This window comes from Rhyacophila brunnea, unplaced genomic scaffold (assembly GCF_057557595.1).
Source record: "Rhyacophila brunnea isolate RB1 unplaced genomic scaffold, BYU_Rbru_1.0 scaffold_17, whole genome shotgun sequence".
Taxonomy (NCBI): Eukaryota; Metazoa; Arthropoda; class Insecta; order Trichoptera; family Rhyacophilidae; genus Rhyacophila; species Rhyacophila brunnea.
This window is the reverse complement of record NW_028232827.1, coordinates 34969909-35041997: the sequence shown is the minus strand read 5'-3', so window position 1 is coordinate 35041997 and position 72089 is coordinate 34969909. Positions and strand designations below refer to the sequence as shown.

Below are 72089 nucleotides of genomic sequence, written 5' to 3'. Positions count from 1 at the left end.
ATAGACAGCAGCTATTTTTTTATAACAATATCTTTAAAAAAACACACACCCTATCAAAATTGTTGTACGTTTAGTACGCAGTTTTGTAAAAATACAAAAACTAAATGATTTTCCAAATTTAATAATAAAATTACAGTTGTTTGACAAACACGTGAGCCTCAGTGTTGCCAACTATTTATCGTTAATAAAACAAGCCAGACGGGGTACAAAAAGAAGCTATTTGGCAGGGAAAATGCTAGGTTTTGTGAAAATAAAATTTCAATACCTTTGTTTGCCTATCGAAAAAAAGTATATGGATGGAAATCACTATATTTTCCCAGAAAATTATTTCAAAATTAACAAAAAATTATTAATTAATTAAACAACCTACGTTATATTGTAATAATCAGTAATTAATGCCAGAGAGTGGAATTCTTGATAATCGTCGATCCGATGCCACATGCCTAAGCACACATTGAATTATTATAATATCTGATACCATTATATCACTATAACGCCAAGAATGCTCATATTGTTTCAATGTGTTGTTTTATTTCTGAAGCTTCATTGAATATCTGAATAAATAAACTAAATATCTAGATTATTTTCAAAACACGTGAATAAAAATGCCATAAGCTAGATGCCTATCAAAAAATGCTAGATCTGGCAAGAAAAACGCTAAGTTGGTAACGCTGGGAGTCTATGCTATTCATTTTATGAGGATAGAGTACCAGCTGGTCTGTTCTATATACAAGCCTGCTTTCGGTCCGCTACGACAGCTAAATAGGATAGGAAAGTATCGAATAATCAACACTTATTATAACAATTATTACAATAAGTTAACCGTCTGAACTGTCAAAACTGACTATCTCGGTCTCTAAAATTTATCACAGCCAAGAGAAGTGCTGTTAAAACATACTTAGTACTTATTGTAACAACTATAACTAAACTATTGTAATTGTTACAATTAATGTTAATAATTCGATACTTTCCTACCCTATTTAGCTACCATAGCGGACTGAAAGCAGCCATGTGTATAGAATAGACCAGCTGGTCAGGATTGTATAGTTTGCGATTTAACATTTCTAATATTCTAATTAAATTGATTTATTAAATTATAACATAGTTAATTAATTATTATATACTGTAAATAAAAAAAATACAAGCATATTGACACTCCAAACACTGTAGGATTGTAAATATAATTTAAATGTTGTCTATGATATGATTTAATGGTTTATTATTTTATTATATACGATAGTATCATAATGTATAGATAGCAGTAGCGTGCGGTCCATGGATGCTGTATCACTCTAAATAATCAATAAAAAACATTTAATAATATTATGTACCCATCTATTGTTCCGTATCAAAATCGGCAGTGATTGACCACACTCTCCCATAGTCACTCTTCAACTTAAAAAAAAAACAATTATATATGGACGAGCCAATAGTAAAAATAATAACAAATGATAGCAACTTCTACAAAACATAAATAAGTTCGTTATATCTTCTTATAACATTCTTCTTCTTCTTCCACCCTGTCACGTCCCGGCCACGGCGACAGAACCCTTGAGGCTGTGCCACAAGGGTACGAAGTGCCGCACTCTTTGGCGGCATCCGGAATACTTCTTTAATTCTTACAACTAGTAAATTGTAATGGTTTTAAGTATAAACTATTCCATTTGAGTCGTTTTTGACATTCTGAAATAATTGTATTAAAAAATATTACACAAACGCATACTTGTATAACTTATTCATAAAATCCATACGAAGATTTACAAAATTATTGACATTTTCGTTACACAGAGATCCCCGTCTAACTATTATCGTATTGCGCAAAGAACCTGTTGCGCGACTGTAAGAGGAAATTACGCCTCAGTTTAAAGCGCGGGGATTCAGATCTTCACTTTTGCGTATTCCTATGGCAGACAGTGTCAGATGCAATACGAGTCAAGTGACACGACGAGGATATGCGGACCTCATCATCGTTCATTTATAAACGACTTTCACGTAAACTAGTTAACGAAATAAAAATAAATAATTAAAAGATAAAAAGAACTTTTTATATACCACGTTTTTAAATTTTCTGTTGAATCATATAAACTTGACAATTCTATGTATTAATAAAAACTTTTTATTATACTTGATATTTTTGATTGATTTTGATGTTGATTTTTATTATACTGAATAAATATAGAATATTGAAATGTTATTTTGACATTTCATATTGATTTCCATAGTAACGCACGTATATATTAATAATTTAGTTGCTAGGACTGGACACACAGGAAAAAATGTGTACTGGACAAACAAGAATACGAGCTAATAAAAACGTGGTAAAATTGTTAATGCTTTCACTTAGGTACTAATCTCAATGAAATCATTTTATATTTTTACGAATGAATGTACATACCTACACGTTTTCTACATCATTTCACGAATCAATTTATGCCAACAGCCTTACGTGTGATGCAATCGACGGAATCGGAAGTTCATCCCGCGATCAACGCGTTGGAAATGTCCGATATATTGGGTTACATGTAAATTGTACGTAAAACATTTCACCGTAGCACAGTTCGCCGTGAGCTTTCTTATCGGAAAGAGATGACCGTATACCATACGGTTTCCAAATTTGTTAGATTCAATATGAACATTAATTCAATTTTCATAGCTGATTTTGGCAAAATTCATGAATTCAAGAATGAAATCTAACCTAACCCAACAGATAATCCAGTATATCAGCTATTTTCAAAATTTGTTTACTGCTGGCTTCCTGTCAAGTGTAAACCGACAAGAACCGTGTTTTATTTAGACATGAATTTTATGTCAGTACTATACGACCCAAAGAGGTTGGGCGGTCTTTAATATATGGCCATATATTTCCGATACAACATTTCACGGTTAAGTGTGATACGGCAAACTGCATACGTACAACTTTCAGGGCACGGATGTGTTGTATCAATAATAGTAGTGATAGTGCTCGTACAAATAGTCCTGGAATATCAGCAGAGTCATTGTCGGTCTTTATCAATATTCGCCATTTACAGACAAGCGTGATGGTACCTACAGTTTTCATGAAAGTTTCTGATATGTGTATACAGTGATAACATTATACCCAGTTTACACGTCCGTAGATTTACTGCTGACAGTGCGTATTATCGCGGTCATAACAAGAAAATGCACGTGTAAACAGGTAATGTCGTGCAAGTTACAAGATTGCATGCATGTATCAAAAAAGTTCAGAAGCTTCTGAATTTCCACACAATAATTGGTACTTCCACGGTGGTGCGCATGCGCAGTAGAATGATGATGGCGGACCTGCCGGAAGAAATACGAACTAAACCGCATAGAATATTTTGACGTCTACCGATTATCTACGTCCGAACCTATCAATTAATACTTTGGACGCTGAAGACGCACATGCGCGTAATGACCAGGCGGCCGATCCATGTAATTAACGTGCATTTTAAAGGTGCTAATTAAAAAATCATTATCTACTCAGCAGCGAATGCGTTAATAGCACCAATACGATGACAACATCGCGTCTCGCTTACGATTGAAGAATGAGATTGGAGAGACAGTCAGCACTTTTACGTGTAAACAGTTATTATCGCGATAGTTTATAATACACACTATTGGTGCAATCAAATCCATGTAGGTACATATTATGTGTACAGGCGCTATAAATATAATCACTTTTCATTTATTGCTATGAATAAAAAACAACGAGGAATGTTTCGGCTCTATCTATTAACTACGAGTATTTAATTTATTTTCAACAACATCTACACCATCGAAAGTCACCGCACGCTACTGATAGATATGTATGTTATTATATTATGATACGAGTGTAGTTTTATTAAAATATAATGCTATTATTATCAGGTAGGCATCTATGTTACTATTGTGATATCTAACCCAAAATATAATATGTTTTATTATCAATATAATCCATCAGATAATTTTCATAATGATGCCTATAACAACAATACAGGTAAGTATTGTAATTACTAATGTGGCTACAAGCCAGAAATAATTTAATTTTAAGCACTAAGAGAAAAATGATGTAAAATTTATCAAATAATTTTAAGGACAAAAATACGTTTACGTGAAATACTTTTCCTACTGAAGCACCAAAATACAACATTTGCAGATGAATACAATAATTCATTGATAACTAACATTTTTCTAAAAAATATATATCAAATAGGTCTTTAATTTCGTGAAAATGTCGTCTTTTGTATTTTCATCGCAAGCTTCGTATTCTTCGTAGAGCATTCACATTAACTAGAGCAGGGTTGGCGAACCTTTTTACGTACACGTGCCAAAATTTCGCTGTATGATTTCCAGGTTGTTCTATGTCACTTTCAGTAAAATGTTCAGGAGAGCAATTTGAAAGTTCACATTGAAATAATAAATTGTACCATCAATATATATTTATCGCTGTCTGATTCCCAGGTTGTTCTATGTCATTTTCTGTAAAATTCTAAGGAGAGCAATTTGATAGTTCACATTGAAATATATGCACAACCTACGTGGGTATTCTGCGAAAAAGCACTAAGTCAAAATTTTGCTGTTTTGACTTAATGATGAGGTAATCTTATTAAGAGTACGCTCTATAGTCTACAAAAACACACACAGTCATATCTATAAAACTGGCGAGGATAATTTATGTTATAAGTCAAAAAGACATACATCAATTCAGAGAAAAGGCACTAAAAGGACTTAGTGCATTTGCTTCTCTCATTCTCAGGATATATTCACAAAATTCTGCGTGCGAAACTGCACTAAGTCATACTCAAAGCAATATCGCAGAAAGGAATTTGCCTTTTATATGTATAAAACAAGTTAAGACCGTCCAAACTTTCAAACTCGATTATCTCAAAACTAGTATTTTTGACTTAATGCTTATTCGCAGAATACCCACGCTATATATATTAAAAACTGTGTTCTGCCTATAAAAGAATAACTTATTTTCGATAGTATCGACAAATGCGTTCATAATTTTTATATTCTGACTAATGGGTTAAACAGAGTTACGGATATAGAACAAAATGGCATTAAAAAGCCATTTTTCTTAAAAATGTGAAATAGAACAACCTGGAAATCAGGCAGCGATTTCCCAAATATTATTATATGACTGTCTGACGTGCCGAGCAGTTTTTTCGAGTAGTTCGAGCAGGACAGAAATTAAAAAATAGTTATTCTATTATAAATTCTATTAAAAACAGTTCAAAAATTATAAGTAAATTCCGCGGTGGGCCACAAACAGCTTGTTTTTCACAGACAGCTCATTTGTTTTAGAGAAGAATTCCGCGGTGAGCCACTCACAGTCGGCTCGTTTTTTTTTAGACGAATTGTCAAAGTTCAAAAATAATCATCATTGTAAATCGATCAAAAACAGAGTATCTGCCTGTTATTTTTTTGACCATGCGATCTGTCATTTATCCACGAATTTCGTCGTTTCATTTTGCGCGTCGATTGATAAATATTATGAAAAACTGAAGATAATACGCATTTTTAATATCATACAATATACCTATATTTAGGTACCTAGGTAGATATTTGTCTTCTTTTTTTATCTTTTTCTCTTCAACATAAAACATTCGCGTGCCATGCAAAATCATCTCTAGTGGCACGCGTGCCATAGCTTCGCCATCCCTAAACTAGAAGCATCTACACGTAGTACCTACTCAATTGTATTAAATTAATAGTTATTCACATATTTGAATGCATGATACACTACTTGCTAATCACATAATCGCCCCCCCCCCCCCCCCACCCACGAGTCTTCCTAAATAGATTGCCAAAATCGTTTTCGAAGATGTTTCGATCATTCACGTAACATAAATGATAAGACAACCCAAATATGTATAGGAAATCAAACCATAACTATTTTTGTTATAATACAAACAGAAAACCAAATAATATTTTTATCAAAAAATATCTATACGGAGCGCAATATTCTAAAATATAATCAATAAGTTTGCAGTTATCTACGTACCAATAAAATTATTAAATTACATTATAATTTTGTATAACAAAATTTACCATAGACGAATAATAAAGTTGCAATCTAGACTCCGACTTTTATATGAAGACGTACATGTCACCCCGGCCGTTTCTGGAACTAAAACCGTTGATATAGCAAAGCATGCAAAAAGCGCGTGACGTATATGTCAATGTATAGAAGCCGAATAGTACTGTAATTTTATGACTTACCTCTCTGGTGATACTTGCACTTCAGGAATGGATAAAAAGAAAAATCCTGTAACTTATTTAATTGACTAGAAACTCAAATAATTATCAATTTAAATTACAAAAGGACTACTTCAAGTTTTATTACTAAACGTTATTTTGAGGTGTTAATACACAATAATCAATTTTGTTTACTTCGTCACTGTTCTGGCAGAAGACACTAATTCGAAAAAATTACATATTGAGTTAGTTATACCAAAATGTTCATTATTTCAAACTTTACCGTCTGGAAACCTTCTTAATAAATGAACAGTCTTTAAAGTCATCCTTTTTACGATTACTTGATAAACTCACATGATAGACCATTTCAAACATTTTAACAACTTCACAGTCAAATTACTCAAAACTAGTATTCTCCAGTTAGTGTGTTCTGCCAGAACAGAGACGATTTAATGTTCTGGTGCAGTGGTGACGAACATATGGCACACGCAGTAATTTTGCTGACACGCGAAAGAATCCTAAATGAAATCCATTAAAAAAAACTTTTTTTACAAGAGAATATTGGCAATTCTTCATCACACATTACAAATAATATTTTTGGGTGGTCATAGGTTCTAATAATTGTAAATTCATGACAGTCGTATTTATATAGATTTTCATTGGAGCGTTTTTAAGTTGTTTAATTTCTAATAACACTATTAGTATCTGATGTAAATCGTTTGTCATCAGTTTTCTCACCGGCATGGTATGTTTGTGTACTTACTTCTACTAATTGTAAATTCAGAAATATCGTATCTGTTGCGGTTTTTCTAATGAATATGTATGTTTAAATAGACAAATATTAAGCTTGTGTAAGAACAAACATCGCATTTAATTGAAGTTTCACCAATATATATCATATTATTGTATAATAACAAATATCACAATTTAAAATGTTTTTATCACTTTATGGAGACGGCAGGGTGGAAATAAAAAACATATATATCCGTAAATTTATAGTAATCAATTTATACTACTAATGGACACATAATGCGGTTCCTAATGTATAATTAACCCCCAATATTAGATTGTCACGCCACTCATTATTATGAATATTTTGCCACATAAGGATAAAAAGGTTCGTTATCTCTGTTCTATTGTCCGAGTACAATTTTATGAATATTTTGTTGTTTTTTTTAATATTATCACAAAATATGTAGGTATGCCTAGTAATTCTTTTTACAATTTATATTAGTTATGTTTTATCTTAAACAACCGTTTCCTATTTAGAAATAGGTAACATCTTTTGTACAGCTATACTCTACCTATTGTAATAGTAATTTAATAATATAGGTATCGTTTCATTCAATGTCTTAGAAGTAGTATATTATAATATAATATTATTAAGATTTATCAAAGCGGTTGAGTATCTTGTAATAATCAGCGTTCGAAATGGGCAATTTTACGAACCGGAGCGCTCGATAATTTTCCGAAAATATTAAAATATTTATGTAAGATTATATAAAAAGAGTGTATGTACTTAGTAGATTTTTGTTATATACCTGCCAAGATTAGACGGTTTGCTGGGACAATTTTGTGGCATGCAAGATTTGGGCATAATGTTGTCGGCAAGGTATATGAAAATTGAGTTAAGTTTTTAGTTTCGTATAAACTTTAAAAATTATATTTAAATATGTAAATGATTAATTCACGAATACTAATGCATTTTTTCATTTTTCTACGAGACGGAGCGATAATTTCGAGAAATTCACGAACAGGAGCTGCGCTCCGGTGCGTTCCGGTCCATTTCGAGCGCTGGTAATAATATAATATTCCTAATATTATTTATGTATCTCAGAGCCAGCGTATCTTAAGTCCAATTTCGTTGAGAAGTACAGATTTTGTAGCCAGTGTTTCATAATAACAATATATTATTTCCGAGTAAATTCCATTCACCGACAATCTCTCGAAGAAAGGTCGTGTGCAAGTGCGGCTCGGGGGTGGCTTTTCCGTAACAGTCTATTCATAACGGAACCCTAAAATTCATTAATAATAAAGTCAAAAGACCGTTAACATTATGCAGCTGTAAATAATAAATTGCGGTTTGGACTTGAGATACAATTTTAGGTACAGATTTTAATTATACTATGTAATATAAAAAAAATCGATTGTATGCAACGTTAAATGTGATTACAGACGTAGTATAATAGCCTGATCAGGTTTTGGAAGGCTTTATTAAGTTTTCTTTGTATGTAAGTATCATTCGTAAAATTTGTTTGATAGTCCCAATTTGTTATTGACATAATAATAAGTACTTATATGCCGTTCACAGGAATGATGTGTATTAATTTTAAAACAAACTACGTGTTAAGCTATGTATATATAATATATCGTAGTATAAAATAAGTTTGAAAATATTAATTTTATACCTCAGAGCCAGTGTGTCTCGAATCCGTTTTTGTCGAAATAAACAGATTTTGTACCAAGCAGGTATCTTCTCCTCCAGGACAGATTCACTTTTTGATTATATTCATAACAATAATCAGAGTTTTAAAACAATAAAGAGGTAAATACATTTACACTTCACTTAAGATACACTGACTCTCAGGTACATAATTGATTAGTATAATTATTGTAGAATAGTATAGGTATTGTGAAAAAGTATATTTTTTGGGGATGAAAATGTACTAATTAAAGGGGAAAAGTCGATAATTACAATGACAAAAGATAAGGAAAATTTATATTATACTCAACCATATTGTATGTACATAAGTGGACTAAGATGGACAAAAATATATTATTTTCCATTAGCAAGTAAGGGATGTATTAAAATGATGATTTTAAAGATGGATTAGCACATAATTAATATGTAAATCTTTATTACAATGAAAATTCCAACTAAGATTCTAAAATAGTTAAGAAGATACTTGGTTTTATTGTACATAGACCGACAAAACCAAAAAAAATGGTCATAATGCATGCTATATAGTAGACGTAGATGTATATATTATATAAATAACTTCGTTCTATGGGGCTCACATAAAGTAGAATTAATTAATTAAAAAAATTAAAGCCTAATAAATATGTATTGTAAAGTTTCCCTTCAAACAAATTCTATACAGTGCTGCCAACTGTTATTGAACATGCCAGACGGGTACGAAAACAAGCTATTTGGCAGGAAAAAACGCTAGATTTTGTGAAAATCAAATTACAATACCCTTTTTTTGCCTATCGGAAAAAAAGTCCAAAAATAAAAAAAAACAATAGGTAGATATCGCACCCCCAGAAGTACACTGTAGTATAGTGGTCGGCAACCTACTACCCGTGGGTAATTGAATTACCCACTACAACATTTTGAGTTACCCGCCAAGAAAATATGATACCTACTTATATTTTCTCTATTATCAGCATTTGGTTCAACATTATTCTTGTGAGCAAACATTTTCTCAACTGAAAGGTCTCCAGAATACTTTGCGAAACCGATTAACACCAGAGAATCTTGATTCATGTGCTCGACTTAAGACAACTACGTATTTGCCAAATGTTGAAAACTCAAAACCAAGGAAACCACTAACAAAAATATTATATGTATGTTATTATAAAATAAATTTGTATTAACACATACATATGCAAATATACGTATTATATTATATAATATATTATAATATGTATATATTTTTTATTTTATAAAAATAAAATTGTTTTATTAAATATTGTTTATTTGTAAAAATGATACTCAACTAATATTTATTATTATGTATAGGTACTTAATATGGATTTATTATAATGTGTAATTAAAACATTCTTATTATAATATAAATACATAAACTTACATAGTCAACCATACATAAATGTGGTGTTAATTATAATTCTTATTTAAAATCATAAAACACAGAGTGCAAAAGATAATAAATAGTTGATAGTGCATTCAAAATTCTAATATAAAGAATGACACTTCGAATATGCTTGAATTGATTTATTATTATTGTAATCAAATTTAAAATATTATATATTATATTATATTAAAATGTGTCATAAACTTGTTCTTCAATCTTATTATAATTATAGTGTACATATATTTTGATATGGTATGGAAAACATGCAGTCATATGTAGTTCGGAGAAAAAACTGTCATTGGCGATGATGAATGGAAGTCTTGTGCTTTCGTTCAATTATTACCAAGATTTATTAGAATAAGTATAAATTGAGTAACTAATGCAACAATTCATTATTACTTGTAAAATGAAAAGTTGTAGGCATATTGAGTTTTAAAATTATACCCCGTTTACATATGCATGATTTACTGTTAGAAAGTAAAGTTTAGTGAACTTACCGGTAGAAAAAAGAACTACACTGCGCAGAAACTCATTTTGAGGTTAACCGATTTTTACGACTGTCAAATAGTACCATAAAATGAAAACATTGCGTTTCGTTTATTCTTGAAGAATGAGATTGGCGAGACAGTCAGCACTTTTACTTGTAAACAGTTATTATCGCAATGGTTTAAAATACACACTATTGGTGCAAGTAAATTCATACATGTGTACAGGCGTTATTTATTATAGCGACTAATATCTTCTGAAATAAAAATTACTATATGTGGTTAAATGTTGTTCTCAGTGGTGTATCAATGTAAAACATAGTAATAAAATATGGTATTTAGTGTCAAGAGCTTGATTATTAATTCTATTTACAAATAAAATATCAGATTCTTATGTTCTGTTTTAAACAAAATCATTAAACGTGTTAATTAATTTATTATGGCTTCATTTTGAGACTGTGATTTCGAAGACAGAAACGATGGAATTGATAGGTAAAATTAGATCAGCTATTAACGGCTTCTGGGTCCAACCCATAATGTACTGACTATAATGTGATTGTTAAATTAAATGTAAGGATTCGGGTTTGAAATAATTTATTTTATTTTAATAAAGTTTGCTATATACAAACAGATTAAATCATATGCTTTAATAAAATTATTGTAAATTTTACACAAGCAATGCCATCTATTGTCACACAATAAAGTAAAGATTAAAATATGGCAGAAGCTTTTAGCTGTGGCCGCACTAGGAACATCAGTACCTACGCAGAAGTATTAATTATATTATATTGATCTCTCACTGCTTCAGGTCATCAAAAAATACAATCCTGATTGATTAACTATGATCATAAAACTGCAAAAATATAATTATTGATTAAATTCTTGTGTGGCCATAGATAACGTTGCTTGTGTGACATTTTAAATTAAAACAAGATGATATTAATATAATTCATCCATCTCAATTGTATGTATCAGAATAATAAAGATTTTTTTCAAATTATTTAAATGATATTAAGTATTGTCACCCAAAGATCATTTAAAGATTTCTATTTATAGCCATTTAGTTAATTATATTTTATTATTGCAGATTCGTTGTAGTTTAATAATATATTAAATGTATCAGTGTATGTTTTCTTTTTATTGCATATTAACTAACATTTTTAACGGTTGCATGAGATGAGGACGTGTTGCTAGCTTGTGCGTTTGCTAATATTATTATTGTATATGTATAAAGGAAGTTTGATATTTTATTTTAGAGTCGGTAACTATTAATATTGTATTATACCAATATTATATAAAAAAAGAAGTTATTTCTTCAATTATATTACGCAATTAATTAGGTTGTGCACATTTTGCCTATAAAACATTTTTTGCACTGCAAGCTTTTATTGTATTTAAATATAAGTAATTAAAAAAGAAAATATCATGACCTAATACAGGCAGCTAATTAAATATTATATTATTAATCGATATAAATTACAAATAATATTAATGATTATACTATTTTCATCGAAGATTGTATTAACTACTGTAACTGATGATCTTAGTTTAAAACTGATGAACAATCAATTGCGGTACCTCTTTGAGAACAGAATCTGATATTCAATTAATTAAAGAAATTTATATGCGTAAAAAAATGATACGTCATCGAAATTTTTAAACTATTATAGCGCGAGCACTAAAATGAAATAATGGGTACAAAATAATCTAAAAAAAACATAGTTTTATTGAAAATAAATATTTTGTCTTATCAGAAACAAGTCAGTCATAAAATGATTCAATGTAGGTACAGAAAACCATAACTCATAATATTGTGTCAAATATCAAAGAAATTTTACTGTATGTGGTGTAAAATTGTATTCAATTAGGTATTACATTTCATTAATCAATTTAAAAAATTGTCTTTGATGTTGTATTGGTGTATTGTTTGTATTATTGAGGCTTATGGTAACAGAAAATTAATGTTCAATTATTACAGGTAAATTTCAATTATAATATACTTACTGATGAATTTCTGATTAAAAAATAAATTCTTACCTATAATAGATGATTTATTTGATTAATTCACTTTAATCCAAGGAAGAAATTACTATGTATACAGATTGTAAAATCATAAAATCAACAGCATGTTATATGGTATTTAGCAAATACACGACAATTTTTTATTGTAAAATTGTATTTATAACGTTTTAATTTTTCTTATGAAATATTTCAACTGTAAGCCTCAATTTGATGTTTTATGTGCCATATAAAATGGATTAACAACTTATTATTATATAAATACAATTAAAACAACATTATTGGTGTAATCAATCAATTATATCGGTGTGGTAAAAAAATAATACTAGAGTTTTATTACCTTTCATCTATTTCATTCTCATACACTTGGGACACTTCAAACTAAACCCAATTTTAGGGGTAAGCGAATGGCTAATTCATGGCCCCCACATCCTGAAGCGGGCCCCCAGGCCAGGATTTTTAGCCCCCCCTACCTATCGCTAGAATTAAAGTTTTTTTTTATTTTGTTAACTGTCAATTCATAGTGGAACTGCATTGTATTGTTGTTTTAATTTAATAAAATGCAATTTTATTGTAGTACTTATTCCACTTTTAATCAATAGATTAGGACCGGTTTCGTCGGCCTCAGAGGGATGTTGAAAATGTCCGAGGCGGACGAAACCGGTCCTAATCTATTGATTAAAAGTGGAATAAGTACTACAATAAAATTGCGTTTTATTCATTTAAAACAATAGAATTAAAGGTAGTGGGACGCTCTACAGAAACATTTTCCAATTGGTTTTTCAAGTAAAATTATGTGTATTCGGTGTATTTTTAGCGTTTGAATAATTCCACTTGTATTGTGGAGTTGTCGAATATTGACACACAATAATCAAAAATTACATCACACAATTAGATATTTTAAATGTTAACACTCTTTAAATAAAACAGCACCACAGGTGAATTTTTTCCCAATTAGAGCAAATTTGTAATGTGTGTTTATCTCACTTATCAGGTCGACCCGCCACGCCGGGCTCCCCCAGAGCCCTATCAGCCCCCCTCCCTTGTGGGGGCCATGGGCTAGTTATCAACCCTTATCAGTTTGTTCCAGAACTTCAAGATTTAAAATAAAAATGAGTGGTTACCTCTCATTCTGGCACTCCTGAGGTGGTACCTTATTGCCAAGACGGAAAACACAATATTTGAGTGTCATCTTGGTTTATTCAATCACTTCACGTAATAGATCTAAAAATAATTGAGCTAAATAAATTAATATGACAAATTATTTTTCTCCATTGATAGACCTGTCAGTCCAAACCGACCCGCTGAGGAAGGGATGCCTGAATGTCTTTAAAAGAAAATTAGACTCTTCTACATTTAATACACAAAGGCTGCAGGCTAAAGGGACAAAAATAGAGCATTATGATGAAGAGAGAAAATCAGTCGCCGGGTACTTACACACTTTTTTGTAAACTACAAGTTACCGCCACCACATTGAAACACATGACAATAATTCACTATTTAAACTGGCTAAAACTAAAATTATATTGTCGCGGTACCCTGTTGGATTCATTTGATACTACTATTTTTTCTGTAAATTTGATAATCGGAAGTTGAATTTTGTTTTGATGTGGTTTTGTGATATATTTACTTACTTATCTGGCACTAAAGACTATCCAGATCCATGGCCGTCTGCATAACTATTCTTCAGACATCCTGAGTATTTTCTCTCCAGCACTCTCATGAAGAAATTGAACTGGAACTGAATCCCAGAACCCATAATTATCTTGGAAGTGAACTATGGAACCACTCCTTTATTCAGCCGTTGAGTGATCTTCTCTAGCTGTCGGTCAAATCCTTATAGTTATGGTCGATAAGACTGACCATAACAACCTTTGATGCAATATATTGAAAACCTTGAACTGGAGCTCCTTAAAAATGTTGCCTAATTCAGGTATATCTAACTATTAATAATATTTTATTTGTATATGTTAATTGTTTTTTAATAGTCATCTTTTTGTTCAAATTAACATCATAAATCAGAAAATTTTATAAGTTGTCTGCTGAGTGAGGGCGCCACATGTTAACATTTGACATAATCATTTAATATTTGTCATACTGTGATAAGTTTAGTTCTAAATTCGAACACCTGACTATTTATGATATAGGATTTTTTTAATATCTAAGTTTCTGAGGTTTTTCAAAATTATGAGTTTTCTCCAGTAGACGTTGAAAAGTTGTAGGTACTAAAATATTAAAATAATCAGCACTTTATCATGTAGTGCTACACCACAATAATAACCCGTTTACACATGCATGGATTTACAGCTGACAGGACATATTATCGCAGTCAGTAGCGAACCTGCCGGTAAAAAAACAAACTACACCGCGCAGACCCATTTTGAGGTTAATCGATTTTCACAACCTGTCAAATGGTACAATAATAACATCGCGTCTCACTTACTCTTGAAGATTGAGATTGGCGAGATAGTCAGTACTTTTAAGTGTAAACAGTTATTATCGCGATAGTTTAAAATACACACTATTGGTACAAGTAAATCCATGCATGTGTACAGGTGCGAAAAGATGGGAGATGGAAGACAAACAACAAAACCATTTGAATCAATATGTTTTTAATTGTTTTATTGGAAAAATAGTTTGACATCAAATGGTCCATTGTGTAAAAAATATATATATGTTCACAAATATATTATACAAAGATCAATAAATATAAACTGAAATATGTTCATAAAAAAATACTGATTGAAATCATTATTGATAAAATCATTCTTAAGTATCTCTTTTCACAATAAAACCTATTTCGATTAACATGATAATAATATTTATAATGATTCTTCAGTTTCGCCAGCTTTTTTCCATATTTTGTTTTATTATTTATTTCAAAATAGAATATTACAATATTAATCTCATTTTGTGGGGAAAACGCAACACCACAACGGTAAACAAGGGCAAGATGGTTTATTATCATTTACACTTATGTCATTGACTGTTTCTTTACTCATTGACTGTCTCTACAATCATTAGCTGTTGATTTAGTCATCGACTGTCACTTCAGTCATTGATTCACACGACTGTAAAGCTTCTGGGAACGCAATCGAGTAGCACTGAATGAACTTCAAATTAGAGTCAGTTTTGAACTAAATTGAGCGATCCATACCATAATAAAGGGCAGGCCAACTGTCTAAATTTTTACCAGACTCTTGAATCCGCAAGCTTAGAGAGTAAAGTATGCAGTTTTATAACACTATTACTAATTTATGTCATTAGTACAAAAACCTTTTAGAAAATAAATGGTATTTAGCTGACGTCAGCTTGATCTAATAGAATATCCTACTACTTTTTTAGCTGATAAATTATAAGAAAACCAATCACGTACTCCATATGTTGAAAGGGAAGAGCTTTACAAGTCTGTCCAACTCGTCAGCTGAATGCAGAACTACTAACTCGCATTTGATATATTTTGCAGAAAAGTTTTTTGAAACAGCCTACTTCATTATTAATTATTTGTATAGACAAGTGTGTGCACCATTTTTTTCATCAATAATCCTACTAAAATATGATGCATACATGCATCCATAAAAATAATAGTTATTTTAAATTCTCTCATAAAAAATTCATAGTTGACTTAATAGGTAGGTGATAAAGTTTTTATCTACTTTATCGCATTGCATTGTTATATAAGGTAGAGTTAATATTATTCGTTGTCAGTGTGTATTTGCCTTTTGGTGAGTGTACACAATGCCTGAAGATTCCGAAAAGCGGAACCCGGGTCACAAAAAACGACTCAAATGGAATAGTACAAAACTTAAATCCATTAGTTCTGCATTCGGCTGACGAACTGTCAATTAAACCGGTCGGTAATTGCAACTTGGTTTTAAAAATTCGTGGCATCTTAATGGTGAACAAGAATGTCTCTTTTCATCAAGACTTTACCGTAAATCACAATAGAAATCATCCACACTCTGGTGTACAACAACCGATGCCTTGGAAAATTGCTCCTGTGATACTACTTTCAGTACAATTTTGAAGTGTGCATAACATTGTAATTGCAAATATTTTGCTAAATCAACCATCCGCCATTAAAATTAAATTTACTACCATTCCAAGCATCCTCAAATGTTTCTCGATAGCGTTCCCCAATTTTTTTTTTAATTTACATATTATTTTTAAAAATTAAGAGATCGATACTGTTGTCTTTTTCTCACTAAACAATAATAATAAACATTATATTCTTTACATAGCTGCCTTGAATGAAAATGAATGATATAATTTTAACACAGCGTGGTGACCACATGCTCCACTTAGAGGTACCTGGCGAACATGACAGACAAGAAATAACAATTATTAACAAAGCATCTACATGAAAACACTTTTATCATATTCAATTTAAACTTTCAACATTAGAAGATTTTACCAAAATTTCTAACTGAATTTTTGTTGAATAAGTATACTAAAAATACACATGTTTATAATTACTATTTGTTGATAAAATAGTAAATGAGAGAAAAATATAATTAAAATGTACCTCATATTTCTATTTCTGATTGATTGTACTTTAGAGCTAGTATTTCAAGTGTTTCGTTGTATTATAAAATGCTGACATTTAAATGTGTTATATTATTATAATCATTACTCAGAATCAAAAACGATTGGGGAGCTGAATGGAAGAGGAAAGTAAGTGCTAAAATACAATTTATAAACATTTATATGCTCTTTACAGTGGCGGTTATCCTTCAAATGTAGGAAGTACTCATTTCGTCAGAATTCCAAAATCTTAAACAAACATGTAGTTTTCACAGTCTGACATGTAAAAATAAAAAGAGGACCTTCAAACCGGTCATAAATTTCAAACAAATGATAACCATATTATGAAATGAGGTCTCGAATTAAATCAGTGATTGTAGCCACCACTAGCAACACTTGTAGTCGTTGGATCTAAATGATTTTTGGCGGCATGGTAAACACTGCCACAGCAGAATGCCCCAATTTTACTTAGAGCCCTCATCCATCCAGTTCCTAAATTAATGAGAGCAATTATTGTTTACATAAAAAATAAATTACAAGTCATTCAAGAATTTGTGATGGTTTTGTTAAAACTGCAATCATTCATCAAAACAAGGCAACCGACAAAAATCACCAAGGCGGTTGAAAAATGGTAAATATATCATGATATATTTATTGCTGGGGTGAAAGATATTTTTCATAATAAATTGAGGTAGATGCTAAATCACTATCATTAACAAATAAATTAAATTTTAAATAAAAAAATCAATTGTGCGTTTTGTCAATACATTGGTTAAGTTTTTTAACAATAATTTATGGAAAACTTTACCAATGGCAAATTTCGACAATGATAACTTCATGACTTTCAGAAAGACTCCAGTTCAAGTCCCAGCTGGTTGACAATACAATTTTATATAATATATTTGGATCAGAATAATAGTTACGCCACTTTCAGTAAGGACATTTCAATTATTAATTGTTGCTGCAATTATTACCTATATTATTTTGAGTTCTGCAATAACATTTTATAATAATTTTCTGAAAGGATATAACCGCTAGAAAAAGTAGAATCGACAATTAAACGTCAAGCAAATTCACGAATTCAGAAAGTTTGGCAAATTTATGTAACGGCAAAAATGGAAAGATTATAATTTGCAATGTTCCGTCTCATGCTTTTAATGGAGTATAAATGAGAAATTAATTCTTGTACATAGATAGTTTAACTGAGTTAAAAACTTGTAAATTGTAATATATATATTGGAACTTTTTACAGTAAAAATGTAAAACAAAATTACAGGAAACATTTATGGGTCTTGATCTAGCGGTGTCTCTCAATATTGTTTGATAATTTGCATTGTTAAGTTCATTCTCACCAATCAAAATATCTAAATTGTTGTAATGCACGTAACAAAAGTGTATAGAAATAAATGGAACATTTTTATGACAGGAAGAGAGGATGACCATATTAGATTAGTTATATCGCCTTAATCTATTACACATTTGATGCTTTTAAAAATATTTAAACAATAAAAATCGTTTCAGACATATTAAATCCAAATCGTTCTCACAACGCATCGGTATCCACTAGTCTCTCGTTTTTCGTTCAAAGAGAGAAAGAAGAACATTTTATGTCGGTAAGTACATTTTCATAATATAATCAAGTGAAAAATATATAATAATTACATTTTTTGTACTATAACCTCGAAATATCAAATGACGTTCGAGGTATATAACATACAAACAAAAAATTTAAAAAAATCATAACTATAAAAATATTCATCGTTATTCTTCAATCAATAGAGGATAATATACATATTATTATATTCATTTTGCCCGTCGAATGTATAAACTATTTATTTAACTTTGTATATTGATTTTAAAAATTTGCTTAAAATGTACAATTTATTTTTTTACATTCAGAACTAATTTGCACTAATTTATACAATGCAAATGATATTTTGTTTTATTCTAAAAGGCGTGAGATTCAAGTCATGACAATAATGTTCTATAAAAAGGTTTGTAGAACAACTCATCCTAGTACAAAACAATATTGATTTAAATCTACCACCAGATCTATTCTAACTATGTAACACCATAACACCATGTTGCTATTTTTTCTGGATTTGAGATAACAACATTGTGTTACGGATGTATTCTGCGAGCAAGACTGAAATCTATCTATCTGAAATAACTGCGAGCACGGTGATACTCGTGTTTCTGCTTTATGCAAATTTGTTGAAAATATTTTGTGAAAAATGCAACCGGAAGAGTTAACAAACGATATTTTTGACGTTTCATAACCCCAAGATAATTAACGCTTAGAATACAACACTATAACATAATTATCACAATTTATCATGATTTCGGAGTTAAAATTAGAATAGATCTGCAGTATAACTTGTCTGCTGAGTTGCAGCATAGTATTATCATTCAGTATTTTTTATACTGTGATAACCTTAATTCCAAATTCGAACATTGGATGATTTTTGTGTTTTAAAATCATAATTAATAATTTGATGCATGCAAAAAATACTGTAGAATTGGCACTATGTTTTATGATCTTGTATTCCTTGTTTTAGACGGTCTATTGCTTAATTATTGTACAATTGGCAACTATGATTTTTTTTTTACATGCATTATAATAAAATATAATGTCAAGAAAACTCGCAGAAACATTATTATAATCCAACGACATAATAAATAGTATTTTTATTTAAAATTGTAAATATTTTTTTATAGGTGTGTAAATACTATAGACATCTAATGGTGGAATTATGAAACATGCAATTAAATATCATTTACGGAAATTAATCTAACATTAAAAAGAAAAATAAATATTCACATGTTTCGTAATTCCGCTATTAGGTCACTAATAGCACAACACTCCGTCTTAATAGAGACATACAAAAATTTAAATCACACGTAATTTAAAAGATTGGGTTGTAATGATATATTTTTGAAATTCCAGTAAAATCTATTAAACTGCATATTTTATAATTCCACCACTGGATCTCTTCCAGGGGTCATCCATAAACGATCTCACACGATTTCCTTTTCCCCCTATCACAAAAAATTAACCACCTCTCTAAATGACATGACATGAATCCTCCTCCGTATGTTAAAAAATAAATTCGTTGACAATGATCGATTTCAGAACTTATGGAATATTTTTATTTCCAGAAAAAATCATTTATTGATTTTGTGATGTCATATTTCCTACAACCCTCCCTAAATTCCTGTATTATTATATATAAGATGCCCTACCTATAGCATGATGTCATATATGGACGACCCCTAAATGGATGTGGATATCATTTGAATTTTTATTTAGGTCACACACATTTTTTATGAACAATATTTGCCAAACAAAAGAATTTATAAAATTATCTAGCATGAGTCGTCTGGTATCAAAGATGGAATTATCCCATATATTATGGGATCGAAAGTAGAACTATCCAATATATATATATATATATATATTTGGGATAATTCCGCCTTTGATACCAAATGACTAATGTCATTTTGAACTAGACGGTCATTCTACAAATGATTTTATTTACATACACAGATATATTTATTACTCAGAAAAATATCACTATCCTCTTATTGCACTACTTAATAATATTATGAAAGGATTTCTTTTTATTGCTAAGACTTCCTCGTTCAGATATACATCTATTTAAAATTGAACTATCCAATTGAACAAGAAATATACATACTAACCAATGTAAATAATTTCTTTTAGACACTGCATTTTCATTGCATTGAAAATTATTAACAATAATTATAAGAACACATACAAATTCGACGCAACCGTAACCTTATGTAATTGAGTTGACATTCACATAGCGGTGACATTGTTCCTCATGAAACTAAATGAACAGCGACAATATGCTTGTAGCTGTCAGCTGAAGTTACAGCTATCGCCAGCTGTCAAACGTATGATAATGACAAACGATCACAATAATGTCTCTAATCTCTGCATCAGTATTACTACCAATTTAGCCCTTTTCCGGAAAATAAGCATTATCCTAAAATCTTTGTTTCAAGATAATAGTGATTAAGAAGGACGTGTTAGTTCAAAAACTATATGATACATGCTGCGTATCACCAATCTAAGACTCGGCCATCATTGGTGTAATCAATACACTGTATTGAATATATTTTTTTATTTTTTTTTGACCATGTCTGATCTAATAAGATTATATGGGCCTCCACAGAGTGGAGGTTTGTATTAACAGATTTTTGTTTTTACGAGAAATGGATGTTAGCCACTTGCTCAACCTATTGGTCCATACTCTGATTCATACACAAATTGAAAAACAACATGTGTACTTGCCAGACCCAGAATTCGAATCTGGGACCCATGACGTAATAGGCCAACACTTAAGCCGCGCGGCCATCGTGTAACTCATATACAATGCATTTTATAGAAAATGTTCAATCATCATCGTCAGCATTATTTGTATAATGTAATGGATACTGTCTGCGATAGAAGATCACGTGGTATATGAAAATGCAAACTGCGCTAGATCGGCCATATGCATTGAATCCCATAGGAGTAACTAGCAAGGTGGGCTATGTATGCAACCGCTGAGACCAAGAAAAGACCTGGACGGCCAAAACTGAGAAGGCTCGACTGCGCCATAAGAGATTTAAGAATGCTCAGCCAAAGCAACTGAAGAGTATTGATGCTGGATTATCCAGGATGAAGGAAAGTTTGAAAAAGGCCAAGAGCTGCCTAGGGTTGTAGTGCCACGAATAATAATATGTGGCGTGTTAATTGAACTGATTTAACGAAAATAAACATTATCGCAAAAAAAAAATCCGTGGAGAAGGGCTAAATTGATAAATGCAACCAATATTTCTTTTTACTTCTTATTTAGGAGTTTCACTGCTTTTTTGTCTGATTGCATTTCGATCAATGACGTTTTGCCACACATGAAACACATTGTTATATGTTTTGACTCGACGAAATAAATCGTGTATGTGTGCAAAATCTGGAAATCAATTGTTTACAGTCAAGGTCACGTCGATTCTCTATGTACAGGTTGGCTAATTGAACCAAAATTAGTAGTAACGATATTGACAAGTGACAACTATTACTGCAACAGCAGTTTGACACTTCACAGCTGTTAACCAGTGGCCATATTTGATTTCACTTTTCAATACCTAGTGTTTACCAAATAAATTAATTTCAGATTTAGTTGAAATAGAAACACTGTATTGTTAGCATAGAGAAGATTCTTAAATTAACTTCTCTATGATTATTAGACTCATAAATTATTTAATAAATTACTGTTATAAATAATTCCCTATTAGTATGTAGTCATTTTTTGAATTAAATGTTATACCAAAAATAAACAAGGTCTTCAATAAATTAAGAGAATAACTATTTCATAGATAAAATACAAATAAAAAACAAATTATGGATCGAATATAACAATATGACAAAGCAGGCCACAAAAATATAATGTATGTTAGCCCAACCGTCTTTGTCAAAATTTGCTATTTTTTTTTATGAAAATTGGAATGATTCTCTTAAAAATCTTAAGTATATTTTAAAAGATATATTTTCAAATGTTGGAAAATAATCAATCTCGGACGACAAGTAGAGAGAGAGGATAATTTTATATCAAAGGACAGATTTTCACTCGGTATCACAAAATATAGGTAAACCCTGAGAATAATTTGATTTTCATACAGCATGTGAAATTTATAATAATATAATTCATAATAAAAATTGCAGGAGAACTTGAAAACTCGCCATTACAGTACCTATATAATGAATTGTTGGCTGTTTTCCGATGTTTTATGAAACCATAATCTCACTTTATGAATTACAGTACACTCTCAGTAATCCGCCGCTCGATTATCCGACAACTACTATAATCCGCCGTTATTTTTACTAGTTTAAAGCACAAAATCAAGCTGTATAATTCGCCGGTTTTCAATTGTCAAATTCAGTAGTTCGCCACGTACAAGTATACAACGCAGATGAGACGGGTTAATTTTGGACACTTCTCCTTCGTAAAACGTAGGTACGTTCATTGCGAAGAAAGTAATGTACCGGGGAGGAAAGTGCCCAAGGACCGTATAAGAATTATTATACCGTGCTCCAATGCAACCGGGACACACTAAATGAAGCTTTTGGTCATCAGGAAAGCCAGGAATCCTAAGCCATTCAAGAATATCTGCCTCACTGAACACTTGATTGTGTCTTACTGTTTAATATTTAGTTAACAAACTTGGTTTATAAATATGTATAGTAAATACTTGATTTTGATTATAAATAAAACCGTAATTTCCTAGTACAAATTTCTCAAAAAAATATTTTTACGAAATACCTGTTTTAATTTTTACATGCACTATAACCCGCCGCTTTCACTAATTGGACACTTGTCCACTTTTTGGGATGGCGGATTACTGAGAGTGTACTGTACTTACTTAAAATGAGGTTATCACTTGATATTCACTACATTAAAAATTGTTTTATAACACGTGTTTCGCTCACATTATGAGCTTTATCAAGTGTGAGCACCAAAATTTACGCTAGAGGGTAAGAAGTGGAAAAAAGATAGTTTTAATTGAGGCGAGGGGTGGGTAAGCGAAAAACATCTTTTAAAACAACTTTTATATATGGTGAAGGTAGAAATGCTCATCCTAAGTAATTAACATTGCAGAGAGAGCATAATGAATTTTTAGTTTCACACACAACCGTTAACGCCAGGATGAACACCGATTACGTAACTAGTATTCTTCGCACGATTCTCCAAAAAGAATACATTTTATAGTAAAGTAGCTATCTATCAAAGGCTGCTAGAAAGTTTTATAATTCTCCTGCAACACAGTATAGTTGGGACTGGTCAACATATGTGATCCCTTGCCATATGAAAAAACTGAACTTTTTAGGCGATTGTAGAGAGTGCGTAAAAAGTAAAACATTTCAAAGAATCAACAGTGTTATGTGTTTGACGATTTCAGATATTTTTCTATGCACAATGAAATTCCAATAGAAACGTGCGTCCTTTCTATAGAAATTCAGTGTAAATAGTAAAAATATATGAAATTATATATCGTCACCTCAATACTACAACTAAATAACTCTGATTTGGTCATTGTTCGGAAAATAAAATTTAAACTTTACTCGATTAACATAAATCTAGGCTATAATTATTATTTAAAATAAAAATGGAAAACTGTGTTTGTCTGATTGGGAACAATTAAATAATGTTCAATTGTATGAAAAAATTTTGTATGTGATATATTATTTTATTTATTTAATGCATTTATGAATTTAAAGTTATTTAATATATTCAAACACAAAATTAATACAGTTACCCATTAACTTCTGATTTTCCTAGTTTTATCATTTTGTAGAGAAGGAAATGTAGAATCATATTCAATAGCTATCTCAAAAACAGTGAAAATCAAGTTATCTAGTTGTAGTATTGAGGTGACGATATTATTAAACACATTCTTCTTAATTTGATTGGTTCCGAGATCGAATACGTTGATCAGTCCTCACATTTTTTTTATTTAAATTATATGGAGCAAAATCAGTTGGTTTGTTTATGAATAGTTATTATGTTATGCATAAACAAAATGTAGATAACGTTATATTATCACAGTCCTATCTCTGTGTAAATATTCAATTAACATTTCTCTTCAATTAGAATGTTAAGCTTACATCTCAAACGTTAAAGAAAATCACTTATTTGGAATGTGCACTGAGGAAAGAAAAATTCAATTCCGTAACCTCAAAACCTACTCGCAATACATTCAGGTAATTTTATAATGAGCCGAAAATTCATTACTGAGAAATACGTATTATATTATTTATAATCAAAAATTGTTCTTATTTGAAGAGTTTAAAAATAATATCGTTTTGTTTTTTTTATAATTAAAATATATTATTCAATCTAAAAAAACCGGTTTATTTGACTAAAAAAAATCGTTGACAGTATGAAAATATTTTTATCCATGCGTATAAATACTGCAGTAAAAAAATGGTACTTGCATGTTATTCGCCGCAAGCAGATACGGTAAAACCTCGTTAATACGAACACGGATTATTCTAAATTCGCAGTAAATCGAAATTTTCTTTTTCATGATCAAAAAACCATATCTTTAATTTGAATTTCGTAATACAAAATGATTTCAGAGTCCTGGCATATAAAAAATATTCAATAAATCGTAATAAAGTACACTATTTCATTAGCCAGTCATTGAAATTGTGACATGACTTTTTTTAAAACATCAAAAATTATTTATTTTATGAAGGTAATAAAAATAATCCTGATATTTCATGCCCCATTAACACATCAGTGGTACAATTGCACTCCACTCAAATGAAAAACAATAACTCACATGTTTCAGGGCTGTAGGTATTTAATTGTTGATTGTTTATTGGATTTTCACATAGTTTTACTAGAGAACCAATGCCAAACAATTGTGTTGACAAATTGGAAAAATAAAAAAATATTTCGTATTTTTTTATAATTATAGCTTAACACATGGGTGTAAATACCTACCTACATTATTTTAATTTGATAAAATTGTATCAGAAAATTGGTAGGCACATCTATAATCGTAAATGAAATTAATGAAAATCAAATATTTTTTTTTTCAAATATGTACATTTCATATTATTCGTATTAATGAGGTTTTACTGTATTATCTGACGTTACATACGGCCGTTGTCGGTATAATAGACAAGTAACAAAGTTTTTAATGAAAACCTAACAATATTTTTATCATCATAACAAATTACGGATACGTCACAATGTTGCACCGATTTCACATACGGAATAATAATTATAATTTAAATGTGCCGCCAATAAGTTACATTTTTGTTTCCACGGGAAAATATTTGAAATATATATATATATGTATAATATTATTTATTACTTAATACATATTGTTTTGATCAACAAAACAATAGATTCTATCGAGTCCACCAGTTAAGCCGTACTTATTATAAACTCTTCAAAAATAGATTTTTTGGGCTTTAGGCAGTCCTGAAACAAAAAATTATTCAATTTAATTAATGTATTATTGAACATACATAATTTTGAAAATACTTCTAAGAAAATATAATATTATAACCAATAGAAAAAATCTTTTTGAAAAAAGTAAGACACCCCACCCCGCAGCAATCGAACCTGCATCTCTCGGGTATCACGCCCATGCACATAGAACCACTATGCTAAAGGAGTCATACAAAATTGTGACAAATTTTAACTAATGGCTTTTAATACTCACTGAAGCGCTTTCCAAATTGAGCTACTATTTGCGATCGGCTTTTGTATTTTAAAACAAGTAGGTATTACTTTAATTACTAACCGACGTCACGGATAACTCCAAGATTTTTTGTTGTAACTTACTTGAACTTGCTAATAATTTTTAATAACCTATTTATTTTATTCAACGAATATTTCACAAGATTTAAGAATGTAACATTTCAATTATTGAACATACATAATTTTGAAAACACTTCTGAGAAAATATATCATAACTAATAGAAAACACCCTGCCATTAACCTTTTTATCGCGACATAATTTCGCTCATGTACTTGTTCGGGCGCGCTGCGATTTTTACGATTCATAAATCATACCGAAACGTCATTAAAAATGTACCTAAAAATCCACTGAGTGGCTGTAGCTATAATAAAACATTCCTTTTAATTTTACAGCATGTGAAAATAAACAAAAAGATCGTAAATTAAGCAACAGAGCTTTAAGAAATTCTGTCATACATAATAAAGCACGCTTGGAGTACATACCGCAGAGTGAAGTGGCCTCTATGATACCGGATAAGTGGTAGACACTTGCGCCGATGATTAATGTTCACACGTTTTTTAACACCAACACAGAACGCACACAATCGTTATTGTTATATTATTTCCTTACAACTTGGTCTCATATTTCAGTCACACCTAATTAATGTTTATGGCTTAACTATATTTCAAAAATTGATTTTGTCATGGTAGTCATAAAAACAGGGCACAGAGCATAAAGCGACATCACATGCTTCACACATAATGTTCGTCATTTTTCTTTTTTTATCTTTAGTAGTTGAAGCAATACACACACGACATCTTCGATATGGTTTTGTTTTATTTACTGTTGGAGGAATTTTACGGGGTAAATGTCTTAGGAGTTCTGTTTTTAAAATTCTTTTTGGGTTATTAACTACACGAGTAGTTTGTGATGTCGATGGTCTTGAGGCACTGCCATATGTTTCGATTAATTGCCGGATTACGTTTAATTGAAATTCAGCTAAACTAATTTTTTTACCGGTGATAACTTTGTAAAGTATGCTACTATTTAATAAAAATAAATCTATGATGTGGAATCCAACCTTTTTATACCACTTAAGACTCTTTCGCATACACGAGAGGCTGCTCAACATCATGTCAGCTTTGTCTACCGTGCCCATATTTTTATTATAATCCACAACGCATTGTGGTTTTATAATGGGTTGTCCTGTGGCCCTATTAATTTTATCTGTCGGTACCATGGAGTCATCGTGCATGGTACTGATCATATGCACTTCCCGCCTATCATGCCATTTTAACACGAGCAATGGGCCACGGTTAAGAGATTTTACTTGTCCTTTCTTCAGTTTATCAAATTTTGGCATTGACTTTCGTGTTTTACGTACCGTGCCGCAAGCATTTGTCTTTTTTTTATGTAGAAACTGAAATAATTCTGGGCTGCTGTACCAATTATCACAAAATAGTTTATGCCCTTTACCAAAATAATCCTTCATCAAAGTGGTGACAACAGCCCCAGATATTCCCAAAAGTTCACTATCACTTATTTCGGTTTCTACACCACAATAAATAATAAAGTCTAAAATATAACCGGTTTCCACATCACAAATCACAAATAATTTGATTCCAAACCTATGTCTTTTTGACGGTATAAATTGTTTGAATATTAATCTCCCTTTAAAAACAATGATACTTTCGTCGATGCAGAGATTTTCGTTTGGTAGCATTGTTTCTTTGAATATTTTTCTGCAGTGGTCAAGAAGTGAGCGCACTTTATAAAGACGATCTCCAGTAGGGATTTGGGTATCAGAGTAATGTAGCATTTGTAGAATCAACTCATACCGATCTCTTATCATAGTTTGGCCAAATATTTTAGAATTTAATAATGGATCAGCACTCCAATGTTCTTCAATTGTGAGATGGCGATTTCTTGTCATCAACATTGATACAGCATAAAAAACATACATCTCTTCTGGGCATGTATCATACCAGGCATGGATCCTTGCATTCGGAGTGTGGGCTTGTGTGTTGAGCATATGGTTGTGGTAATTATTTGTATGGTTAACTATGGTATTCATTATTGTTTTGTTAAGAAAATGACGAAAAAATTCCATTTCTGTGGAATTTTCATTGAGCTGTACACTAGGGTTAACGCCTGAGTTGAAACTATCAAAATCGTATGTGATCGGCACGAAGGGACCCGCAGTCCACGATTGGAGTAAACTGTCTGGTGCTGCACTGGTAGACGGTTCAGCCACTCCTTCATCACTGCCTATATTGGAAGGCTCGTCAACATCGTCGGGATGTTCTACTAGCGCAGCTTCTTCATTATCACTTTCCATCTCATAGTCCGAATCCAAACATTCAACATCAGGGATAGACATTTTTATTTAAACACTAAATATGCTATTATAACTTAACAGTTTTGAGGAAATTTAAAGTTTTAATTCACTACACAATAATATTAAATTTTAATCTTAGTTCTTTATTCGACTAAAATGAGAAGAATTTTAATCATCACTTTCCTTGAAATAAAAATGAGTGGCCGTGAATTTTGAAAATCTATTCTACATTTTTTAATTTAAATTTAAATATTTTACAGATTATTATTTACTTATTCTCAATTTTTCGTATGTATTTCCATACAGTACAAAAGATTTATTATAGGAATTTTAAATTATTTATGTGTTAATAATTTCGTTTTCACTTTACAACCACTGATTTAATTCATAAAATCACTTTTCATTTAAAGAATTAACGCACATAATTAATTATTAACAGAATGGCGCATCAATAATAATTTTATAGAAAACCGTAAAAAACTTTGAAATGTATCAATCACAACACGAAAGCAATCGACTGTTGAAAATTATCACCGCACTAGCCGATTTCATGTATGAGATCATTAACATCAATTCGCGCCGGCGCAAATTGCGCAAAGCAACTAGCGGTAAATTTTGAAACCAATCATTGGAAATCTGTTTTACTCCAATATCGACAGGGTATGTGTCTTTGCTTAATTTCGAATTATCTAAAAAGTCTTATTGAAAAAAAGTCACAGATGTCAGTAAAGGAATAACCCAGCTAGTTTTTCAAACAAATTTCGACTGTATTACTCGCCGAATTACGAAAATACGGAGGTAGAAACTTATGGGCACTTCTGGATGCCCTTAGCGGTGAACGGTTTAACTATCATGGGCATTTCTAGATGCCGTTAGCGGGAGGAGGGTTAAGTATGGCTCCTTTAGCATAGTGGTCTATGTGCATGGGCGCGATACCAAAGAGATGCAGGTTCGATTCCTGCGGGGTGGGGGTGTCTTACTTTTTTCAAAAAGATTTTTTCTATTGGTTATAATATATTTTCTGCCATCGTTAGAAAATGTTCAATCATCATCGTCAGCATTGTTTGTATAATATTGTAATGTAATGAATATTGTCCGCGATAGCAACCATAGTAAAATCAGTCTCACCTACTTTCTTCACATCATGGAAAAAAATACTATTGCCTACCATACTCTCACTCAGATACAGTGGCGAAGGATGGAGGTAGGCTGTGGAGATCTGACATAAATAGTGCACACCAAATTTTGTAGGACATATTTATTCATTTTCATTGAACTAAAAATATAAATTGCAGATGGTGTCGGTTAGTTTTAAAATTCAATTAAACCCTCCCAAACCAAACCATAATATTATTCTATCTATAAAATATCTAAAAGTATGCTATTAAATGATACATAATTTTAGATATTTTATAGATATAACAATATTTTTTTTATCTTTTATGATTTGGTTTAGACAAGGTTTAATTGAGAACTAACCAACACCATCTGCAATTTTGTGTTCCGAGTTTAATAAAAACGAATAAGTATGTTTGACAAACTTTAGTGTGCACTATGTCAAATCTCCACAGCCTACCACCACTGCTCTGATACCAGTCTACTTCATCATATAAGTATATTTTAAGAAACTTACATATTGTGGCATCCATATGCTCCGTCTGGAGGGGATAAAGAATAGTATGAATAAAAAGTCGTTGGTACTTACTGCTGTACAAAATGAATATATCATTCTCTTGTGTGAGAATGCAGTAAATAGAGTGCATTCAATCCTCAGGTACCTTCCATTGCATAATTTTGCCAGTCTCGTAAAGGGTGGCGAGCACTTGGTTGACGGTGCCTTCCGCCTCCAGCTCCACGTACCGTCGGTACAGCTGCAGAGCTGTCCGGGCGTCCTCCGTTGAGTCGTGCGTCTCTGACTGGATCTTAGTATCTAGATATGCAACATACAAACATCAACATATTAGCCCAGAGAGTGCCATGACCAAGTTGACTTATACTTATGACTTCTTGTCAACGTCATGAATATTTTCTGTGTTCGCAAATATTTTCAAAACAATATTTATAATTTGAATGTGAAAATATTCACAATAAAATTCAAAAAACATGTTGATTTGGTGAGTTTTCGCAAATTTTCATATTCTATTTGTATATAAACTGCTGCAAGTATAACGTGAAGCGTGGCCGTTTCGAAAACTACAATCCTCCCTATCCCTTTCCTCTCGTTCCCCTCGCCATGCAATCATTTCACATTCTTTATTTGTGCGTGATGCAAGTTCGTGTAAAGTATTTAAACGTGTTAATAATGCAAAGTGTTGAAAATGTTAGCAGGAGGATTATAAATCATGTTATAACCTACTGCGAAGAAGAAAAAACAAAATGAGCTCACTGGGCCTATAAATAAGGTCAATGATAGTCGCTGCAGTGACAGATAGATATTCTTTGAAATTTTCGCAATCTAACTCATGAATTTTTGTCAATGTTATGTATATTTTCTGTCTGTTCATGAATATTTTCAAAACGATATTTAAAATTTTAGTGCAAAAATATTCACAATAAAACTCCAGAAACATGTTGATGTGGTGAGTTTTCGTAAAATTTTCAAAATCAAATAGGTATATCATATTATTTAAGTGATTTATTTTATTTCGAAAATAATTGGCCTACACCTAAGTATGCATCTTCCTAGTAAAATTTCCCTTGCAGTGAAAAGGTTAAATGAATATAGTGTGTGAATAATATAAGTGATCCATCCCCACATATTTCTATAATCTGACAAATACAGATGAAAATGATTGAAAAATAAACTCTACCTGCATTGTAATAAGGGTCAATTTGCAAACTGTTTTAACCTGATCCGTGCCACAGACGAATTAACTCGCCAAATACTGTATGTCGCGTCAGGCCACGGACGAATATATTCGCGGGTTCTTGTAAACGTCATAACTTCTGAATAAACATTCTGTGTATATTTTCTAAACAATATTTATCATTTTAGTGTGAAAATATTCACGATAAACTTGATAAACATGTTGTGTTGCTAAGTTTTCACAAATATTTATCATTCCGTTCTTATTTAAAATTTTTTAAAGGATTTATTTTATTTCGAAAATAGCTGGCCTACAAGTGTCCACCTCGTAAAAATTGGCTGGCAGTGATAAGGTTAATTCGTAATTAATATTCTATTCTGCTAATATGTCTACAGCTACATATTGTAAAAATATATAATATGTACGTATCATTTAAAAATGAACTCTACCTATATTGCAATAAGAATTATTCTTACAATTTTTTTTTTAGATGAAATGGTGTAACAGTCAATTTCTCTTCATCATCTGATGCCAATTATATCTTTTGCTAACAGGTTGGACCATAGATTAAGAAAACTTTATTCTTCCAAATAGTTTGGATCAGGGAACACCAAATAATGGTAGCTGGCTTATCCTACTGGGTGTGGTAACAGTTTTGAAGCAGGGTTCGCTTTATTACTTTACGCCATAAAACCAAGGGTTACAAAGTGAGCCGACTGACCTCAAATATTGAAGGCGCGTTATATTTACGCGACAAACTTTAATGCATATTATGAGACAGACGTAACTACTGAAAATAACATATTCTTTAACACTTGTTTAAATTTATCCCATATTATCCATACCCCGTTGTACCACACCTACAAAGAGCTGGTTCCCATTCTGTATTCCCTGGTTTGGACTAATATAAAAAAGAGCGACATTCCAAAACGTACCAAGTCAGAAATTACGATTTTGAAATAAACATATTTTATGATAAAAAAAATTTTATGTCAGTACCTACCATAATGTTTAGAGAATTTCTTTGAAAATATAAACTTTGAAAAAGTAGTAAGAAAACTTGAACAGAATAATAATTAATCCGAATGAACAAAATGAATTGTCCAATGCATTTATAGATACAATTAATTATTGTTACCATAGTGCGTATCGAGGAAAATACAAGTCATATTTTGACATCAAATTACACTATTGCAACATGTCTTTATGACACCAAATACCACCAAACAGCTAAATATTGAAAAATCACATTGAACTATATTTATACCTTTACAACCGTGTCGGTTTATGGCAGAGTTTCTTACCCAATAGATGCCAGGCCAAGAACTTCAAAGACACCATTCTGTGATGAGGCAAGTGGAAGAGATGAACCGTGTCGATGACCTGTTCCGGCGGCACAACCAAATTTATTACCCTAAAATGAAATAAAAACATTTAAATCTGCCATCGTTGACTTGCCTGTTCTTCTTACATAGAGAAAATAGCCTCCTTCTCGATCCACTGAGGCTTCCTTATTTTCTTGGTTCTTTCCGAGTCATACAAGCCATAACTCCACTAATTGGATGTATTTTATAGCCTTGGAATCCACACAATAAGAAAATGATACAAGCAAGGATTAAGACCATCTGAGGCATCCGTAGCAATGGTTCCGAAGACTGGCTAAAATTCCAAATATTAACCTTGAGACACCGTTGTGGAGTATGTGGTTTGTATCCGTTGAATATTATAGGAGCGGTAGGTAAAGTATTAATTAACGTAAACTAGGCGTAAGGTATTACCTACCTAAAATCATTGTTCAGTCCGTGACCAACAAACAGCACTCCCGTATCGACTAGACATCTCAGTTTTTGATAGGTGCTTTTTAGAGTTGTCAAATGCTTCGAACTGAAATTCGCGTCTAGATCTCCCGGGTTGATACCCGAAAACTTCGTTAGATAGTCCACAACCTGTCGAAAAATAAATTACTGAGAAAATTTCATTAATAATTAGACTAAATAAGGTAAACTACAGTAAAATCCAGTTACAGTACTCTCTCAGTAATCCGCCACCCCAAAAATGTCCAAGTGTCCAATTAGTGTGGAAGTGACGTATTATAGTGCATACATACAAAATATGGTAAAAATAAAATCAGGTATTTCGTAAAAATAGTTTTTTTTGAGAAATTTGTACTAGGAAGTTACGGTTTTATTTATAATCAAAATCAAGTATATACTATACGTATTTATAAACCAAATTTATTAACTAAATATTAAACAGTAAATCACTTGATACAACCAGTTGTTCAGTGAGGCAGATATTCTTGAATGGCTTAGGATTCCTGGCTTTCCCTATGACCCAAAGCTTCAGTTTGTGTGTCCCGGTTGCATTGGAGCACTGCATAATTGTGAAGCGGTCCTTGGGCACTTTCCTCCCTGGTACATTACTTTCTTCGCGATGAACGTACATTTTACGAAGGAGAAGTTTTCAAAATAAACCCGTCTCATCTGTGTTGTATACTTATACGCGGCAGACTACTGAATTTGACAATCGAATACCGGCAAATGATAGAGCTTGATTTTGTGCTTGTACATGCTACTTGTACTGCTGATACAATAATATTTTTCATAGACACTAAAATACGAATGTACTGTAGATATTTATTAATTTTCATAAGCATTTTAGCGATAATTTCGATTCATGATAAATTTCGAATTAACCATATTCATATTAGCAGGATTTCTACTGTATAGTGATTTTCAAAAATATGTTGACCAAAGATTTGGGCTGCAAAATGCCATCAAAGACCAAATAAAAACAATTTGAATGCAGTCGGTTTAAAAGGGTTCGCTCACCTGTTCTTGAGTAGAAATATAATCATCTATAAATGGTGTCCCCTCCAATGGGCCTTGCCTGTAAGATATAAAATAGATAATACAATAAATTTATTATGTTTCCCTCCACCATTTGGATCTAAAAGTTGTGCTGGGAGTGTCCCTGGAAGAACTTCCAGGATATTTGTTGTGAATAGTGTACCAGTATAGTCTGACTTCTATTGTTAATACTTTGATTGAGTCTAAATGTACTTTTCGCATGGCAGCAGAGTGCAGAATACAAAATGGAAATATGTACAGAAACAAAACCACATATATTAACATACACACACAATATCTCTTGATGCGGTTATTATTATAATCATTGTTAATTTTAAGTTGGTTTCTATAATAACGGTTTAATGTTGTATTACTTGCAATAATCCTGCCAAATAAGCCGCCAGAATCTTCAGTTCCATTATTGACAGTTAATTGAGTAAAACTGGATGAATAATTAAAACCTGCTCGTCAAATCCACGACACGCAACCACCATTTTGATTTGACAAAATGTTTTTACAGTTATACTAAGTGTTGCAATATTACTTCCAGCTGACTCAAAGGTGAGCCAATTACTGTAGCCAATTAGAAGAAACCTTCACTTTCGCCATGACACTGGTAATCTACAAAAAACTGAGAATTTCACCATATAGAAACCAGATCGCAATACGATTGGCCCATTAGGATGCTGGACACTCTTAAGCAGGTCATCAATTTCAGAAAATATGTAAATATTTTTATGAGGACACTTGCGTATTTTGATACGTGATTTGAGTCTGGGTGTTTCTATGATTGTCTCACTGCTACTACTACTACAGTAATTGGACCTCATGGATAAAAACAGGGTGTGATTGGCATCTTGCGATCCGCCACATAAATGTGTGGGATTCTATTAAGCCAAGCTGATTGAGCTTAACAGCGAAACTAACATGACCGAAAAGTCCACTTGTCTCAAGAACATCTATTATGTACACAGTATGTTCCTACTTTTAATAATGTATCTATCAAATATTTCAGAAGTTATTAATGTAAAAAAACTTAAACGTTAAAAACTATAACCAAAACTGCAGTACACACGCACAATTATCTGAGCTTCATCACAGATATCAGCAGTATTACAATTATTATTGAAATCATGACAATCGGCAATTACCAAATGGAGATAACTAAAGCACAAATCGATATAGCCTACCCTCTGACGCAAGTGATCCGAGCAACTGCAAGGTGACTCGGCCTGATGGTAGAAAGCCTGCCGTCACTTCTCAGTTCCGCTTCTTCCTGGTTCAGAGTCACAAACTCAGCGTCCATGCCGACGATCTCACCTATTGGAATTAACAATCATTTGCTTAGCGGAAGAAATCACTAAGTGACATTTTGATTTGACCTGAATTTTTAGTCTCAAAGGCTTTTATCATGCAACTTTTTGATCTGATTTCAGACTTGTGACCACATACGTACAGTTATTTCTAACACCCATAATTCTAAATTCGAATTATTCTCAAACTATACAACATAATTCTTGGTGGAAATAAATCGGATAACGCTTACGTTGAGAAATGAGTAAGTTCGAAAAAGAACCAATAACCATAGATATCTTACACAAGCAATATAGATATGCATAGTTTTATAATGAAGATGTTTAAAACAAAACTATTTTATATTGATCACTGTGTCTATATTTAGCAAAGATCATCATAATGACACATAATATCAAACCTAAACTTACTAAAAATTCTTAATTTTTAGTCTATGAGCATTTCCCTCTCTTATTTTCATACAAAATTCAATCTATAATAATTCTAAATTACTTTTGTTCCAGTGAAAACTAATGATTTCAATAAATCAGACAAAAATCTGGAAACAGTTATTATACTCCGTTAACACATGCATGGATTTACTGTTGACAGTAAGAAAATGTATGGGTAAACATGTATTATCCTGCAGTTGGCATTACATGCAGATTACATGCATGTATCAAACAAGTTTGGAAGCGTCCTGTGACAGTAAGATTTTTTTTCGATCTGGGCCTGCGCAGTAGAACGATAGTGGCGAACCTGCTGGCAAAAAAACGAATTTTCAGGTTGACCGATTTTCACTGCCTGTCAATAACCATAAAATGACAACATCGCGTCACGCTCACTCATAAAGAATGAATTGGAGAGACAGTCAGCACTTTTATATGTAAACAGTTATTGTCATGATAGTTTAAAATAACCACTATTAATTGCCGCTAGTAAATCCATGCACGTGTACAGGCGCTATTATTCAGTTATATTTTTTTTTTAACATAATTTTTTGGTTGACATAAAAAAAAATCATAATACCTTCCCTTCTTCAAATGAGAAATAAAAAATAAAAATAAACCTCTCTTTGGAAATTCGTGCGGAGTGAGCGGTGTGAAGTTGGCGGTCGGTGCTATTGAGAGGTTTTCGTCGCCAAAAACCCGACCCGCCGAAAGCCTTCGCCCGAGAAAAGAGTGAGCCGACGGGGTACTCGACCAATGAGATGCCGCCATCACACTCCGGTAGAAGAGAACACAGGGGGATTTCCACTCTAGGTTGAACCAGCACACTTCAGCGGCCGATATCGGTGACACACTAAAGAAAATATATCCGTAAAAAGTTTGTCTTGAATTTACGGTTACTTTTACTCGACTTGATCATTAGCATAGTCAAAGGGGGGTGATGTTTTCCTCGATTAATTTCCTTCTTCTTTTTAGTATGTTACCACAGTTATTAACTTTAAGAATTCCACGTCTAAAACTAGAATAAGTAGTGTGCTTTTTCGACAATTTGACAAAAAATGTAACTTCCAGATTTTTAGCTTTAATATATGTACAGAAATATAAAATTACTAGTTGAGCCATTTTTATTCGCATTTATTCTTTATTTCCCCACCCACCTGCAAATTCCTCAGTATTGTCACAAGACCAGGCAAGTGCGGAGTTACGGTCATAATTCGAGCGTAAATGCAAGAGACATTCAGTTAGATCAACACAGCGGACGCGCGCAGGTTTCTAATAGCTTTCCGTCACTAAGTGATTGACTCAATAATACAGAGTGATTCAGAAGTAGTTCGTTAGCTTGATATAGAGTCACCGTCGGATACTTCTGAATACCTGGCAAGCCGTTATACCGGCTATCATCATTCATACAACCTGCCATCATCATTCATGTATCATTATCATCCATAAACTGTGTACCAACAAACAATACCGTGCGAGTGACAGTGCAACCAGACCACAGAGCCATCATCAACATCATAAAAAGTCAGTGTCTGGCACCCTGTTAAATCGCCCCCACCCCTAGATCGGGAATCAACATCATCCTTAAAAATTACAGTCCACCTGCGAAAAGCGCCACCAATTACAAATAATTAAAACAAAAGTTGAACTTACCAGAAGTCGTTAAACAAATACCACTGCGGCTGTCCGTTTTGTGGAACTCTGCTCGGAATCTCATCTCCGTTCATCTTGATGAGCGAGACAATGTTCTTCTGAGCGTCGTCCACATAGCAGACGATGGCGCTCAGCGAGTACTGCCGTCTGGTCTCCTGCTCCCTCCCCTCCTGTGACTTGTGATTGTTTTCAGAGTATTCACTGCTCATGGAACCATTCTCTGAAGGCGGGCTCCAACTCTTACTCTTGGTGTATTGGTTTGATATGTCTCCCTGTGAATAAAATACAATAAAATAACTAATATTCTTAATTAAGAAGCTTCGTTGTCTCCTTCACATGATGGCCAATGAAATAACAGGCAGTATCGCCATTAATAATAATAATAAAACAAATGCTGTCACAATAAAACAGCTCTGACCTTTGAATTAAGTCCATTAACATCCATCTTGTCAATGGTGAGTTGCCCACTGGAGGAAAGGCGTGCGATGATATCGTGAGGCAGCCAAGGATACTGCCCGTACAGATGGTGAAGAACTGCAGGCGTGCTGCCGGTAGGAGCAGGAGAGTTGGAATTCGATTGTGGAATCGAGGTTGGCGACGGGGAAGCCTGCACCCTGTTTCTTGATACACTGAAATTAATGAAAGAAAACATATTAATAACAGATTAAGTATTACAGCAGGCCTTTACAAAATAAGGGCCTTTATTAAATCATTCACCAAGAAGCACTTTGCGGAAAATCTTTACGTAAAGTTTATGCCATGAATGTAGTTGTAAAAGTAACAATTATTAATATTATACGAATAGGTAATAGATGTCTGAATTTTCGGTACAAATATTCTTAACCTTGGATTTATAGCATGGGTGGCCAACCCGCGGCCCACTGGGTGTCAACTTGTGGCCCGTGGAGCAGTGAGAAAATAAAAATAATATCTATTGCTGCCGCTAGATGTGCTAATTTCGCAAATTGAGATTCGATATTGGCTCAAGATTTTAATAAGCACAGTGTGCTTTGTTGCATTTACAACGCCATTTTCAGTAGACGTGAATTTATTACCGGGAAATTTAAAAATGTAACATTGTGAAATATGTTGCAATGAACAGTTGAAAGAGAAATTTTATCAGGTTGGTTTGGAAGAGTTTTACAAAACATATTTGGACAAGGAGAAATATCCTTCATTTTACAAACATGCTCTAATGATGACTTCGCTATTTGGAAACACCTACATGTGTGAACAGCTTTTTAGTCGGATGAAGCATATCAAATCCCGAGTGAGAACACGAATCACTGATGTGCATTTGGAAAACTGTTTGCGTGTAGGAACAACTTCACTCGATATCGATATTGATGCACTTAGCTCTGTCACACAAAATCAAACTCTCACTACAATTTATTATTTTTATATTATTTTGTTTATTTTTTATTATTTAAAAAAAGTCTAATGTAATAAATATGTTGGATTCTCATTTTTGTTTTATTTTATTAATATAATATATAATATTTGTTTTGTATAATAAAAATAATGGTTGTGCGGCCCCCGGTAGGAAGTCTCATTTTTAGAATCTGGCCCGGCCGCTGAAAAGGTTGGCCACCCATGATTTATAGTATACGATACCAGATTACACACAAAATTTTTCATCAAAATCATTTATTTTGTTAGGATTGTATAATAACAAGTAGTACTCACTCGTCAGGATGTTTAAATCTACAGCCAGGCCGCGAACAATTCGTTCCGTATCTACAGGGTCTGTTGCTCGGTGGAGCGGTTGAAGATGTACCCGAATTATTTTCGTATGAGACAGGATGACCTAAGGCAGCGGAAACAGTCTGGAACAAAACACAACATTGACGTGAATAATTATTTCAGATCAGTTTATTATAGCACCTACACAATCAGATGGCCATACGGAGAAAGAAACCCTCAGACATAAGCAGAGTATTGAGAAATATATCCACCATTCGAGTCTTAGGAAAATTTGATCAGCCAAGGTACGGCTATTAGAAACATGGAGATAAAAAATCGGATGACGTAGCCTCTTATCATATTACAGTAAAACTTCGTTAACACGAATTTCACGGGACTGAAAATCAAAGAAAAATTCGTATTACGAAATATGAAATGTATGGGGGGGAAAATACTAAAATTTTGAAAGAAAAAAAAAATTGATTTTCATTAACCCTTTCAAAGCGCTACGAATCCCGACTTAATACAACAGTGCGCATTGTGATTTCAAGCATCAATAAATCGTAAATACTTTCAGTCAAACATACACAAATAGAGTCGTAAAAAATCGGTGTCAAGTTCAAAAATGATTACGACTGAACCTAATATTTTATGGGACTCTAAAAATTAACATTCGTCGCCTAAATCTGATAAGAAATCACGAACAAGATTGCTTCATAGAAAAAATGCCAGCTTACCCGAGTGCCAGTTACGAATCGGCATGGACAAGTGCGTCGATGACAGATGACAAACACTTCAGTATTTAGTCTACCCAAACCACTTAATAAATTTCGACAAATATTTATTTACACCCCACTTTTAAATATTATTAGTTTGTTTTGATAATTAATCGTGACGCTATACCTACATTAAACAGAACACATAATAAAATCCACACCAATGTTATACGTAATAATATTTTTTTAGCACTTCAAAATTTCAATAATTAAGCTTTTCATGATATTGTCTAAAACACGGGTATACACATAACGGCATATTGCACTCGGAACACATTATATCTTGAATACTTTTTAGTTTTTGGTTTATGTTTTGAATTTGCACAAACATGATAGACTCTGCAAGGGTATTGTCGTTTATTAGTCGTAGGAATTATATCCTGAATCATGAATTGCTTCTCCCATTTCATCGCACAAATTAGCAGGGATATCCATTTTAAAATAATCACAAAAAATCGAATACGCAAAATATACGTAGCCATCACAAAAACTGTTTTTAATTTTTTCGATTGTGTAAAAATGTTTATTCACTTAATTCAATTCACTTAACGTATCTTTTCTTTATAAATGACTGATAACTGGGGTAAATAAACAATTTTTGTCCGTTTTACATAATAGTATAACCAGAAAATAGTATTTAAAAATGTTAATCAACGATAAACAAAGAGAAATATTAAATCGCGGACTCGTATATTTAAATTACACCTTGTTCAAATTATTTTCCGAAACTATTAACTTGCGGATAATATTATACTAGCAGATAGACGAATGATTGCAATCTCCAAAAGTATTCCTTTGTAAAAAAGTTTTGTAAATTCACTTTGATTAATGTAATTTTAGAATATTCTATTTAAACAGTTTACGCACCAAATAGTTTTTCAATCACTAAAAAACAATATAACATATTATATCACAAACTCGTATCATTACAAACCATTGATACACTACTAGATGAGGAGTTCCCATACAAGTGTCATTTTAAAAATGTACTACAAAAGAAGATATTACGAATATCGTCTTATAATATTTCCTTGTAGGTATAATTGCGTTAAGACCGTTCTTCCGGATTCCCGAATTTCACCCGTATTGCCCTGGCTGTAAAACTAAATTTGCATTCTTGGAATAGTGACCCTAAGGGTGTCTGCAACCCAAAGCTTGCAAGCTACCAAAAATTATTTCTGAGCGGACAGAGTAAGTCGTCATGCGCTGACTATTAGGTAGAGTAAGATGCAAGCTAGATCGGGCTTACTCATAATTATTGCCAGGTCGTTTTCGAGACAAATATTAAGTGAGCTTATATCGAGTTAAGTCCGCTGATATTAAAACAGTAAGTTTTAATACTGGCCGAGTCGCTGAAAATCGGGTGTCATTTTAAGAAGCATATGATTCATCCAGTAGTATATCAATGTTACAAACGCGTCAGTAAAATGTCTTCGGCGCACATGCACTGAGTAGCAATAAGGCCAATATAGGCGGAAAATTTGAAGTGACCCGATGACGGATATTTTTTATATCCGAGACACACTCCAGAAAAATATTTATTTAAATTAGATAGAACAAAAGTTTAGACTATACATCGACAGATGTCAGGAGAAGGATGATTTCTGAATAAATAAAATGAATATTCAAATTTTTCGCGCCTGGCCGAAAGCAGTACTAGGCAAACGAAAATCGAAATGACTTTAGTCAGCTGATGCGCGGATGATTTATTACCAAGCTTAAAATAATATTGATATTGCATATTTAAAAAAAATGTATTAGGCTCTCATAAGACCCTGCAGGTAGATTGTTTATGAAAAATGGCAATGCCTTCTAGAATTTTCACCTATTTTACTAAGCTTAAAATAATATAGATGTTGCATATTTTAAAAAAAATGTATCAGTCTCTCAAAAGACCCTGCAGGTAGATTGTTAATGAAAAATGACAATACCTTCTAGAATTTTCACCTATTTTACTAAGTTTAAAATAATATAGATATTGCATATATTTTTTTTAATGTATCAGGCTCTCATAGACCCCTGCAGGTAGATTGTTTATGACAAATGGCAATGCCTTCTCGAATTTTCACCTATTTTACTAAGCTTAAAATAATGTAGATATTGCGTACATGTGCATGCGTATAGTCGTTCAATACCTACAACCAAGTAAACAACACGTGTTGTAAACATAACCAATATTGTGTCATAATAAAAATATATATTTATAAACAAATTTCTGGAGACTAACATTCTACACTGTTAATTTATATTCATAAAACTTTATTTATATTTGAGTTTATATTTATTTTTCATTGTAAAGGTTGTGTATCAAGATTTGAGGCTATATTTATGTAAGTATTATTTATGAGTAAAATTATATATCAATAAATAAATAAATTTTGTGAAAGTTGAGTTGGTAAATAATTCAAACAATGGTATGTTGTAAATTTACAATATTTAAACACTTCATACACAAAAATACATATTTTTACGGTTTAGGATATTTGTCGTATATCCCATGTCAATTTATTTATTAGCGGTTTATAATAATAATGAAGACAATAATGATTATGTTTCATCACAAAAGCCAATATCACGTTTCAGTTAAACCATTAAATAGGCTATGTTCTACTTTTGATTTGTAATAAATTATTATTGTTAACGAAAATAGTTGTACAGTCATCTGTTTAAGCAAAGATGGTCGAAATAGAGGTTTGCTAAATTTTTCAAACACAGGTTTTGAGATAGGTAGGAAGTAGGTAACATTCTGCAATAATATTTTGTTTTGCTATTTTTTGTTTTGTTACGTCAAAGAAGTATAACTTCTAACGCGCGTACATAAGTACACACAAAGATTTTTTTGAATATGTCAACACAATCGTTTGGCATTGGTTCTCTAGTAAAACTATGTGAAAATCCAATAAACAATCAACAATTTAACACCTACAGCCCTGAAACATGTGAGTTATTGTTTTTCCTTTGAGTGGAGTGCAATTATGTCACTGATGTGTTAATGGGTCATAAAATGTCAGGATTATTTTTATTACCTTCATAGCAATTTATGATGTTTTAAAAAAAGTCTGTCACAATTTTCAATGACTGGCTCATGAAATATTTATTACGATTTATTGAAAATTTTTATATGCCAGGACTCTGAAATCATTTCGTATTATGAAATTCGAATTAAAGGTATGGTTTTATATGAAAAGGGACATTTTGATTTACGGCGAATTTCGAATTATCCGTGTTCTTATTAACGAGGTTTTACTGTAGTATTTAAGATTAATGTTGGATCCGGTTTGGCCACATGCTATAGATACCCCAATTGGCCTGCCTAATATAATTGACAAGTGATAAAGACTCTTGGACATACTGTGAGACGGACATAGAAGAATTAACCAAAACTTGTATATTGATGATTTTGTATACTCACAAAGTCCATCTGTTTTTGCCAGAATTCCTTATCGGCCGGCAACGTTAGTCCACAGTTCACTGCCAACAGATGTGGAAGCTGCGTCACAGAACAACATTGTAATGTCGGACTAAATTTACTGCACCTTTCACACCTGTAAATTAAAAAAAATGAATTAGTATTATAATAGCACATTAAGCATTTAGATAAAGCAAGTATGCATTTAAAGCAGATGGGAACCTACCAGCTATGCCAGAACATGCCTAAAATTTGAGATATCTACTAATATAGAATGGTTTTATTTATTTATAACATAGAAACACGTTGGTCACCAGTTATAGTATGTTTTAGTTATAAAACAGAAACACTTCCGTTTTAGTATTTATTCAGAGTTCACAGAGATTAATCAACAATAACAGAGAATACTTCGAACGGTACACGAAAACAGATTAACAAGATAAGATGACTCGCTTGACCAAATAACCAGATGAACTTTCTAAAGGATTACTACAGTTCAGGTAGGTATCACATTTGACAACTAGAAACCACACTTATCACTAGAAGCGAATCTCGATAGTGTAAGGTGCTTAGTTTCAAAATAGAGGAACTGTATAATGAAAAGGGTCAGAGCTAATGAGACTAAGCCAACTGGCTGTAAGACTGTGAGAGATATCAATTACGGAGTAAACATAGAGTTAAATTTCAAAGTCACGCCGCTATATATAGAGTTAAATCCTAATCTGTCTACATAGCGCTTGCAGCGTCCAGTCAATGGGCCGTGCCATCTATGGGTCTGTTTTCGAAGTCACGCCACTATATATAGAGTTAAATCCTAATTTGTCTACATAGCGCTTGCGGCGTCCAGTCAATGGGCCATGCCATCTATGATCTGTTTTTGAAGTCACGCCGCTATACTATTAGATAATCAAACTGTCTTGTTTGACATTCTTAACGTGTTTTAGTTTGGACAAAGGGATACCTGAAGGTGGAAGCCTCGTCATGCTATCACTTTTTGCGATAACAACCTAACCTTATCTCTCCGGATATCTAATTGAGGTGTTAGTTTGTATTTATTTGTGTGAGAATTCTTCTGATAAGTGAAGACATACTGTGTGTACTGTGTAGTCATTTTATATTATTATCCATGTGTTTTTAGTTCAATATTAATCTATATCATTGTATTGTCTCTCTCATGTGCCTGTCCTCCTGGCAAAAAAGGTCTGTCGATCCTGCTTCCATTTTATGGAGTGTCTGAGAGGGTAAGATAATAAATACCTAATAGATTCTCGGGTTTCCACAGCATGTACTTCTTCCTTCTTTCCTTGAAGATTCGGGCTCGTTGCAGAGGCCATTATCAAGAGATAACCCGAAACGTCGAGGAAAGAAGGAATAAATACACACTGTGGAAACCCGAGAATCTATTACGATAAAAAACAACCGTGAAAGTCTAAAATATTATAATACCTAATATGTAAGCAAACAGTGAATATTACTCCAATAGCTTCGATTGAAAGATTGCTCTGCATGGAATTGGACCGTTTTTATTTTCACCATTCAACCTTTCCATTTTTTGATTATCATAATGAAATCCTGTTAATCGTAAATCCGGATAATCAAAGTGCTGCTGTACTTAAACAAATACTAATAGGCCGTCAATGGAAATAGGTCAAAACGAACCGTTTATGACGGTCTCATCTTACGCCGGAACCGTTTATTGCCGTAATAAAACTTGTCGAGTGTTCACCCACTTGCCTGCAAATCTGTATATTCGGGTGCCGCCGTGTTGCATAATGCTCCATTCAAATAACGGTGTTTGTATATGTACGTCTATTTGAAACAAGTATTCCTTATATTAAAACAGAAAAATATTTTTTCTCTATGGTCACTTTTTAATGTCTATGGGCACTAAAATTTCACATTTTGCTGCTAGATATCCCTAGTAGTTCCTATATTTTGCACTCGCTATTACATACTTTCATATTATTTCTTTTATTTTTCGATTAATATTACATTATGGCCGGATAATCTGAATGCCGAATAAACGTTATTAAATAAATATAATCATTACAATATAAACAAATAAAAGTAAATGGTTATCGTGATAGTATACCTACCTACCATATAATTATTATGCATAAATCGATTCCAGCATAATCATGTGAATTGAGTTGTTAAAAATATTATATTATATTTATTATTTGATTTTCATGAATCTGCATCTGATGTGTATTTACTAACGAGACTCTTAAATTTGAAAGCGTCGCCGCTTTTACGAAATTTGCGGCATTGTAGATTAGCTTCATCTACGAAAGCAAAGTTTAGTACCTATAAATAAAGCAGTCATAATTGAATAAAATGAAGCACCAATTATAGGATCAATTGTAAAATAGATAATACAATTAGACAATAATCAAAATAATTCACTGAATCATAATGAGATATGGAATAAAACAAGTACCTTTGACAATTATCAACAAACGCGGGCTGTCAGTTGCAATCTGTCAAAAATCATCTCTGCCGAATTTAGCAATCGGTTCGCTAAACTTATGGTAGAGGGGCATTAGGTATTCGGGTTCGGCGAGATGCTTATGTACAAAGTCTCCATGAACGCAATTATACGTTTTGCACGCCATCTGGCGTAAAATCGCATTCGAAAATATTGGGTGGATGGCCTATTAGTTACATATTTGTTTTCCAGCCAACTGTGTAAACATAGGTTTTGATGTAATCACAATCATATATGAGATGTATGTAAACAAAATACGATGAGAAGTTCACAATTTAGTGATAGATTATGATCACAGGTTGAGTTGAAACTATCTTACCAAGCAGGGGTAGTTTTTCTTGGACATAAAGAACTCTTGAGGACATCTGTGAAATTGACAGGGTCAACCGGTGTCTTATTTGGATATTGTAAATTACACAACAGCACTATTGACTCCTTATGTTCCTAAAATCATAAAAATGAAATACATATTGTCGTCATTCAGGCAAAAGTCACTATCAATCGAAACATAAATTTGAGATTTGAATGGAAATATTTTTCTCAGCATTTTCCAAGTCATAACATACATTTTATCTTTAGGGCATGAAAAAATATTCCATAGAAGTTAAAATTTCTTACTTCTCTGTTGCACTTTAAACATTTGTGGACTTGTAACTGCTTTGTGCCAAAGAGTCTTGATATTTCGGTCTCGTCATGATTCTGCTTTTTGGAGTGCTCATCGTTATTCGTGTAGCCATCGGAGAAGCCGTCAAAGGATTGGCTGTCATTCACATCGCCAGTGTTTGAATCGCCCGCACCTAAAAATGAAATGATTTAACAACGGAATGATTCAGATCCCTACAAGTTTAAATTTCAAATGCTGAAATTTTAATAACATATAAGTGTGTAATTAACAAGGATGAATATTATCTATAATGATTTCTTTCATGTCTTTTTATATATGTGCCCACTCTCCATCATCACGCGGACGTAAAGGAAGGCTACCATATGCTTCTTTATCATAAAAATGTTATTTATTTGATACATACCATACCTCCTACAGATATTATTACCCCTTGAAGGTAAAATTATTGCAAGGGACAATAACTATATTATGGTTATCATAGGTAGATTTTGGTATGCTATATCGTAACTACGTTCAAGCTAGTAACTGTTGCTTATAATAATCTGAGCCAATAAGAATTGTGATAATTCAATTAAAACATAAATATAATGAAAAAACAGTTTAATTTCAAAGGTGTAAGCCAGCTCACACATCTAAATTCACCTCGTCTGCGACACAGCCATAAATCAAACCTTTTAGGAACGTCGCATTCACGTTGCATAGCCGGTCGCGCACAATGAGCCTAGCGAAAGTAACGATTTCAACCTCAAAGTCGTCAAAAAAAAATGCCATCAGACGCCGAAAAAACGATAAATATGTATTGAGCGCAGAAATCTTTAGAAGTGGTCTCTCCTCGTATCATCATATACACGTATAATTATATTTCAATTTATTGGACAAGTAAATATTGGTGCACACATCGTTTGTAGGAGATAAGTACGGCAACTGGTGACGTTTGAATTGAAATGGCTGACTCGTAGCAGTTTGCGCAGGGGCAACTGCAACACTGAAGTAAAGCGCTGGCCTTCCACCCAAGAGTTCTGGGTTCGATCCCGGTGAGGACACAATATTTATGTGTTTTTCTCAAAGCCTGGGTGTTTGTGATTGTTCAAAAATTACGAACAACCACCTTGTATGAAAAATCAAGGAGGACTTGCAGCGCTAGTCGCATGAAATTTATTGATAGCGTCACAAGATGTTTTTTCAAAGTAAAATGTCGCATGCCACCAATGTGCAGAGCTCCATTTGATAATGTGTGTTTTGTAAATAACAATTACGTCACATCGACGTATTCGACATGTTGCAGACGAGACGAGATGTGCGAGCCGGCTAAAACCACATGTCATTTTTTTTTTTTCAGTAGAAACGTTGACAGAAGTTAGACAGAATGAAACCAATTTATTTCCATCCAGTAATTAATAGGTAATATAAGTCATCCAGTATTCCAATGAATATATTTTTTAAATAATCACAAATCTGGTTCTTGTGTTTCTGCACCCTTCTTTTCAGAGATAGACAAATTACGTGATTAAGCTTGTTTGTAATATAACATTTTCCAAACAACTTTTGACTTATATATTCTTACGCAAATGTACAGAATCATACTAAGTTATTGAATCAATAATAAAACGAAAAATGCAATTTTATGACTCATGTGTGACACCTACGCCATAGAAATGAGACGTCTATTTCCAAAAAATGACAATTCCATATGGACAAAGACATATTTAATGAACTATAATTTTCAAAACCAGACAAAAACACATGAAAACAATGTGTAAAAGTAATAACTTACAAAAACAGATAAATTAAAATAATATAAACAAATACCAATATACCAAATTATATCTTGCTTATCTTCATTGAATTCACAGTTATTGAAAATAGACTAGATCAAAAAAAAAAAAAAACCATGCCTTAAAAGTGCACAAATTTAAAAATTATCCTACACAGAACAAATATAATATATTATATGATATAAGTACATAGATACGACTGAAAAATAATGCTAAAAAAACAATCCAATGACAATATCAATGTAGAAGCAAATTACGAATATGAACATTTCAATACTTCAATTACGACATTATAGCCCGTTCATCAATAAAATGCAAATGTAAATACGTATTATCGTGTAAATTTGAAGGCTGCATGCACGGATCAAAAAAGTTTAGCTGCTTCTGAATTCTCACGCGATAGTTGCAACCTGCGCGACATGTGCACCTGCTCAGTGGAACGATAATGGCGACCTATCAGAAAAAATATGAAATACACCGTGTAGAACATTTTGATGTTCACCGATTTTCACGACCCGTCAAATAGCACCACCCAACGACGACAACTTGTCTGGCTTATGCTTGAAGAATCAGATTGGTGAGACAGTCAGGACTTTGGCATGTAAACAGTTTGTCGCGATAGTTTAATTTACACGCTATTACTGGCGGTAAATCCATGCTCGTGTACAGGCGCTATTACTTTAAAAATAATGTATAATATTATTAGATATTATAAAATACTTATAAATAATAATAATGTCGATTTATATTTCGTTTTAATAACATGATTTATTTTGCATTTCTTTTATATATAAGGGCTCTGGAAACAAAATGGCAGTCTTCATTTTCGCAATATATTAGCGAGTTATTAAAAAAAAAATTCTTATAGGTATAATTTCTAAAAAAAAGTATTTTTAAGTGTTGTTTGTATTAGAGGTGAGTTGGAAATACTGTCACCAGTTTGTGTACTCAAGTCTTGGATGCAACTACTCATACTCAGTACGTGTGGCCCAATAAACTTGTCACAAACGATGAGATCATCGCAAGTCGCTCGCTAGTTGGTAGACTTTCAAGTATATTTTAATTTATTAGTCTATGCACTCGAATGACATAATCTTATGTATGAACTTGTGTAATTGGCAGCACATTCCCTCGGGAATGTGGTGACGGCATAGGCTTGTTATGACAGCTCAAAACATGTTTAAAATTAAAAAAAAATCATTGTATATTCATTTTATGTTAACAAGAATATTATAACCTAACATAAAAACAACTCATAAATTTAAAATGTGTTTAAAATTTTATATTAAATGTGACATTTCGAAAAGCCGATGGAATCGGCTCAGTGTATTTTTAGCGATTCTATTAAAGCCGATATTTCAAATACTAGTAAGTATTTTGGAACAAATTTCGATACCAAGTATTTTTTATACTGGTAGCAAGTATACTTAGTCTTCAAAATCTACCAGTTTTCCCACTTTTAGTTTGTATACTAATAATATATAACATGTTATAATACCTATAAGAAAGATGTAAGACATTTTTAATGACTCGCCAACGTATTGCGATAATGGAGACTGCCGTTTTTGTTTCCAGAGCCCTCATATATAAATGAAATGCAAAATAAATCATGTTATTATTATGTAGGTACATACTGTTAACGTAGATTACTTCTCAAAACAATCACAGTAGATGACAACTGATACTAAGCAGAGGAAAATAGTTTGAAACATTTACTGCTACATAATATAACATTAGACCACAGATGAAGTCTGCTGTCAAATCAAAAACAAATAAAAACTATTTTCTACGGGGAGACTACAGGACAGCAATGTAACACAAACAAAAGCATTCCGTTCCAGAAGGTAAAGGGGGTCAAAGCAGCATACAACGATCTATCTCAGATTACGATTTTACCTCGAAAACCGAGCGACGGAAACCCGACACCGCCCAACCGACTATCGAGGGACAGTTTCGGCTCCTCCTCGTAATAACCCACATCCCTGGAGTCATCCAGCGCAGTCGGAGACAGCCATAAATATTTACCCTCGTCCTGCACCATAAGTAGGCTGATCCTGTCCCTCTCTTCCGCCTCCCGCCTTTTTCTCCATGCCGGCGTCTTCAGCTGGTATCCTTCAGAGTTGTTCCCGTCTATGATGAAGTCATTGGGCGTGCTGTTGAAGAAGTCTTTTGTCTGGTCTTCTGGCTGGTAGGCGAAGTCTTCATTCCGGTATGGGTCATCGTCAGTGTGATTCTCGTAAGGAGTGGATAAGTTCACTGTCGATAGACGGTCAGTTAACGACTGGGTGTTTTGGTCGGCTTCCATTTCGCGTTTCCTCGTTTCAAGGATCTCATAGTGCATTTGGTGGAGAATGAAACGGTTCCAACTCTGAAAGAAAAGCATTGAATAGCTGTTATCATGACGTTTGACAATTATTCAGCTAAGTATATAAATAAAAATGGATTAATCATTCACTCTGATATTAATTAAAAATCAACAATATGCACTCTTATTGGGCCAAGTGAATAAACATAATTATTCTTTTTCCATATGTGATATTTTTTTAAGTAAATGTCAATAAACTACAATGTGAAGCATACCATTTAAAAAAGCGTAAAACGCAAAGAGTTTGGATTATAACTAGAGAAGACATATTTTTTGGTATACAACATTGGATAGTGATTCCACAACATATCTAAATTATGTATAATTTTGAAAAATATTCAATAAATTTTAAATGTAATTGGATATGGCAGTCTGTATTGGCATTTCATTATTGTAATGTATGTGACATAGACTTCGACTTCTACATCGAGACGAGCATGTCACTGCGCCCGTTTCTGCAACGAAATCCATTGCAATACCGCCATCATGTAAAAAGCGCGTGACGTAATACTGTCATCCCATACAGCGCCATGCTATTATAGATGTCAATATATAAAAGCCGAACGGTACCTACTGTTATTTACAATTATTCATATAAATATTCTAAATCTAATGGTTCGGTATAGTTTTGTATTATCTATTTACAATAACTGACATTATCTGCCTTTTCACAGGTAGTTATAACTACACCTGTGTTATAATTTTCTTTTTAATAATTTGCTAGAATGCTTTGGTTTCGGTATAAATCGAACATGTTTCATATTTGAAATGGTCAATGAATATTTTAGTAAGTATATAGTTGATAAAACAATACCATCCATTCATAACAAATTCAAGTTTCAGGGCTGGTCATGACAATGTCTGCACATTTCGTAATTTATCAACATAATCAATCAATCGATTGATCGAGTAAATCTTAAATTGTGTAGAAATACTTATTTTCGACAGATGAGGGCGATAACAGCGTGTGAAGTTTGTGTATGTTAGCAGCTAATTTAATTATGGCTTCTAATTTTTCGGTAAGTATAAATATTCAAAACTAGGAAGTATCTTATTAAAAGTATTTTATTAATCTTTGGGAATAATTTAAAATCATCAGGAAGTAAAAAATGCTCAATGGTAAGTATTCAAATAATATATGAGAAAGTATTTAAATAAGCACAGGGAATTATTAAAATGTTTAATGTCAAGTAGAAATATTTGTGTGTCAGAATAGATTAAAATTTGGGCAGAAATAATTTAATTGGCCGTTTTTTTTAAATTTCTAGGATAGTATCATTCTCTGTCATTCCAACCAGGGTTATAACATAGACTAATATTCGAGTTAGTTGTATCATAGACTAATACCATAATCGTCTATGGTTATGCTGTACCTTGACAGCTGATGACAGTTGACTTCCTCAGCACTAGAAATCTAGAATAGTATTTTTTCTTTCTATTATAATGAATGTATCTAAAAAAAAATGGCTCCACAATTCAATGTGGATCTTCTGAGTAAAGTTTCTTAACCCTTTCTAAGCGTTACGAATCCCGACTTAGTACAACAGTGCGCGTTGTTATTTCAAGCATCAATAAATCGTAATAAATGTCAGTCAAACATACACAAATAGAGTAGTAAAAAATCGGAGTCAAGTTCAAAAATGATTATGACAGAACCTAATATTTTATGTGACTCTAAAAATAAACATTCGTCGCCTAAAACTGATAAGAAATCACGAACAAGATTTCTTCATTGAAAAAATGCCGGCTTACTCGAGCGGCGCCATGACACTTACAAAATGGTGCTGGACTAATGCGTCGATGACAGATTAACAAGTGTAAGAACAGTTCAGTATTATAGTCTACGGCTACGATTTCGACAAATATGTCATACACATAATGAATAATAATATGGTTTATGACTTTTATGAGCATTTTTGTTGAGTGTGTTAAAAAAATATCAGTCATAAATAGCTCATTTTTATAGCATCCAGGACATCTCAAACTGTGTAACTTTTATTTGAACTCCCATACACATTGCAGCACTGCAGGTCGAGTATAAATAAATCATCCTTGAGAACTACTGGCTATTTGAGAGTAATGTACTTACCACCAATGCCTGGTTTGTACCTACCATTGACCCCGAACTGAATGGAATCGAATGACACATAGTTTATAACAAAACGGTTTATTTTTCGAATACCTATTAGGCTATTACAATTCGTAAAATATTAAATTTCAAACACTTTTTGCACTTCTAAATGCTTTATAGTCACCACAATTTTATTTTCAAGTTCATTTGTTTTTTTTTTTATTATATTACTTCAATAACCTGTGGGTCTATTCTATACTTATCGAACACTAAAGTGATAAATAGTATCAAACTTAGGGTAGGTTTGTATCAAAATATTAGCACTTATTGTAACAATTACACGAAGTTGGTTTTTATTGTTGCAATAAGTGCGATATTTCAACAGCAGCAAGATAGGTGCTGTTAAAATATAGCACTTATTGCAACAATAAAAACCAACTTCGTGTAATTGTTACAATAAGTGCTAACATTTTGATACAAACCTACCCTAAGTATGATAATATTTATTACTTTATCACTTTAGCGGTCGATAAGTATAGAATAGACCCACTGGTACTAGAATAGGTAATCTCTTATTTTATTATAATGACATGATAGTAAGTAACTCGAGTTATTTTCGACTATAAATATAAGAAGAATTCTCCATAAAAAAAAATAGTAGTCATGAATCAAACCCTTTTGAATAGTGTTACGAAAAAAATAATTCTCAAGTGTCTGTCTCACACCAGCAGACGATGATTTGCCGCGCAGTGTATAAAAATTCAGTAGCGCGGGACCTGGTGTAGCGTAATACGACAATTTCCGCATTTATGCGGGAACGGGCATCTGATTGTTCGTGTCTTTTCTTTATAAATGGCTGATAACTAGGGTAAATAAATAATTTTTGTCTGTTTCACCTAATTCTATAACCAGAAAATAGTATTTAAAAATGTTAATCAATGATAAACAAAGAGACATATTGAATCGCGGACTCCTAGGTATATTTAAATGACACCTTGTTCAAATTATTTTCCGAAACTATTTACTCGCGGATAATATAATAGCAGATAGGCGAATGAATGCAATCTCCAAAAGCATTCCTTTTGTAAAAATATTTTGTAAATTCACTTTGATCAATGTAAATTTCGAATATTCTATTTAACAGTTTACGCACCAAATAGTTTTTCAATCATTAAAAAACAATATAACTTATTATATCGCAAACTCGTATCGTTACAAACACGTCAGTCAAATGTCTTCGACGCACATGCACTAAGAAGCGATAAGACACTATATACGCGGCAAATTTGAATTGGCCCGATGACTGATATTTTTTTATTCAAGACACGCTCCCGAAAAATATTTATTTAAATTAGATAGAACAAAAGTTTAGGCTATCCATTGACAGATGTCAAGAGAAGGATGATTTCTGAATAAATTAAATCAATGTTCGAATTATTCGCGCCTGGCCGAAAGGAGTACTAGGCAAACGAAAATCGAAATGACTTTAGTCAGCTGACGCGCGGATGACTCGCGCGTATAGGCTGACTAAAGTCAGTTGCCGCGTTAGAAAGGTTAAGAAATTCGTTCTAGCCATCAGCTGTAACTGTTGGTTCTATGCTCTGGGTACAACAGAATTAGTTTGTAATCAATTATTAATGTTTATTAGAAACTGTTTTCAGTAGGTATCTACACTGGGCTAATGACCATTGAAAATACATGCTCCATTATAGAATTATGTTGTATGCCTAGTGTGTATTATCATATATTTTTAACATTTAAAAAAGTAAGAAGACAGGTAGGTAGGTACACCAGATGTGTCTATTATAGGTTTATTTTTGACATAAAAATTAAGAATAAGGCAGACTTCAGTTCTTTACAAAAAAAAATACATGGCAACTTGAAGGGTCGCTTGGCTTGTCATGTCAACGGTGAACGGTGTGACCAGGTTATTGTAAATTTTATAAAAATATATCAATATTTTCCCCACAGCAAAAAATGCCTAGCCATTGTCGATCAATGAACATTCCTTTTATTTTATAAATAAAATTATTTAGTATAATTTATCGATATCCGTAATTTTGATATATGGAATAAGTAATAGGTATGTTTCAATTGTCTCGACATTAAAAGGTTCGTTATCTAAAAGATTTATACTAATATAAATATTGTTTTATAATCGACATGCAAACCAGAAAGTAGGTAGCTATTTTATTTGAATTAATACTAATATCACATAAACTCATTCGATTATCGATTTATTAGTTCGATCAATCATATTAGGTATTTTAATCTCATTCAAAATGTATGAAAAATTTGGTTGAATCAATAATATTTCACAATATAACATTTTTAATCAAATTTAACCTTAAAATGAGGTATTATTTTTCATTATTACTTTCTTTAAAAATATTTAAGTAAGTATATTAGATATAGGTTGAAATAGTCCATTAACTATCACTTAACTTTAAGCTAATTGCACGTAATTTCAATTGAAGACAAATTATTCATAATCATTTCAATAGAATTAATTTATGAAACATGTTATTTCAATTAGATAATAATAGTTTAATAGGTATATTTTTAATTTCCATAATATTTATAAACCGTCAAATACCACAAAATTATTATAATTTGGGTTTAAAGTTATCGGAATTGAGGTTATCTTCTGTCATCTGTTGATGTGCTCATATAATTATCGCTCTTTTGGGTGCACCTTCGATTACTTCTTAGTTGGTGTTCTTTTAATAATCACAATAATGGTTATTTGTACCGAATATTCATGAATTTGGCGTGAGAGCATAGACAAATATCCCTTACGTGCGAGATGGTAACCCTAAATTGCTATGCGTCCCATATAAAATTGTTTACTTGTCAAATTATCATAATAATAATGGATATATGTTTTATCTACTAACAGGCGTAATTTAAATAATGATTATTTAGTTTTACAACCGATTTTTTAATATTATTACTTCCTCAAACATTATTTTACCCTCCACACGAAAACTGGCATCCTTATTCTGACACTTCGAAATAAATACTTACCAATGATTAAAAATTCTGACACTTGGGATTTTAAAACTTTTCAAAATTGTCTATTAATACTTCCTTCAAAAATACACGCCTTTAATTATTAGTCTTAATAACGTATTTTCAAGATTCACTTTCATACATATAGCCCCCTCCCCTTCCTTTTCTCAATAGAGTGGTTCTTCAGTGTCATTGGTTACATTATTACCTGTATAAGTGATCCCAGGTTAGTTTTCATCTTGGCCTCTGGATTCCTGTCACTCAATATGAGTCCTAGGGCAGAGGCTTCGGGAACAGTGCGGAATGCCCGCAGAAAGTTAGACGCCTGACACGGTGCCCCCGGCGTCGTATCTAACATCCTGAATAAAAACCCTGCAAAATTAATAAACTTTTAGTTCCAATTTCTGTTTAATCGACATTGTATATATTACTCCATTTGGAAACTCCAGAGAGCCATTGTTTCTTTGAAATGAGACAATTTCTCCAATCATATTAGGGTTTTACCTGGAAATAATTCCTCACATGGGGAGGCTTTATATATTATGCATAGTGCTATTGTCTGACAACAAGAAATTGGCAATAACAGGGAGTCGCTGTAATTGCATGTAGAAGACTTCTGGTGACGTATCTGTCATGGCGGCAATGCGTGTTTAATTAATGTATCGGCTCTCTTTTAAGAATTTAGATGCTACCACTTTTCTTCTTCGCAATAAGCCAAAAGGTTACTAATAATAATTCTAATATTACTTCTGACGGTTTTAGACATATTTTTATTATAAAAAGCTTTAAATTACGTAAATTGACAGATCCGTACACCACGGAAGCTTAAATTAAATTGATAAATTTGGGGGTGTTCCTCATTTGTAAACGGAAGTGTGATTAGGTGCACTGGAGGGGATCGTTAGTTCACAGTTTTAACACGTAGACAAGAAGTTCTTGTTTGACAGTAGTATCCAGTAATAATATACAAAAAAATCAATACTCGCAAATACTGTACTATGGCCACCATCTTATAAAATGGAAAGTGTTTCATGTTACTACTGGGCATATGTGCAGCCTTCTCTTTAGGGGAATTATTTCCTGATAAGGGATGAATTAAAATGTTTTGAAAAACTGAATCATATAGAGTTCTTACCTAATTCACAACTCAAGCAAAATTCCTTTGTACATGTGTGCTTATATAACGCTCTCTTCACAGGAAATATATAGTACAACACCTGCAAAAAACAAAATATTGTTTTAAATTACTTGTCCCTTATAGGTAGACTTACCATACGTCCCGGTTTCACACATTGGTCCCGGCTGCTATTACTCGTATAAATGATTGCCAATAATAAATTGTCATGATTGGCCCTAGTTAGAAGACGCATTTTGTATGTATTACTAACGACACTTCAAACAGAAAAGAAGTAGGTAAAACTGGCTACTGTTGTTGTTAGACATTTTTTACCATTGGAACTGCTAAAACTGCTGGATTTTGAGTCTGTTCACGGCGATTCATCGGAAATATTGACTGAAAACATAATTTCAGCATTGCCTCGTCATAAGATTGATAAAAAGATCAATGCATTTTGTGGTGACAATACAATTGTAACACAAATGTTGGAGGGGTACATAGAAGAAGGCAAAATAACGTTTACAGCCGACTCAAACAAGAACTTGGTGTTAATATCGTAGGCATTGGATGTGCAGCACATATTGTACACAATATACTTCAATCTACTGTGGATGGTCTGCCAATCGAAATTGAAGCTGTTGTTGTGAAAATATATAAATATGTTCATAATATCTCCACGGTTCGTGAATAACTCAATTGGCCACTTCGGCATTACGTACAACTTTTTTTATGAGTAAATTTAAAAAAACGATAAAGTGCTGAAAAAAGTTCATTCCAGCGAGAAGTACAATAAATAAATAGGTACATTTAAATTTCTGCTGCAGTAGAATTCTTCGTGTGTACAAACTTTTAATAAAAAAACAATTTTTAGTGGTTAAATTTGTTTTTTGACCTATCTCCCGTTCATGTCTGGGTTTAGAGTTTCATAATTATGGTAAGCCTACTTATAGGCAATGTTCACTGTAAGGTATCCGCACACATGTTTTCATCCCCCGCACAGTCCTCACACCAAAATATTGTAAAAGAAAGTTTCCTTTGTCAGATTTTAGTTTTGCTCAAATGCACGAAACCATCACATGGACAATTCTTCGACTCATCTCTCGGAAGGCGAAGATCATCTTAACTATGAAACGTTATACCATCATATCGCTTCTCAGTACGGCTACCAACACAACATAGTTAACCATATGTTCTATTAAAATAAATAATAAAAAAATAATATTAAAATAATAATAAAAAAAACAATAAATTTCAGCAACACGGGCTCGCTGTTTTTAAATGAATGTAATCAGTCAAATCCATATTTACCAGCTACATTTACAAAAAATATTCTATCTTACTACAACACATAGTGCGGATATATAAGCGTGCCGAATGCTTACTCACTCGCACTTATAGCTCGTTTTTATTCAGGCCTTGGTATAGATGTTTCTTTATAATCTTTAAGATTTGACATGAATATAATTGTAAAACGTGAATGTTTTATTGATATAATGAAAAAACTTCAACTTACTTGTAGCATAGCATTGCAGTAGGAGTTAGGCAAGGTGGCTTCGAGGCCAGGGAATCCAGTTTTATTATAATGGTCAAAGTCGAATTCATTATTACCAGACTTTGAGTATCTCACTTCAACCTGGAAACAAAGAAAAGACATTTGAAATATAGCACTAAGAGCCTCCGCACACACAGCCACCGAACACGGCCACAGCTCGGCCACTAGTGGACACGTTCAGCTGCGGCCTAATCTTTCTATAGGTTTCAATGAACGCTCCGCACACTAGGCACTTGAGTGGATGCGTTCGGTCTACTAGTTGCGACAGACTCCGGTGCTCACTGCTAGTGCTTGACGTTAGTGGTCGAGCACCTGCGCACACTAGGCAGAAACGCCAGCGATTCTCAGTCTACATCCGAGAATTGAAAGGTGAGTGCATGTGTCTTTGTTTTTGGCGGCGTTTTCTTCGTCTTCGTAAAATTAGTACTAACGCTAGTGCTAGCAACAAAGAATCCATTTTCACACACGTCCGCCTTTGTCAATTGTTTTCGAATGAACTCATATAGTGGCCGTCACTGGTAGCTTGACCCAGGCGTTTGTGGCCGACACTGGTGGACACCACTAGTGGCTCGACCCGACCGCTAGTGGTGGCCACTAGTGGCCGCGTTTAGTGGCTGTGTGTGCGGAGGCTGTAAAACCATGGCCATTTTCAACTATTGTTAGTGTGTTGTGCATGATAGTTTTTTACGAGATGATAATCCCGTTCTGATAATGGCAATCGGCCCGTTTACACGAAAAGAACCCCTCTTTATCAAACATCAGACCTGATTTTTCTCTCTATTAGTCTCTATGTGCATGTTGAGGATAAAATGTAAATTATCTTCATATGTATTGCCCTAGGCGGGGAGAACGACCTTAGCGACTCCGCCCCTCTATTCTACGTTTCATAGTTTTTTAGGGACGTAGTTGAGGTCACCACTTTGGCAGTAGGTGAGGTGGATGAGCGATGAATTGAAGAACTGAAGTCTGAGGATGATGCGGTTTGTCAGGTACAGTTTACATAGGTACATACAGACAATATACAAGATAGCCCAAGGCAGAGTGACAGTTACACGATTGAGATACTTGAAGAGTGAGATAGTTTAGTCTTCGACGCGACAATACGCAGATGGGATTTGTTCCATCGTGATATCCCTTTTTATTAAACCAATCACGATGGAAAATGCTTAGACTGAGTATCTCAGGTCTCGGTGAGAAAATACATTTTTAATATAATAAACATTAATAAATGTTGCTGAGGTGAAATGTGGTTACCAGATAGTAATTAATTCGATTGTGTGAAAAATGTATGCAAGGAAAATGTGCATATTAAACAACATTTAAACATGCCACGTTTTTATAACCAAGTGTATAATTTTAATTTTGACCTTATTATATTATATGCACGTTACACTGCATAAAAGGCTATATTTCTGTCGAAGGTTTGTGTTCAACATCTCGATATATACTAAATATATTTTTGTATGTATTAATATACCATACCTTTCGATATCTTTTGGGGATAGCAACAAATGCACTTCCATCTCCTTCTCCAGAACTTGAATTGTAACTGTTGTCTGCACTCTTTCCGTGACTTGGGCTTGACGGTTGCTCCAAAATATAAGGCATCTGAAGACAAAAATACAAATATATTACGTATATTGCAAATCCTTCATTGCAATCCCAAAAAAATCATACTTTACCGCACCATCGACTCACGCGATTTACTAGACGGGAAACGGTTAGAATCCCTTAGTCCTTTATTGTACATCCTTATCTGAAGCAGACTTGAAAATATGACCAAATAAATCAAAAGTCAAGAGTAGTTATGCGACAATAGTATGCCTGCCAAACTTTTTTACTTCACAGCACACTGGTGAATGGGATTTGTTGCGTGGCACACTAAATAAAAATGCCTTAAAAAAGGAAATGTACCTTATTAATATGAATAAAGGAAATCGTAGTGTAGGTAACAAAATTATTTAATATTTTATCAACATAATATATATGTTACGCCGAATGTGCGAAATTGACTACTACATGAAATGGGCAAAATTTTGCCTAAATCATGAAAAATGCAAACCCGTTGCCTTATTCATGAATTAGACAAAATATCTGCCGAGTGCGTGAATTCGACAGTAATTTTTCTGCCTAGTTCATGCATTGCACAAATTAGATAGTAGCGCTACGGTGGTGTTTTTTGCAACTAAACTAAATGTGTCAAATGCTCATGCATTGGTCAAAAATTTACGTATATTATCTATGGTCAAAATATATGGTCGCGCTCCGGTGGTATTTTCTGCAACTAATCAAACTAACCAAATGTGTCAAATGTCATTGATTATAATATAAAAATATACCAATCAATAACTAGGTACAATGACGTTCATATCCATTTACTATGTGCAAAAAAAATCTAGAACTATAATAATATGATAACGGAAGAATTTTATTAAAAGGTATTTTCGCGATTTGATTCGTGCTTGTGTATCAATCATCCAATGGTCGATTGTATGTTTGTGATAGTTTGTTGACACTTGTCTTGTTAGGTAAACTCAAAATGGACATTCAGTTGAATTCAGAATTACAAAACCTAACCTAACCTAATAATAATAATATTATATTATGGCCAAAATTATTACTAATAAAACCATCCGTATTAAATTTACTTTTTCTACTGTCATGTTGACAGTTTTAGAATTCTATACCCTGGCGAATTCACGTACTCGGCAGATAATTTACCTAATTCACGAATAAGGCAACGGGTTTGACTATTACATGAATTAGCCAAAATTTTGCCCATTTCATGTAATACTCTATTTCGCACATTCGGCGTAACATATACATAGGTGGGAATAATTTTATTACTGAGAAGGATGCAATTGATTTTAAGAAAGAATTCTGTCAAAATGACGATCCAAACGGCAACAGAGATTTAATTGCTGTAGTAGCTAATCGAGGATATTGACTCCAAAGCGATATCCAAAATGCTGACATCTCTAGGTCAGAAAATGAGACTTTGTGCACAGGGTCGTTTTTAGATCTATTACCTCCTCTGTTAGTGTCAGATGTGTACCATCGAATCTTGCGAATGGATTGATAACCCACTCGTATATTTGATAATCAAGTGATGGAAAATACTCGGAAATTGATGCAGAAAGGAGTTCTAATGTCCTCTGCACTTCTGGCAAAATTTTAAAGAAAATTTAAATGAATAGGCGTCATTTAAAATAAACAGTGTTGAGGCTTCTTCCTTTGCGCCACACCCTGAGACTTCTTGCAGCACACAGTTTGGCAGACACTGGTCTGTACAATACAACAACTGCTTTGATACTCACAAAAATGAAAACAGTTCACAAGCAAGAATTTACCTGATTTCTACGAAAGGTGTGCGGATTGGGAGCATAACCGATGGGTCCCTGCATTTTGATACTCCTCATGACCTCTGGATCGATGGGGCGAGGCATCCGATAGACCGCCTGAGTAAACTGCTCTGGCCATTCGGAGAGCCACCTGGCTCCTTGGCCGAGGGGGGGCAGGGGAATGGAGGAGGGGAGGAATGTCTCGTCCGTATAACTCACAAACGGAAATTCTTCCGGAGTGTCTGCAAATTCAGTCGCTCTGAAAGATATAAGCCAAAGTTTAAAAATGGATTAGCAAATTTAGTGGGTAATTATATAAAATGTTGACTAACTCCGAATTCAGTACAGGAAATCTTACACACCACTATTTATTTATGAACCAAAAACAATACAGCACTACGAGAGAAGTCAAAAAATAGCTTTGATGACTCAACTATTCAGTAATACTTTCAATCATTAAAAATGTATGTTAGAGTGGCATGATTATAATAAGTGATTTTTTGAATAATGGCTAGATGGGTTACCTGGAAAAATTGTTATACGCTGGTTCAGTATTGAGCTCGGGAGAAAATAGGTGAAGATGTCCACTTTGATCACCAAACCCAAATGCTTGGCTCGTTGATGAAATGTCAAATGATAAACATTCACAGTTTTGGGTGTTGACCTGAAAATAAAACAGATAAATTGGTCATTATCCTTGACTCTATAACTCTTGGACTTCACAAGTCTCATGGGTCATTATTTTCTATGTACTGTACGTGCCTATCAATTGAAGTCATCCTGGGATTTGAACTGATTTAAATCAGGTAACATCAAATTTATTTCAAATCTTGCTGAATACAAACAAGTACAGTAAAACCTCGTTAGTAAGAACACTGATAATTCGAAAATCGCCATAATAAGTCCCTTGAACATTATTTTCATATAAAACCATACCTTTAATTCAAATTTCGTAATTCGAAATGATTTCAGAGTCCTGGCATATAAAAATATTCAATAAATCGTAATAAAGTACACTATTTCATGAGCCAATCGTTGACAGACTCTTCTTAAAACATCAAAAATTACTTATTTTATGAAGGTAATAAAAACAATCCTGACATTTTATGACCCAATTCGGTAGGCACATCTATGATCGGAAACGAAATTATTGAAAACCAAAAAAAAAAAATTTTTCAAAATTTTATTTTTCCCCATACATTTCGTAATTCGTAATTCGAATTTTTTTTCGATTTTCGGTCCCATGGAATTCGTATTAACGAGGTTTTACTGTAGAAATATAGCTGTTTTTGACTGCGGTGCTTGGGAAATTTTTTTTATGCAATCCTATTGGATTGAAGTTTTCTACAATTCGACTTGAATTGTTTTGAATGACTCATGTTTCACCTTCTAAACAACTCATAGCATCTTCGGATTATATGCAAATTTATTTATGACAAATATACAATTGACCTACGTTCTCTCTAATTTTTCTATTGTGTATGCCAATCATAAACTGATCTGAGCAGTAAATGTTGTAAAAAAACTTCAAAAGTTTCGGCTTTTGAGCTTTGAGAATCGATCTCTCCGACGAGTCTTAGGGGAAGATTGGTATGACCGCGTTACAAACACTCGACTTGATGATTAGACACTGCAGCTCTCGGTGATTGAGGTAATCATGAAAAAATGTTTCAGGTGGCTGGGATGTTTGCTCCGGATGCCGCCAGGGAGTGGAACACTTCGCAACCTTGTGACACAGCCTCAGTGGTTCCGTCACCGTGGCCGGCCCTCCCTTATCCCTCCAATGGTGCTACAAAAGTGATCTACGCACTGCAGGTCTGGCATGGTGGGAGAAGCAAAAGTTGGCGATGGACCGAGGGAAGTGGCGCAAACTTGTGCTTGCCTTAAACCCCAATGCTGGGGCGTGACAGAGTGAAAGAAGAAGATAAATGAACTCGTCAAAATAAAATTATTATCCCGCAAAAGAAGACTACCTACCTAAAAAGGAAGTGATTATTTTATATGTAAATTGTACAATATGATTTCCCGATCTTGATGAGTTTGATAATAATATGTTGGTCATTCATTATTCAGTGCATTTAGGCGAACAAAAAAATCTGGTACCGCACACTTCTTTCTAGAAAATTTCTGTATGTGGAGGTTGGAAACATTTGTGTGGACAAATTTTTACAAGTCTACACACGCACATGTTAGATTATAGTTACTTTTTGCTTGTATTCTAAATTAATTTATTAAAAGATCATCAAAAGGCATTATTAATAGGTAAAACAAAGCATTGCCAAGGCATTGGAGAATCCAAGCGTTGGATTTTTAATACTTTTGTAAATAACAAATTAAAAATAACATTATTGGGGATTTTAATTGAATTTAAATACTATCGAGTATCCACAATCGATAGTTATACAATCAATGGCAAATTCTTATAGTTCTAAATTCCTCACCTGAAACATCGTAAGCCTGGGCTGAGCAGTGTGGATGGTATCGACCAGCTGCACCTGACCGTGGGCGGTGACCGCGGCAAGACGTGACGCCACAGCCGGCATGAACCTCAATAAGAGAGGCTCGCAGCACACGGGTAGCGGGGGAAGAGGCCGCAGCGCTCGCACGTCGTACACTAGCAGGAAACAATCGCAGGCCAGGGCACCTTGACTGAAATAATAATATATTTTTATTCCCTATCTTCTCTTGAACACGTGCAGCCCTATTGTCAAAACTAAAAGTTAAATGTGGCTCATGAGTCTGAAAAGGTTGCTAACCCCTGGTTTATATGATTTGTATCATCTAGATTTACAAATTCAACAATGACCGAATGAATGCAGTGTTGGCAGAATCCATGACATACGACTTATTCTCAAATTAATATTATTTATTTAAATATTGTTCAGTATGTGCATTTTCCTTGCATACAATTTTTCACACAAATAAATTACTTACTACACTAGTAAGCACATTTCACCTCAGCAACGTTTATTAATGTTTATTATATTAAAAATGTATTTTCTCACCGAAGCCTGAGATACTCAGTGTTAGCATTTTCCATCATGATGCGTTCAATAAAAAAGTATCGTCCTGTCGAAGGCTAAACTATCTCACTCATAATTATATCTCAATCGTGTAACTATCACTCTACCTCGGACTATTTTATATCATGTAATATTGTCTGTATGTACCTATGTAAACTGTACCTGTCAATCTGTCAAATAAACTCACCATCTCCACCAGCAACTACCAGTCTTCATACATCAGTTCATTCTTCACTCATCCCCTCACCATCATCCACACACTTCATGCCAAAACCCATAGTACATGGTTTAAATCTTACCTTACATAAATATCATTAAAGATGAAAGCACTCTACTGTCATACATAGATATAATTTTTCACTTTTTCCACTACGCAAGGTAGATACAAACATAAATTATGTTGCATGTGTTTTTTCAGGAATTTCTATCAATATTCAAGGTTCGTTTTGACACTGTTTTTGACACAACAGCCAATGTTATTCCATGGTAAAAATCATAAGAGTTTCACCTCAAAAACAAATAAATATTTAGTAATGCTTACGTGTTGCTGAATCCACAGGTAACAATGAGATTCCCCTGCACATCAAAGTCACTGAGACTGGCGGAGTGAGTGTCCAGGACGTGCTGCGATCTCAAGGAGATGGGATCTCGAAGAGTGATTCTTCCGCTCGGGTCACCAGCCACCAGCAGATAACTGTGCCGCCTTAAGATGGCGCATCTTGCCTCTAGAGATCCTAATGAGTGCTAGATAAATAGAGAGTTTAATAAAATTATAGACTTGCAATAATTATTGTGATTTACTATAAGCTACAGTATTTGTATTATACACACAACAATTTTGAACCACATGAATATAGAAAATGATGTTATTTTTAACTTGGAAATGAAATCAAGAACATAATATGCTAATCATTACGACTCTATACTCGCACTAATACCCCGCTCAAAAAAGTTCAGCGGCTCTTATCCATACGATATCTGCACATGCAAGTAGAAATATAGTGCCGAACCTGACGGAAAAAATATGAATTACACTGCGCAGAGCATTTTGACGTTTACCGATTTTCACAACCTGTCCAAACCTGTCAAATAGCACCACACAACACAGTTGCTTATTATTGAAAAATTAGTTTGACACTTTTGTGTGTTAACAGTTATTGTAGCAATAGTTTAACTTACACGCTATTGTTACCAGTAAATCCATGCTCATGTACAGGCACTATAATACCGACTTGTGTAAACAGGCTGAATACTAATGCATATTACTAATTCGGTCTTTACACGTGGCGGTATAAGTATGAATAAGTGTGAACTAATAATAATTCGCACTAAACCCGTATATTACTTGTGTAAACAGGCTGAATACTAATGCATATTACTTATTCGGTCTTTACACGTGGCGGTATAAGTATGGATAAGTGTGAACTAATAATAATTCGCACTAAACCCGTATATTACTTGTGTAAACAGGCTGAATACTAATGCATATTACTTATTCGGTCTTTACACGTGGCGGTATAAGTATGGATAAGTGTGAACTAATAATAATTCGCACTAAACCCGTATACAATATCCTGCTTTTCAGTTTTACTTTCATGTATTTAATGTCTGCCTTCCAGAGAAGGTTATCTTCAACGCCTTTGAGCTAGACATTTTACATTTAAAAAGTAGCTCATATGCTTATTTAATTTGGAGACCACTGATTTAGCAAGATGTTTAAGATTGTCATAATACCTGTTTCGTTTCTTCAAGACGAGTGAGATCAAATTCGATTAGTTTATTCTGGTGTCCGCCCATGACGATTCTATTCGATTCCAAGGCTATCAAACACTGCATATCGACCATATTGGTAGACCTGAAAACAGTAAAGAAGCCGGTACTGATCAAAAAGCTCTAAGTAGTTGCTATAAATAAATACAATAATACTACCCACGATGGCCGCGCGGCTTAAGCGTCGGTCTATAGCGTCGTGGGTCCCAGGTTTGAATCCTGGGTCTGGCAAGTACACATATTGTTTTTCAATTTGTGTATGAGTCAAAGTATGGACCTTATAGGTTGAGCAAGCGGCTGACATCCATTTCTCGTAAAAACTAAATCTGTTAATACAAACCTCCACTCTGTGGAGAGACCCATATGATCTTATTAGGATCGGACATGGTCGGGAAAAAAGATACAAACTTTTTGTATTACAATCAATCCACACACGGTAAAATGCACTATTTAGATGGAAATGTGAATTTTCCTTAAAACATGATTGATTCAGGATGAGATGAAGTTCTTCTTTCTGTCCAATTATTGACTAACTAATCTTCGTGACTGACTTTTTGAGTGAAAATTATATTGTAAACCTTTAAGCAAATAGGGTTCAATTCTTCCATTTTGTTTTTTGTATTATACTCTCAAGTAAAACTAACATGCAGGCAAAAAAGTTATGGGGTACTCGATGGACAAAACGACACAACCCTGGCGAATAACGTGTCCGGTAACTTGTACGTATGCAGTTCGCCGTATCACACTTCACCGTGAAATCGGAAATATATGGCCGTATATTAATGACCGACCAACCTCTTTGGGTCGTATAGTACTGACCTAAAATTCATGTCTAAATAAAACACGGTTCTCGTCGGTTTACACTTTACAGGAACCAGCAGCAAACAAATTTTGAAAATAGCAGTTATACTGGATTATGTGCTAGGTTAGGTTAGGTTGGGTTTTCATTCTTGAATTCATGAATTTGCCCAAATCAACTATGAAAATTGAATTAATGTTCATATTAAATCTAATAAAATTAGACATCGTATAGTATAGAGTCATCTCTTTCCGATAAGAAAGCTCACGGCGAACTGTGCCACAGTGAAATATTTTATGTACAATTTACATGTAACCGGCGGATAAATCACAAAATATAAACTAGCTACAAAAGAATCTGCAATGCGAAATGGGTTGCAGCTAGTTTAATAATTAGCCTTAATCTCTTAATTCTTATTTATCTTTGGTGTCAGTGCTCTTCATGTGAGTATTGTTTGAGAACCAAAATATACACATATTCGATACACATAACTGTAAGGCGCCGGGCACATATAATCGGGCGTGCGGGGCACTCGCGCATATTCAATGTGAATCATTGAAAATACAACGTGATCAAATATGGCAGAGCACACTGGTTTTGACGAAGCGCTGTGCCCGCTCGATCCATGATACACGCGTTGTTTGGCTTCTCAGCGGGACGATTTAATGAAAATACTACGTTGTTAAATATGTCAAAGCCCATTGAACACGGCAAGCAAAAGGGGCGCGCGCTGTTTTATTTTATTCGCTTCTGGACGCGTTGTCGATAGACGGGCACCTCTGTTATTTTAATAACAAAGAAGCTATTGTTTAGTTGCTGAGTAGAATTATGTCATCGTGAATATGAATTACAAGCTGCCGAGAAATAAAATAATAATTTTATTGCTTTGTTATGAGAGGCGCTGAAAATAATAATTATTTTGTGCTTCTCGTGCCTCTTATTACATAGGTGAAGGGTAATGCGCGGGTGAGAGGAGTGTCATTTCGGTTGTATTTACGCTTCACGGGCCTACTTCGCAGTGATCGCCCCGATCCGACGCTTTTGGTGGGCTTTATGCCTAATTTGTGTAACTATCTTATGGATATCATACTTATGCGTGAATTTGGGAATTCCTCTTCTAATTTGGTGCCTCAGCGTAGTCTTGGTAAGTGCCAGAATCCCTTCATCAATCGAGAGAAGAGATCTGACCTCTTCGGAGGCATGGACTTGAAACGACGTGTACTTCTGCATCGAGGGGCCATAGTAAGATGTCACGTGACCCTGGAGAATATTAGTCAAGATTACCAACAACAAAATATAATGGTATATTATAACAATTGAGTGTATTTTTTCCCGCGTCAGATTCTCTTTACCGATTGAAAAAATGTCATGTCTGTGGGTAACTTTACTAATCCATGAGTAGGTCATGCAGTCGCTGCTCATCATTAATTTATTAGACATTACAAACAATGCTTTAAATTAGTTGACAGCATTACAATACAATATAATGTGTAAATAAACATTAAGGCTATACCTCAGTTGGGGCACGGTCTAAAAAGATCGTGCCTAGGCGATGTGCGGATTGCAGGTGCAAATGACGCATCCCAAACGAAATATAATTTGTCATATAAATCTAACATGAGTCCATTTAATGTTCTGTTTATTGTTCTATTAGTAACAATAATAATATATTAATTGACATGTTTTCTTTTACAAGTAAATGGGTAATGTTTTTAGTCATCTTCACACGATTTAAGAATTAATACCCCTGTCGTCATCACGAAACAAATTGACGTGTTCCCAACTCGACGTTCTCTCTCCGAATGGCAGCGAGTCCAAAATTTCGTTGCGCCTATAGTTGAAAATTATTTGCCGTTTCACTAATGTATCGCCTTAATCATCTGGTGTACAAATTTGGAACTAAGCTCATCAAAGTATAAAAATTTCAAAATAAATTCCAAATGTTGACAAGTAGCGCCCTCAATTAGTGGACAACTTATACTGGTACATGTAATTTAACAGAAATATAAATTACAAAAGCCATCTAATTAAACTCATCTCAGTAAGGTGGAATAGGTATATGAATACATGAAGCAATAATTTGGTTTAATAGTCATTTCATTTCCTACTATAAAAAAATTCCAGTTGATTCTGCAACAGATTTTTTAAAATCACATTTAGACTTTAAATTCACCTGTCAAACTATTATAAATATCCTAACGTTTGTTTTCTTTCACAAACCGATTAAAATAAAGATTCCTTTATTTTCCAAATTTATAATTTGCGTTTACGTATATCTATTCGTTCACCTTAGCTCGTTTAATGTCTTCTCTGTCTCGCTTTCTCCTACACATTTACATATCTTTTTTCTCATGCATTACAGATAAATCAAGACAAATAAGGTAATTCTCGGGTTATTTTTATAGATGCGAGAAAAGCAACTGTTGCTCCTGATTCCTCAGGTAGTTTAACAAGGACATACATGATGCACAAATGGCAGAACGCTGGTTAATTTAATTTAATATTCTTTTTAAAGACAAGTACTTAATGTAAAAAAAAAAAAACATTTTTTTAAATATTAATACTTAGTAAAATTGAATGTACCCATGAAAAATATTATGGTGTCATACTTAACATACTGTGGTATAAATAAATTGCTCTCATTATTTTTAAATAGGTAATGAAAAAGTACTTTCTCTTTAAAACTCTATGGTATCTACAATAATTATTAATGACCTGCTTTTAATTTATGCATTATTAATTAGGTACAAATATTTAAGTAAGTTTAGTTATTAAGAAAAAACTAGATAGTACTTATAAGTAATGTAATTAAACGTGTAATCGAATGCTGATCAATGATTAATATTAGACATTTTCTTTTTAATATCTACCTACTAATATGAAATTGCCACAACAAAATTTTCAAATGTTGTACTATATATTTTTAAGCAGATTGGATATTAAGCTATTCTAAAATTAAATCAGTACAGAATAATATGTATGGTAAATTTAATTCTTTCAATATTTTGATGACACCACAACTGGTTAGGTTAGGTTAAAAATTTCATGCACCAATGCATAAAACTTCTTTGCGATACAAATGAATAGTAAAGTTTCGCGTGTAATATTGTAATACCCCTTGGTTTCCCATCCAGAAGAGATCTTCATTTTTGTCGAAGACGACTGAAGAAACTCCGTACATGTCACCTCCATCTGACAGAACCGTTCCAAGTTCATGGTACTCCTGATTGACCTCATTAACTCCGAAAACATCACCAAATTCCGGTACATATTGACCTGCAAACGAGTCGTAACAATTAGCGACGTGATATACCATTAAAAGAAAGCTTTGTTTACGTATAACATTATAAAGATGGTAAAACATATGTAAATTAGAGACGTACTATTTGCGATATCTTCGGGTGGGAGGCGAAATTCGGTGTACTGGTAATCCATAATCGTCAAAGTTTACGAATTTCATTTATAAAGTAATGTGAAAAAAACAGGTTTCAAAAATAATTTAAAAATAAGTAAATAAACCCTACGTTGACATCTTGAATGAAAACAGCGAACCGGTGCCGCGGTCTGGCGGTACCACTCGCAACTACTTTCACTATCAAAAGTAGCAAAATTTGGAAATTACTAGCCTGCTAATTTTTTGGAAAATATTATTTAGATTGAATGTATTCTTTAGAGTTTAGTTAGTATGAAAAAAATGTATCAATGCATATTGTATGGCGGTAGAAAAAATAATTTAAAGCTAACCCACTGAATAAAGTTCAATGGTTGAAGCCAGAAAACTGCCCGGGAATTTTCAAAGGAAAAAGTTGGTAAATCTGCACAAATACCTGACAGACTACAAACTTATCTGGAGAATGGCCAAAAATGGAACTACGAACTACCAGAGGACGTCATATTGAAAACCATCTTTCGAATGTTTAATTTTGTCCAGTTACGAGTCGTGATTGGGTAGTTTTCGACAGTGGCTCTCCTTCTCATTCTCCAGATAAGTTTGTAGGTCTGTATCACCGCTTAACCTCTTTGTAATTAATACATTTCTACATAGGTAAATAATAATTTATTAGCTGAAAATAATTAAACCGATCAGAATAAACTGGTATCGATGAAGCAAAATACTGATATAACTACTTAGATTATAGAAAAATATGACTATTTAGGTACATAATAATATTATATTTTAGGTTGTTGCATCCAAACAGATTGGAGCACCGTCCAATTTTATTTTATGTCATCATCATCAGCCGGGGTCAATCCACTGCTGGATGAAGGCCTCCCCAAGTTTTCTCCAACTCTCTCGGTCCTGTGTCGTTCGCTGCCACGTATTTCCGCCGAACTTTACCAGTTCGTTAATCCAGCGGCTTTTAGGGCGGCCCTGTGGCCGTTTCATGCCCCTTGGGTACCACTGGATGACGGCATTTGTCCAGCGGCCGTCCTTTCGGCGAGCAATGTGCCCCGCCTATCTCTATTTCAGCTGTTTGGCAACGTCTATTACATCGCGTACTCCTGTCTGCTTCCTAACCCATTCGTTTCTCTTATGGTCCTTTCGCGTGATGCTCAACATACACCTATCCATGCCTCGCTGTGATCTCACTGAAGATCTGAAAAACTAT

At 33.2% G+C, this 72089-nt stretch overlaps 1 protein-coding gene across 1 annotated transcript; it reads right to left on the bottom strand.

The window, feature by feature from the left end:
- Window positions 1–25631: 25631 nt before the first annotated feature.
- On the bottom strand, window positions 25632–71045 carry PAN2 (PAN2-PAN3 deadenylation complex catalytic subunit PAN2). The gene is made up of 26 exons (XM_085944300.1): window positions 70863–71045; window positions 70595–70755; window positions 68570–68739; window positions 66645–66765; window positions 65452–65654; window positions 64329–64536; window positions 62412–62551; window positions 61897–62146; window positions 60029–60154; window positions 58508–58627; window positions 57013–57094; window positions 56086–56249; window positions 50455–50797; window positions 46648–46826; window positions 46349–46473; window positions 43545–43677; window positions 39360–39499; window positions 38092–38302; window positions 37674–37945; window positions 36641–36873; window positions 35469–35598; window positions 34261–34318; window positions 33212–33375; window positions 32734–32843; window positions 30328–30552; window positions 25632–26022 (listed from the first exon to the last, which is right to left on the bottom strand). The coding sequence occupies exons 1-25, from the start codon at window positions 70912–70914 to the stop codon at window positions 30386–30388; spliced, it is 4062 nt and encodes a 1353-aa protein (XP_085800426.1). The 5' UTR covers window positions 70915–71045; the 3' UTR covers window positions 25632–26022; window positions 30328–30385.
- Between the last annotated feature and the right edge of the window lie 1044 nt (window positions 71046–72089).

Excerpts from the sequence above, each read along its gene's own strand:
- PAN2 (XM_085944300.1), bottom strand. The coding sequence starts at position 70,914 with ATGGATTACCAGTACACCGAATTTCGCCTCCCACCCGAAGATATCGCA. Across the intron at positions 60,155-61,896 it reads ACACCTTTCGTAGAAATCAG|ATGCCTTATATTTTGGAGCA; the intron begins GTAAATTCTTGC and ends TTTTGTCTTCAG. Across the intron at positions 58,628-60,028 it reads TCCCCAAAAGATATCGAAAG|GTTGAAGTGAGATACTCAAA; the intron begins GTATGGTATATT and ends CTTTGTTTCCAG.